Source organism: Zootoca vivipara, chromosome 3 (genome assembly GCF_963506605.1).
Source record: "Zootoca vivipara chromosome 3, rZooViv1.1, whole genome shotgun sequence".
Taxonomy (NCBI): domain Eukaryota; kingdom Metazoa; phylum Chordata; class Lepidosauria; order Squamata; family Lacertidae; genus Zootoca; species Zootoca vivipara.
The window spans coordinates 52,765,822-52,837,910 of record NC_083278.1 but is presented as its reverse complement, the minus strand read 5'-3'; the positions used below and the strand labels follow the sequence as shown (position 1 = coordinate 52,837,910).

The 72,089-nt window shown below is 42.8% G+C and overlaps 1 long non-coding RNA gene across 1 annotated transcript; it reads right to left on the bottom strand.

The window, feature by feature from the left end:
- Positions 1 to 15,853: 15,853 nt before the first annotated feature.
- Positions 15,854 to 34,445, bottom strand: LOC118082175 (uncharacterized). The gene is made up of 4 exons (XR_004692207.2): positions 34,311 to 34,445; positions 33,986 to 34,081; positions 23,177 to 23,226; positions 15,854 to 16,122 (listed from the first exon to the last, which is right to left on the bottom strand). It is a non-coding gene; the product is annotated as an uncharacterized LOC118082175 (long non-coding RNA).
- Between the last annotated feature and the right edge of the window lie 37,644 nt (positions 34,446 to 72,089).

The window sequence follows — 72,089 nt, the reverse complement described above, 5'->3', positions numbered from 1 at the left end:
CCATACCTCTCCAGTCTGAGAGTGCCAGCTCTTCAGCGGCTCCTCATCTCCTGCTACATTGCCAGTTTGAAGAAGATGCAACATCCTTTGCCATTCTGAGAGTTTTCTGAAAGCCCCAGGTACAAATTCCACATTGCCCAGGGGCCTATTGTCCCCTTTGCCCCTAGGAAGGTGTACTTTGCATGGGGGGGACAAGCAGAAGAGACTGTGTTCAGCCCTCCTTCTGCCAACCATTTCCCCCATGCAACTGCTCACTCTTTCCACACTTTTGTTTCGAAACAGGCCATAGCTCAGTGGTAAAGCATCTGCTTTGCGTGCAGAAGGTGCCAACTTCAATCCCTGGCATCTCTGAAACCCAGGAGAGTCACTGCCAGGCAGTGTGGACAATACTGAGCTAGATACACAAGTGGCCTGATTCAGTATAAGGCAGCTTCCTTTGTTGTGATGGCTGATTCCATTTATTAATTGCTTGTCACGAGGCATCCCCAAACAATTTGCTGTAATGAAAACATTGTATCGTTCATCCCAGACACTGAGATCCAGCTCTAAGGGCCTTCTAGCAGTTCTCTCACTGTAAGAAGTGAGGTTACAGGGAACCAGAAAGAGTTCCGTCTCGGTAGTCATGCCCACTCTGTAGAAGGCGCTCCCATCAGATGTCAAGAAATAAATAGCTACTTGACTTTTAGAAGACATCTGAAGGCAGCCCTGTACAGGAAGTTTTTTAAAAATGTTTGAGGTTTTTGTGTTTTAATATCCCCGGAATGTAACCCCCACATAAGTTGAGACTTGCCTGTTCTAAGCCTTTTATTCAGCAGGATCCTTCCAATCTCCATGCTATGGTATTATGTCCAAGCCCAGCACCACAACATAGTTGAGCAAGTGTCTAATAATAATAATAATAATAAATTTTATTTATACCCCACCGTCCCCGGCCAAGACTAGGCTCAGGGCGGCTAACATCAGGTATAAAAACAATTGATTAAAATACAACTTAAAAAACAGGATTAAAATACAACTTAAAATGCAACCTCATTTCAGTGGAAGCCCAGAAGTCCAACATGTTTGGGCAAATGCCAGACGCATACCGATGCCCCCCCTGATGTCTGGATCTGCTGCTCTGGTCATCTTGATGGCCATGTTTGTGCCCACCATCTTTATTTTCCCCAAATGCAATGCACCAGAAATCGTGCTTCCAGTGCACTGTAGGTAAAATGCCAAAACAAAGAAATGGACAATGCAGTGAAACAAAATGAATCAGGGCCGTAGGAAAGCGGGCAGCACCTCACTACAGGCTCCCAAACCCTGGAGCTGTCCCTGATTGTGTAAATGAAGAACACATGCTTCTGAGTCATCCGTGAATGGGATCACATAGGAAACACTCCATGTAAACCAGCCTGCATGCAGATGGAACATGCTGTACTTATCTCTCTGATCAGGCAACCCCTTTCAACCTGTCTCATTCACAAACGTTTCTCATTGGCACTTGAAAATATTATTAATGACAAACTCGTTTCTTTCTGATTCTTTCTGATTTCTTTCTGATTCTGAACGCATGTACCCATTCCCTCTGCTAACATAATGTTGGCAACTTCTTTTGTCAAGCTGTTTCCCTATTTGATACTTTTTGCTAAACCTAATCTACTAAATTAGATCTAAGTTGTAGCCAACACTGAAGAAATAAGGCAGTTGTAGCCTTCAGAAAGCTTTGAAGAAGTGCTGTGTTCCATTTCCAAGCTTCTAATACATTTTCCTATTGCCCTCATAAGTGCATCTGCAAAGCTTTCCATGAACCCATTTGATACTAGCTGATAAGAATGAGATTTAGCACTCAGCTCTTCTCTTACTGAATTTAAACCCTGATTGATTTCAGTCAGAATGGGACCAAGGTCTTTGTGTGCATAAGTGAACTGAATCAAAGAAATTAAGGACCATTATATGGAACAATCTCTTCAGGTAATCCACACACAGCAACCTTTTCAATATGCCTTGATGGGCTTAGCAGAGGGAATGTTCACTTTGTAGACTATTTCTAGTCATCTGGAAAGAACATCAACCAAATCTAGGTGCATACTTGGAGACACTCTTCTGCAGAATTGATATCCCCCCAGTGCTTTCTGATGTGTTACTGAAGACAGCACTTTAAGTATAACTCTTCTGCTTCCTTCCCAGTTTGCATTCCCATTCAAAAAATGTCGACTGTAGATGTTTTTCGGAGAATCACTCATACAAAAGATTTATTTGCCTTCCCTTTGATATCTTTTCCACTGTTAATTATTATTATTATTATTATTATTATTATTATTATTATTATTATTATTTGCTCCTTTTGGTTAGGGGCACCCTGGGAACTTTTGCTCCTGAAACTCTATAATGCAAAACCTCAACCCATGTACATTGATGATTTCGCATAAACAATAAACAAGAGTAGACTAATTATTCCACCTCTTCATTTGAAACATGCCTGAATGGTCAGGGAAGTTAACTTGGAAAAATGCCAAGTTGCCTCCAAGTTCTCTGCTTATATGTTGGACGGATCACATATAGTGGCATGGGATCAACATCTCCCGTGCCTTCTTCCCCTGCCAGCAACACAGGGTACTGAGCTGAAGGGGTGCCAAGCCAAGCAGGAATAGTGTGGAATGTTCAGGGAGGCAGGAGAGGATATATTGTTTATTAATATCCTTTCTAACTTGCTCTAGCAAGTTCCTTTACCTAGCAGAGTTTCATATTCCCCTTTTAAATGCACAGTGGGTAGCTGGTTGTGTGTAAGCCTCTCACTATCAGCTTCCTGGTAAGTTCCCTTATATCCCTCTTAAAAGAAAACAACAACAACAACAACAATAATAATAATAATAATATATTATTTATACCCTAGCCACTCTGGGCGGCTTCCAACAGAAATATTAAAATACAATAATTTATTAAACATTAACAGCTTCCCTAAACAGGGCTGCCTTCAGATGTCCTCTAAAAGTCTGGTAGTTGATTTTCTCTTTGACATCTGGTGGGAGGGCATTCCACAGGGCGGGTGCCACTACCAAGAAGGCCCTCTGTCTGATTCCCTGTAACTTGGCCTCTCGCAGTGAGGGAACCGCCAGAAGGCCCTCGGCACTGGACCTCAGTGTCTGGGCAGAACGATGGAGGTGGAGATGCTCCTTCAAGTATACTGGACCAAGGCCGTTTAGGGCTTTAAAGGTCAGCACCAACACGTTGAATTGTGCTCAGAAACGTACTGGGAGCCAATGTAGATCTTTCAAGACCGGTGTTATGTGGTCTCAGCGGCTGCTCCCAGTCACCAGTCTAGCTGCCGCATTCTGGATTAATTGTAGTTTCTGGGTCACCTTCAAAGGTAGCCCCACATAGAGCATATTGCAGTAGTCTAAGCAAGAGATAACTAGAGCATGCACCACTCTGGCAAGACAGCCCGCAGGCAGGTAGGGTCTCAGCCTGCGTACCAGATGGAGCTGATAAACATGCCACAATCTAGTGTAAAGTATATAAAAGTAGTTTACTAACATTCAGTTCACAGATGGATCCCTGAAGGCAGACTTAGTTACAAAGTATATACATGTGGAGCTATCCCATATGGGGATAATCCCAGTGCCCTCTGTTGGCTGGAAGCCAATAGAGCATCTCTAACTAAAAGCTGTTCCAATGACGGAGGAAGTCAAAGAGAGAGAGAGAGCTGTGTGCCTTGTTCCTTTTGTTACCTGGACAGGTAAGGTCACGCCCACCTCTAGTCACATGCAAAGGAAGTATGTCCCAGCAAGGAGGAAACAGGAAGTTTTCGACTGGCTGGACCAAACATTCCCCTGCATGTCCACTCTAGGAAAACAAGGAATGTTGTGCTTGACTGCTACTTGCGTATCACATCCCACAAATAGAACAGAAGGCAAGATGGGAAAGACTTGGGAACTGAAGAAGAAGAAGTTGAAGTAACATTGCAAAATGGGGAATGGCCCAAAGGAAGAATAGCAGCTTCCATTTTGCCTCTGCTTTGAACTCACTAAGTGACCTTAGCAAGTCTCTTTTCAGCCTTACACCCCTTATACAATATGGGATATGCCTATGAATGTAAGAAGAGCCTGTTGGATCAGGCCAATGGCCCATCTAATTCTGCATCTCACAGTGGCCAACCAGATGCCTGTGAGACATGAGCAAGTAGCATTCGAGCACAAGAGCACTCTCCCCTCCTGTGGTTTCCAGCAACTGGTATTCAAAGTTGGCATCAGAACTATAACAATATAATGTATGGAAAGCACTCTGAGCCCTTGAAAGCACTATGTCTTGGTGCATGTTGAATATATAACATAACCAACATGTTATTATTTATTGCCTTTCTTTCAAGGAGATGAAGGTGCATGCATGCGTTTCCCCTGCATCTTATCCATAGAACATGTGGGTGGGTGGGATAGGGATGAGTGAGCATTATGGCTGAGTAGGGAGTCTCCTCCGAGGCGAGTCTGACACTCTGACCACACCACTTCCCATAGGAATGGTTTCCAAACATGCTCAACACACGCTTCTTCTGTGGGTGTTGCAAATTGTTCAAGTACAGCAGCTCACCGTACAACCCAGATAACATCACAGAACCACCCAGAACCTGTGGTTGGTGTGACGCAGGAGAATGATGAAAATGACAGTCTCTACTGCCATGTGAAGTAATTTAAAGCACCCACCACTTTGCTGCCCATAAACCAGGCATCCCCAAACTGCGGCCCTCCAGATGTTTTCGCCTACAATTCCCATGATCCCTAGCTAACAGGACCAGTGGTCAGGGATAATAGGAATTGTAGTCCAAAACATCTGGAGGGCCGAAGTTTGGGGGTGTCTGATGTAAGCCATTCTGTTTATAACTGGGGATTTCTTGCACTGTGTCCTTTGATGTGCAGAAAGATAACCCAGAGTCTGCTGGGGATGCACAGAGAAAGCATTTCTTGTCAGCAGCAACAAAAAAGCAAAAGCAAAAAAGTTATTAAGAGACCAAAATGAGGAATGACACATTGCCAGCCCAGCTTCAGACATTCTCATTTTCTGATCTGTGAAAATACTTCAATCGTTTAAATCAGCAGATCTTAATTTAGCATTTCAGCCTTTTCCATCGGGAGTTCCACTAGATGGCAAGACACCCGCTGTGTTTCTTCCTTCCTTCCAATGTAGCCCTGGCTCACCTATGCCAGCCTTAATTGCATGATCTAGCAAAAGTGGATTAAATTAACACCATCCTCTCCTAAGGTTTGATTCAGTACAGTTTTGTTGCCATATACTTCATTAGACAAAAAGTCATTTTAAAAGGCGAGAGATGAATAAATAATGTATCCATCAATGCACTGGAAATCTGCACAGCTAATGAACCACAGCTTCTATAAACTGCAGGAGCTCCATCAAGTAATACATAATGTGCTCAAGGAGATATATATCAGCAAACACTCCAGATGAATTGCCACAGCTATTTGAAAAGGTTGGCTGGCTTTGGTATACAGTACTGATATTTTTGTGCATTCATGGGCATTATTATAAAGCTGGTGTCTAGAGTTTTAAATGGTCCCCCATTATAAGCTTTGTCAAAATAAGTCACTTGCAAAAGAAGCAGGGAAGACTTGTTGTCCCCTGACCGAGTGGTACCAGTAACATTTGGACTTGGTTGGGCCGCAATTTTTAACCTTGCTGTTTTCATCACAATAGGACTTGAACAGCACTTATTAGTAAAGTGTATCATTACATATGTGCAGAGTGCTATTGTCTCCTCCTAAAGAAAACAACAAAAACCCACCCTGTCAATTATTTTCTGCACCTCTATGGACAGGGAAAGAGTTTCCATGTCAAAAAGGCCCAAGTATGATTTTCAGGCAAGGTTGATTTGCAGTAAGCAGGATCATGCTCACCTCGATATGCTCACAAGCATTTGAACAAGGGTGCTCACTTCTGTGAGTGCTCCTGTTTAGATACCCTCAAGACCTCTACTAATGGATTGTAGCCCCTGCCATATCATAGGTACCGTAGGTTTTAAGCTCTTATCATTTTGGGTCATATGCACTGACTGAAAAATATTTCCTCAAAATAACCAGTGTTTTAATGATGGGCAGTTTAACAAGGAGAAGAATAAGTGCCTACTATCTTAATGGTAAAAGCGATGTTTTGCCCCTGGGAGGTAAACTTTGGGATTTCAAGATAGGGGAAAGTCCTACCGGTAATTCTGTGACCTGGTTTATGAGTTCTATTTATTTAGCTTAAGAAACATTGCTATGGCTAGGTGTTCAGAAATATATAGTAATCGACTTCATGCAATGAAATAAAAATTAGGAAAAAGAAGCACAGTAATCAAAGTAGACAGCAGGAGTTCCTAATTAAGAAACAAGAACAGTTAAGCTGTAACAACTAAATGAAAGACTTCCCTAAAATACCTCATGACTAGTTCTGTCAGACCTCATTTATCCAAATCAAATGGAGGACAGGAGCATAATTGGAATGAATAGAATGCGGGAGAAGTGGAAGGCATTTCAATGTGCGAATGCTTTTGGGTGCTACTGTAAGATCAACCGTGTATGAAATTAGCAGGTAGCAACGAAAGGTCAAACACAGACGAGCTGTACATTTCAAGGTTCATTTTTATAGGCTTGGCCTGTTGGCAAACCAACTCTGTGTTCCAAACAGGGGCACCAACTATGGGGGGCTCTGGGGACTCATCACCCACACCGCAGGGCCCACACACAACTTCTGAGGTCTGCCACCGGAAGTTGGGTTTGGAGGTCTCGCGAGACCTTGGAAAGCATTTCTGAGGCCTTGTGAGGTCTCAGAAGGCCTCAGACACCAGATGCTTTCTGAGATATTGGAACCTGACTTCATGTACCAGCAGGTCAGGTTCCAAAACCTGGGTGTGTGTGACATCATGACATCACATCGTAAAGTGACGTCATGACATCACACATGCTGGGCACCCATAACCTGGGGCCCAAGTTGGCTCCCCTGGTTCCAAAGATGTATGTAAACATGACATGAAGGCTGGCAACATTAACTCCACCATATGGGAATCCCTTGCAGAAAGTCGCAGTGCCTGGAGACAGACTGTCAGTTGTGTATCCACAGCGGTGACCAGAGGAGGAATGACCACTCAGAGGAGTGAAAGAGAAGAAATGTCATGGTGAACCTGTAGCATCAAAACCAGATGCCTTCATCTGCCCTACTTGCAATCAAACATGTCTCTCCTGTAACTCTATGGTAACTCCCCAACAGTTTGACTTTACCCCTATTAGGTGCACTATTCCTTTGTCTCCCAAGACAGACAGATGTCAACACAAGGGATGTAAACAAAATAAAGAAATGTGGAAATGAGCATAAGTGATCTTAGATTTGTATAATCTGCAGAATTATGAAATGTTAGAATGTTCTGAGGTTTCTTATATTTTAAATAAGTATTTTGAATGGTTCCCTATGAAAACTACAGTGGTACCTCTTGTTGTGAACAGCATCCGTTCTGGAGGCCCGTTCACAACATGAAAAGGCCACATCTTGAAGCGCCGCATCTGCGCGCACACGTGACACAATGTGGCGCTTCTGTGCATGCGATTTAGCACTTCTGCACATGTGAGCAGTTTACGGACGTGACGAACCCAGACGTAATCCATTACGGGACTTCTGGGTTCGGCGCGTCCATAACCTGAAAAGATGCAACCTGCAGCGGACTTATCATGAGGTATGGCTGTAATCATTGTTTCCCTTTTGGTTATATAGCAGTTATTTAAAAGTTATGCTTTGATACTCCCGCAAATGTTTAGGTTATGTATTATTTTCATAGTTCATACCCCAGCTAGCTATAATAATTGGGCTATTTTTCACATTGATTATCTTTATATTTCACCTTGTTAATTTGGTTTACCTCAAATGTAGGAGCGGTGTGTGCCTCTCCTACACCTCAGCTTCATGAATCTGCAGAAATAGATTTTAAAAGACCTTTCCGTAATAAATCAGCTCATGTATAAACCAGCCAACACATGCACATTTAAGTCCCACTGGTTTCAATTGAAGAGAAATAAGCACATGCCTAGTTGCACTCTCATTGAACTCAATAGGGCTTAGAAGTATTGGACTTGGGGCCCAACAATGTGATGCAGGAGATTTGTGATCACATCTTTTTACTGTACCCTTTTGTTTCTTTCATAGCATCCATGGGTATGGCACCTAAACTTATCAGGGAAGCTGTGCTGGAGAGTTAACCCTTTCTCTTGTGTTATTTCCCAGTTTAATCATCCCTGGCATCTCGTACTAGCCCCACTAGTTTAAAAACACCATGAATCCAGCAGAGCTAATAGAGGGCAATTTAGATTAGAGGAATCACACAAGAGAAAAGGGTTAAGTGTCTTCTCCCCCAGCATAGCTTCCCCAGTCCAATTAATAACAGGCCCCTATGACTGGTTTAAAGTGGTGAAAAAGATATCAGAAGAAACTAACACAAACCTTGAACATTTCATTTGGACTCATGGCTGAAGTGCCTCTGGGTGTGTGGGTGGGTGAACATGTGGGTGGGTGTTCTTCTTTCTAACTTTCTTAGTATATCAAAAGTATTTTCTGTCATTTAAATATGGTCCCTCTTTTCTCATGTGAATATTTCTCTCAAGCGCCTAATGGTCTCAGCTGTGACCATCCATACATACAAATATATGAAAAACTCTAGCAGAATTTTAGGCATCAGGTGTCAAGGGAGTCTGCCATGCTTACACCCACACTAATTTCAACAGTTCGGTTTTTTGTTGTCATTTTTGTAATGCAAATCTATCCTGATTCTTTATAGCCTGCCTGCCTACCTGGCTTCTACTATCCTTCAACATGGCATACACAAAGTTCCCAGGTGGTCTATGAACCAGGCACTGACCATACCCATAGTTGTTTAGTTCCTGCGAGGTTGCTCCAAGATGTGTCTTCAGCCGTCAGCCCTGGGGCAATGTGATACCCTGCATATATTGTTGGACTACAATGCCCATCATCAGAGGCCTTTGGCTATGTAAACTGGGGCTCATGGGCATTGTAGTCCAACAATATATGGATACCCCTTCCTTAGGGGTTCAGTAAGGACCCACACTGCTGCTCTTGTCCTTTCCAGTGCTCTTTCCAGCTCCACAAGCCAGCCATAGAAAAAAAGAGAGAGACTTCAGAGATCAGGGTGTGAAGTAAATACACACTGACCTGGGAATGTCAGGGCTGCCTGGGGACCAGAAATCCTGCTTTGGCCAGTAACAGTATTTTTCAGGTTACTTTGGTTTTGACTGCCTGTGATTTACTCAAGTAGGCATCAACCCCAGGCTTATTGCTTGTGAATAAACCCTGTGTTGGTCTGAATTACAAAGCACTCTGTTTTTCCACGAGACTGCTCTTTCAGCATTGGCTTTTTGTTCCTGGAAACATTTTCTTTAAGAGTGAGCACTGGTACAAAGGAAAGCAAATTATTAGCAAATTACTGCGAGCAATTCTGTTGCTTTGCCTAACTTCATTTACAGGTAAGAGACAGACCTGCAGCAAGCCATATTCTAATTACAGCCTAAAGATTGACTAATACAATATGAGATGATTATTCAAAGGCTGCCTCAGTGTGCCATCGTGCCACATTGCTCAGGAAGGTTGACTGGAACAGTCCTCAAACAGTGCTTTGAGGTCTATGCTGTGACATCTTTTATCATACCAGAGATTTCATTACCTAAAAAAAATAAAATAATGTATTGGATTTGTTAAATAAGGGTGGGAACTCATAATATTTTAAACACAATTGTTTCTAAATTGATTTTCCATCTCATGTACTGAGGAAATGAGATGTGAAAGTGGTTCCTAATTTTGGTGAGGGCACATCAAATGAAGAGCATGCATCCAGTGGTGGTCTAATGAACGGAATGGCATATAGATGGTTCCTCTTCTGGCATCACATACAAATTCAGTCACATGCAGAATAATGGCTATAACTTGCATGCACAAGCAGGTATTTAATGCAGAGGACGTGAATTGTGCATATTAAGGTGAGGCACGGTCAGTAAACTTGCTGTTAGTTACAAATTAGAGGCAATCAAGAGTTAGGTTTGCAAATTGTTGCAATTTTGAGTTAGCAGCTCTCTATGGGACCACGGCTGGCTCTCTGGGTTAAACCACAGAGCCTGGGGCTTGCTGATCAGAAGGTAGGCGGTTCGAATCCCTGTGACGGGGTGAGCTCCCGTTGCTCGGTCCCTGCTCCTGACAACCTAGCAGTTCAAAAGCACATCAAAGGGCAAGTAGATAAATAGGTACCACTCCGGCAGGAAGGTAAACGGTGTTTCCGTGCGCTGCTCTGGTTCACCAGAAGCGGCTTAGTCATGCTGGCCACATGACCCAGAAGCTGTACACTGGCTCCCTCGGCCAATAAAGCGAGATGAGCACTGCAAGCCCAGAGTCGTCCACGACTGGACCTAATGGTCAGGGGTCCCTTTACCTTTATGGATTCTATACACTTCTCCATTATCATAGGCTTGACCTATCTGAGGCACCTCTGCCTTATCCACATAGCTAGAATTCTGAAGTGTTAGATTGCTTTAATCCCATTGTACTCAATGGGAACTCAGCAGTCTTTCCTGCATGTGGAATAATTTGATAAAACACATTAAAGCACTTCTTGAATCATATTGCCCATCATAAGTATGCATTAAAGGACATGTTTCTCAAACTTTAAAACTTAATTTTATCAAATGCAACTCACTTTGGAGGGGTGTTTTGACATGAACTCTATACTAATGTTATCAGATATGAGTCTAGAATTGATTCATGAAGGTGTGCATGCTGCATAGATATGGAAGGAAGGAAGAAGTCGCACACGCACAATGTAGTCTTTTTAAAAATTCAGCTCCATTGATAAATGGAAATGTGAAGAGCCCCCTGGATTAAAACAGCAACAACAACTGGAAAGTCTTCCTGCAGACATCTTGTGCTTTTTGAAAAGTATGGTAAAAAAATTGAGGGGGGAGGGAATGATGTCCTTTTTAATGAGTATGGAAATGTTTATGGATTATTCCCCAGTAAGCTTAGCACTACCTAAATGCACAAATATGTCACAATAGTATTTCTGGAATAAGAAGAAGGAACATGAAACAATGTATTTTCAGTAGCTCCATGGGGGAACATCCGCTTTGCATGTAGGAGCTACCAGGTTTAATCCTCACCATCTCCAAGTGGGGCTCGGAGAGAACTTTGACTGAAGTCCTGGAGAGCTGCTGTCAATCATTGTGTAGACAATGCTGCCGCTAGATGGACCAGTTGTCTGAATCAATATAAGGCAGCTTGCTACATTTCTACAAAACACTGGAATGCACTGGAAATGGGAAGACTCCTAAGAATGACAGAGGTATAAAAAATTCTGAATTATGGACTGATAATTGTTCTTAACAGATGATGCCCATCAAATTTAGAGAAAATGTCTGTCACATATCCCGGTAATGCGTTTCCATATTTCATCAGTCATAGCAAAGAGCTGCAGACCACACTTTGCATGCCAATCTCCCAGGTCCAGTCCCTGCCAATTCCACTCAAAGGCTCTTCATCAGGGACAGGTGTTGGATGCTATGTAGATATTGTGGCTATTGCAGGCAAAATGGCCACCATTAGGATGGCCAGTGAGAGCTGGACCATAAAGAAGGCTGATCGCCGAAGAATTGATGCTTTTGAATTATGGTGCTGGAGGAGACTCTTGAGAGTCCCATGGACTGCAAGAAGATCAATCCTATCCATTCTGAAGGAAATCAGCCCTGAGTGTTCCCTGGAAGGACAGATCGTGAAGCTGAGGCTCCAATACTTTGGCCACCTCGTGAGAAGAGAAGACTCCCTGGAAAAGACCGAGATGTTGGGAAAGATGGAGGGCACAAGGAGACGGGGATGACAGAGGACGAGATGGTTGGACAGTGTTCTCGAAGCTACGAACATGAGTCTGACCAAACTGCGCGAGGCAGTGGAAGACAGGAGTGCCTGGCATGCTCTGGTCCATGGGGTCACGAAGAGTCGGACATGACTAAATGACTAAACAACAACAACAACAACAACAAGGATGGCAACAGAGAAAAGACCTGTAACAAGGGAGTAGTTTTAGTAAGTAAATATTAGCACTGATTGTAGTCTCAAGACTCCTCTTTGTATTTTAGAGAAACTGGATGCTTGCTCATGATAAGTAACACATCAGATATTACAGTATTTTCACCATACTTTGCTGTGATCACAGGACCTCAATATGCTTAAAATTATTTACATAAACAGGCACAATGCTGATGCGAATCACTTAAGCAGCATACACACTAAGCAAGTTTTGTGCATTGCCAGTTTCATCCGAGTGTCAGAAGGAGTGCAAAGCAATTATATTCCAATTAAGGAATTCACTTTACATTTCTTTTTAGCAAATTATAGCTTTTTACCTCTTTTGTTAACTGTGCATTGCATCTTATTAGAAATTAATGTATGCCATTTACCGTTGATGTGTAATTAAGTCACTTTCTTTAACTTTTCATTTCTCCGAGAGGGAGCTCCCCCCCCCCTTCCTTGTTAGTTCGGGGAGCTTAATCTAGTCAAGGAGCCACAAAGGCATTTTTCCTACTTTGACAAGCAGCAATCTATATTGTTTTAGTTTGACAGGCAGTGGTTTATACTACATAATTTAAAACCAATTATTTATCCTGTCTTTTCTACTATAAAAGCACACATTTAGTTATATAATCTCCCCCAAGAAATATTCCATCAAACTAAATTACAGGATAGAAATGGATGCCTGGGGCTCAGAGGGGAGGGAGGGGCAGTGAACAGGCAGTAGAGAGTCATGCTTTAAAACAAGCAACAGCAAATTTTCCTTTTGAAATAATAGACATGCCTAAATTGAGTGGCATTTCTTAAATTATTTTATGGCCTTTCTTGATCTACTCTTTGGTAGCCTTGGGATAGGAAAAGTGGGAAGAGAAACTCCACGTCCATTTAAGCAAATTATCACATTTTTCCCTTTCTGCATGTTTAGCTTTGGAAGTTTCCTTTTGATAACAATATTGTCACTAGCATGCACTGAAATGCATAACAGTTTTTCTCACTCAAGTAAAACAGACTTGGTGGGACCTCTTTGGTCAGGTTTCAGATATTTTCAGAGGCTTTAGAATAGCCTGGAGCAGGTATGATGAACCTCTGGCCACCCAGATGTTGTTGGACCTCCTCCTCCCATCAGTCTCAACCAGCATGGCCAAGGGATAATAGGAGTCACATCTAAAAGGCCAGAGATTTTCCCATCCATGGTGTGGAACATATTTGCTAACTTACTGTACTAATCTTTATACAGCTTTTAGCCATATTTTATGAATATATTTGTTTTGTCTGTTTGAAACCTCTATCTCCTTTATTTACCATACTAAGCCAAACTGACAAGGGCTGGTGGAGGTGGAGTTGTTTGTTACTGTAACAAGCTAATATCTACTTTGATGGCATTTTGGCAGGTATGATCAAGGTTAATCAACAAACCTGTGTGAGGGTACATGTTCATTGTCCCTCACACCCATATTGATGGTGGAGGCGGTGCGGTAAATGGTTTCATAAGCTGAACTTGTTTGGCAAGTAATGCGGTGAGTGCCCATAATTTAGCAGAACTGGAAAGCACAGACAGAGTACCTTCTCAATAAGGCTACAACCTTGGCTTATGCACTCCTTCAGTTTTATTTTACAGATGGTGCCCTGCATGTGCCTTCGGGGCTGAAGGTGTATAATGCAAGAGTAGTAGCCACACTTGCCTATGCTGCTCCATTTTGGGCTGCCCTGGCCAATTTCTCCTCCCTGGAGACCCTTCAAAATAAATTTTTGCGCCGCCTTTTGAAACTTCCCACTTGTGTGAGTAATGCGGCTATATGTACAGAATTGAGGATCCCCTCTTTAGAGACAACCTTGTGGAAACACGTTTTTAATTATTGGCTAACCCTTTGGCACAGATTACCCAATTATTATTTAGCCCAGTGTTTATGGCGCGACGAGTTCACTAGTCCTTGGGCCAGTAAAATACATTCTAAACTTTTGCTTTTTGGAATATCACCCCTAGAATCCTTGAGTTAAGACCTTACCACGGCAAAAAGATTCATCAATCAAATGATATAGAGATGCAACGCAATCTTATGCTTGGCGGGGGGTCATGCTCCCCTTATCATTTGGGCGTTACTCCTGCATTTCATGTCCCAACCTATTTATCTTCTCTCTCTATTGCCAGCCATCGTTTTGTTTTTATTAAGGCACATTTTAATGTTTTTCCTTCCAACATTCTTCCTTCCAATGTTCTTTTGCCAAGGGTCGAGCCTCGGTTCTGTGTTCATGTGATAATCCCTCCACCACATAGTGTTTCTTGCCCTCTATAAAGTGCTGCTCGGAGAAATCTCTTGAGTCCATTAGCCCAAAAACTGGTCGGATATCCGGCAGAGGCACATCTTGCCTTCTTATTGCAAGACACAGACCTGTTTGTAACCTTGCAAGTGGCGAAAATTTTAACTTCTGTCCTGTCTTATAAGAGACGTAATGGTCTCCTATGTTGGGAGGCAGTGCAAGACAGGAGTGCCTGGCGTGCTGTGGTCCATGGGGTCACGAAGAGTCGGACACGACTAAACGACTAAACAACAACAACAAATGGTTTCCTATATGAAAATTGAAACTCTTTTATTATATCCCATCCCTGATTTTGTATATTTCTCAAATATTTTATTTCTATCCATATTTTACATTATTAATTGTAACTCAATTATGAGTAAAATAAAAAAATCCTTCAGTAGCACCTTAAAGACCAACTAAGTTTATATTTTGGTATGAGCTTTCGTGTGCATGCACACGAAAGCTCATACCAAAATATAAACTTAGTTGGTCTTTAAGGTGCTACTTAAGGAATTTTTTATTTTGCTTCGACTCAGACCAACACGGCTACCTACCTGTAACAACTACTTCAATTATGAGTGCCTTGGTTGCTTCTGTATTTTTATGAGCTTAAAGCTGAAATAAACTGATTTGAATTGAATTTAGCAGACTAGGATCTGCAAGCAGATTGTGCTTTGCAGAATAGGATTTGTATCTTTTACACCAAGGAATCATGGAATTGCAGGACCATAAGAAAAAGGGGGAGGCTCCCACCTAACTGTCCCAAACCCCATTGCTCATTGGATTTGAGCCAACCAACCAAGAGCAAAGGTTCACTGACAGAATGGAACTTTTCTTTTTCTCTATCCCCACTGAACCCTATTGCAACCCACAAAAAGCATCTCTGAGGATCAGCCCCTTCTGAATGCCCACTATTATAACTTACAAACTGTTTACACAACTTGCATTCATTTCAATGTAAAGGAAACTTGAAAAAAATATTTTAAAAAATCATAGAACTGTAGAGTTGGAAGGGATCCCAAGGGCCATCCAGTCCAATCCCTTGCAATGTAGGAATCCTGCCCGTAGCCATCCCTGGATTAATTACATATTAATTGTGGACTCAACAACAACAACAAAATGGCGATGATGACATGAATGAACACCAGTCTTATTTGCTTGATTGATTTCCATTCCTGGCCACAGACAAACACGCAAGCTATAGCAATTTCTGCTTCATTTTTCATCAGGATTCTCTGACATTCCTAGAAATTTCTTATGAACATTTGTACCTTGAACATCTTCCCTTCCATTCTTTGTCATGACTTATTTCATGGCTCACTTGATTCTGTTCTGAGTTTTCTGTCTTTTAAGAAGGTAAGGCTGCAGGGTGTGTTCTGGGATGTTTTTTTAAATGTACAGCACTTACTTTTGAATCCTATAAAACATTTAAAAGAAGAAATGTTAAATTATACTTTGGCTTGCTGGTAGCCTTCTCTTTCTTTCTTTCTTTCTTTCTTTCTTTCTTTCTTTCTTTCTTTCTTCTCATCTTCAATATGCAAATTCTTCATGAGCTTTAGGCTCTGCTCCCTGTTTCCCCTCCCTGCATGTTTTCCTTGGTAGCCAAAGACAGGCATCTATAAGAGAGGCATAACAAAAGAGACTTACTAAATCAGAGTAAATGAAACCATTTCTTCTTTTGATGCCTCAGTCTGTCATGCCAAACTCAAATGATTCTCTCATCAGCGCTACAGGAAGCATAAGCGGCTGACTCGGCAAAGAGAAGAATGGAGAGAATATGAAATATGACAGATTAGACAGGAAGGCTAAGTGTCTGCTCTCCAAATGCAAGAAAGAGAAAAAAATTACACCTTCAAAGTATTCAAGTATGGGGGCCTTCAGTGTTCAGAAGTGGTCTCTAGTGCTCTGGCGATCAGTGTTAGGTGTCTATAAAGTCATTGGGGCCTGACGGGTGATCATCATGAAAAGAATGTGGGAAAAGTGCTAGCATGTATCAAACTGCAGATATTGCCTCATAAAGATAGCACACTTTACCCATTTATTTTTATATTTCCCTTCCTTCTTGGTCTGTTTTTTATCCTTCCTGTCACTTACAACGGGTCTTTGAAGGCCTTGGTAATCCAGCGTTGTTCATCCTTGACATCCTAAATTCTAGTTGTTAAGGCACTTTGGCAGTTTGCTCAAAGTGAGAGAGTACTTATAATTTCTCTCCTTTCTTCATTTCACCAAATTCTCATGAACAGCAGCCTATAATCAGAGGTATTCAAGAAGTCACCCTATTACATCTCCAGTTGGCTGACAGCTTTTGTGTCAAGCAGCCATTGAAAAAAAGAAGTCTGTCTCCTTCGTTCTTTGGTTCTCTTTAAATAACACAGGAAGGATTTTGCATGCTACCCAAAGCAGCAATATTTCTGCTGTTCAGGGTATTTTTCATTTATTTATCTGTCTCTAATCCACCTCATAAAATGGCCACAAGGCAACTTAACAGCAGCAGTTGATGGGGCAGCATGGACAGTGCGGCATTACTCACATGGCTCCCAAAGCCGAGCATCACTGTCAGTTACTGAGAGGGGGAGAGATGAGGAAGTGGGGCTCAGCACAGGATGAGTTCAGCACTGGGAGCAGTTGATTGGCTTCACCAATGCACCTGCACCATGCTGAATTCAATGCACCTCCTGTGCTTGGTAACTAGCAGCAGTGCACATATCGTGATATTCTGCTCCACCGAATCCACGCCACAGACCACTACAGCAATCTACAACACTAAATGCCTTGAAATATAACAATGCCAAGAAACACGACAGATAAGAGATAAGCAGATAAAAACAGCAGATAAATAGCCACTAAAATACTGTACAGTAGACCCTCGGGTTACGTTAGTCTTGTGTAACGTAAACTTCGGGTTGTGAAAGCGGCAAACCTGGAAGTATTTTTCTGGGTTTTGCCGCTCGCGCATGCGCAGAAGCACTCTATTGCGCTGTGTGCGTGCACAGAAGTGGCGCCTCTGGATACGGATTTTTTGGGGTGTGCACGGACCGCCAGAATGAATTAAATTCATATCCAGAGGATCCACTGTATATATTATAAAAATGTTAAGACAGCATAATTGACTTTGTTAATCTTTAGGCGCCAGGCAGAGTTGCAGTCTGTAAGGAAGACACACATCACTTCTATACTGGTAAATTGTGCAAATTTATGTACTGCTATTGTGGATTTTAAGCAATGGATTTGGAGCTCTATCTTCAGCACATCTTCTCAGAAGTGAGGCCCATTACTTTAACATTTCAAATTGAATGGTTTGGAGTTGGTCATTCTCATCATAAGAAAATTGGTGATATTGGTGCACAATAAATAGTAGGAACAAAATTCTTCAAATGAAATATTCAAGCCGGGGAGAGCATTAAAAATCCAACTGTCAAATGGCTTCCAAACCTGCCCCTCCCCATATATACATAGTAGGCACACATGGTGCATGCACAAGAGGGTTGCCTAGAAATCTGTATGACCCAGACCTGTTTAAATATTGCTTTATTGTGTGGATATTTTTACAGTGCCCCACCCCACCCAACTGAGATTTTTGGGTGTCATTTCAACTTTTTTGAATCACTGAGATTTGTTGCTGAAGGAGCAATGATGTAAATGTATTAACCGTGGTTGCTAAAATGCCAATGTGAATTTAGTTGCCTAGAACCCCCCCCCCCGTGAGCATGCAATTTCAGAACCATGGACAGCACTCTTGCTTGCTCACTCTTTAGAAAGGGCATTGTTTATTTCCAAACACTGAACTTGCATACTTTCATCTAAAAGGCCAATTACCTGCTTTCCTCTCACAATTTTAGCATTTTTCTAGCAAAAGAAAAGACCTGGGATTGGATTTAGGGTTGTGAAGTCTCCTAAATTTTTCCATTCTACAGTGGTACCTCGGTTTATGAACACAATTGGTTCCGGAAGTCTGTTCATAAACTGAAGCATTCAGAAACTGAAGCGAATTTTCCCATTGAAAGTAATGGAAAGTGAATTAATCCGTTCCATATGGGTCCGTGGTGTTCGTAAACCAAAAATTCGTAAACCGAGGTGTTCATAAACCGAGGTTCCACTGTTTTGTGAGCGATAGGCATCCTCCAGTAGACAGGCAGATTCAGAAATATGTGTATTTTGTAAATAAATAAAAAAATCAGAAAATGCTATTTTGATAAAGTTCAGGGTTTACCTAGGAGTTAGTGCCATTGAATGCAGTAGTAGGCACACATAAATTTGCACTGGGCTTGACTTGCCAAGACAAGATAATGATGAGGGTGTACTTTTTAGAAATGCAGCTATCAATAGAGAGAGAGAAATAAAATATTGTATGCTAATCACATACAGCAAAGAATACTTGAACAAAGTACATGTGGTGATTCATTCACACATGAAAGTTAATATGTCATTAGCATCTATGTGTGAATTGTCCTTCAGAGAAGCCTGACCATATCCAACATCTTTTAACAAATTATAACATATCAGAGACAAATTTAATCAGGGAGGCTCATTCATCTCAGTAAAGCTATAAGTATGATACAGCAATAAAGCAACTCAAAAGTAGTCATGAAAAAATATTTACTTTAATGGGACTCTGTCAAAAGGCCTAGGATGGTATTGAATCAACTTTTACTCAGTGTAGACCCACTGAAATAAATGATCATGACAAAGTTAGGTCAATTCATTTCAATGGGTCTACTCTGAGTAAAACATAATTGAATATAGCCCATAATATTCTCTTTCAGACCTTTAGAATGCATTCCTACCTATTCTCTCCTGGGACTAAGCCCTCGTGGAACTCAACAGGAGTTACTTTGGAATGTCCTATCAATCAGTCAATTTTATATATTGACTGAAGAAATCAGTCCTAAGTAGTCATTTTTTAAAAAGCAGCATCTCCATGCAATTAAAGCCAATGTTATAAATTATTGCAAGTGCTCAGACTACTAATATTCAGCTTTATGGCACGCATGAGAGTCTCTTGCTCAGACTATATGACGTGTAATGAAACCTCAATGAACTAATATTCCAATTACCTAAATACTATTTCACTAGAAACAGATTGCTACAAACCTTAGTCTCCAACTTCTACTAGTTTTCAATGGTTTTGCAGTCACTCTTGGAATGACATAGAATGGTAATTGCATGTCATTGCAAGTCCCTCAGTGAAAATGCATTCCAGCTTCTTCACATTTTAAAGATCCAGTGATTTGCTGAGACATATATGGGAACGTTAATCAGCTTTAAGTTATTTTTCTTCTTCTTTTTTTTGTCATTATAATAAATGGTGTGTGTTTTCTGTCTGTTAGTCCTATTATAGTCAGGTGTAGGTAAAGGTGTCCAGGGGTCCTTTACCTTTGACTATAGGGATGCAGGTGGCGCTGTGGTCTAAACCACTGAGCCTTTTGGGCTTTCCAATCAGAAGGTTGGTGGTTCAAATCCCCATGATGGGATGAGCTCCCATTGCTCTGTCCCAGGTCCTGCCAAGCTAGCAGTTCGAAAGCACGCCAGTGCAAGTAGATAAATAGGTACCGCTGCAGCAGGAAGGTAAACAGCGTTTCTGAGCGCTCTGGCTTCTGTTACTGTGTTCCCTTGCACCAGACGCATTTAGTCATGCCGGCCGCATGACCCGGAAAGCTGTCTGTGGACAAACGCTTGGTCCCTTGGCCTGTAAGCAAGATGAGCACTGCAACCCCATAGTTGCTTTTGACTGGACTTAGCTGTCCAGGGGTCCTTTACCTTTCTACATAGTCAGATGTAGTGCATCTAAGATGTTTTAAGTGTACATCTAATAATATAGATGCCACCAGAGAGACAGCCTATTCCCTGGTGCCAACCTGATGAATCTCAGCAAGCAGATTCACTGATTCACCACGGCTGCCCCAATGGACACCATGGTGTCAGAATATCAGCAAGCAGGTGATCAACTTAATGAGGAGTGGCTGAGTGAAAGTGCCTCTGGCACTCCAAGTCCCAGGTGTCTTACAGGAGCAGGTGGAGTGTCTCACCTATCCAAAAGAACCAATCAGGTTAGGGGCCAAGGGAAATTTCTCCAGATACCCAGGCAGAGGGGGAGAGAGGAGGAAGTGTAGCCTGGGTGATGTATGACTCCTCCCCTCTCAATATCTAAGATTCAATGAGAGACAAAATGGAGGAGAATGGGTAGCAAACCCCTTCCCATTACACTAGAGCAGGCACCCCCAAACTTCAGCCCTCCAGATGTTTTGGACTACAATTCCCATCTTCCCTGACCACTGGTCCTGTTAGCTAAGGATCATGGGAGTTGTAGGCCAAAGCATCTGGAGGGCCGCAGTTTGGGGATGCCTGCACTAGAGGAAGGCCCCACTTGCCAATCTTGGAAGGGTTAAGTGTTCCCTAATAGTATATTGAACTGTATTTTTAAATGAAGTTATATTAACAGTGTCAGTGACGTTTTTGGGGTTCCCCCCACAAACTAGTGTAACAGTAACCAATGCCAGTCAGCAGCCTATCTTCTCCCTTTAAAGATGTATTCAAGGGCAGCCCCACATACACTAATCAAGTCTCAGTGTTAATAGGCCCTGGGCAACAATGGTTAGACTTGAATAACTATGGCATGGATAACTGTAGCCAGCAAGAATGTATAGCAAAGTTGCTCTCAGAACTGGCAATTATTTAATCTCCAAGAAAATGTAGAGGGGGCATAGACAATGGTGGTAAAATATGTGGGTAGTGTACATGATTAGTGTAGGTTTCCCACTTCAGAAAGTCAACCCCCCCCCCCAGTAGACACATAAAGGAAGCAAAAGCCAGCACGCATGTCCATGCAGCCCCCCCTCCCCCGCATATTAATGAATTTCCAATGCTGGAAGAGGGCTAGTGTGATACCCAGAGCATTGGCTAGCATGGCCAGGTGAGATGATCCCTTGTCTTTTGGGTTGTATCTGCTCAAGTCATACTCCTGGTACATGGACCAAAGATAGTCATGAGCCCATTGGTACCAGTGGATCTGCACTGAATATGGCTGAGCCAGCTATAAACCTTTATTTTTAAGAAGTTCAATTCTGTGTAACTTAGTCTGCATAGGAATAGTGTGTGTGTGTATGTGTGATCTCACAAGTTTATTTTTAGGCTAAACTTTGTTTTCTTCGACCATCATTCCCAGCTGACTGATAAAAGGTTTGGAGAAGACTTGAAGTGAGTGACATATCAAAGCTGGAGGGCTATAGAAGATTAACAGGCTGAATCTGATCGATTCTAAGAGGTCATTCCTGAAATAAGAAGAGGCAACCATGTTCATTTGAATTCAAACACACTGAATGTTATGCAAAGCTTGAATCATCTACCAAGATAGAGAAGTGGGGAAAACTTGACAGAAATTATAACCTCATCCCCCCTCTTACTACTCCAGAGTATTGCAAAACAGTGAGAGAGGAATAGTGGGGAAAGAAAAATTAACAATCAGCTGTGAGCACATTAAACACAGTCAAGGTGAACAAGAAATTCATTTTATATTCCTGCTCTGAGAACATCTACCTCTATTGCAGCTGGTGATGGGAGAAATCTCCTTAGCTTGATTGATTCAGGATTGAGTCAGCAATTACAAGCATACTGATTTTTTTCACAGCTCTAGACTGGCTCATCATGTTGGCTGCACCTGATCACGCTGCTTATTTTCAGCTGTCCCTCACAACTGTGCTTTTTCTTTCTTCTTTTGTCCAGGTCATGGATGTGAATCACAGTTCAGATAGCAACTGTGCAATTGACACCAAATAAAGTAATATACTGTCTTTTGCCGTGTATAACACGACCCCTATTTGGGGGGACTCCAAATTGAGGAAATGGGGGGAGATTGCCAACAATTGCTCACCCGCCTGAGTGCCACATCAATCGCACGCATCAGCAAAACCACCAGTCGTCTACCCGAGCACCGCCAGCAGCCCTCAATTGCAAGCACAATCGCCGCAGCAGCAGATATTGCCGCAGCCACCAATCAGCCGCCCAAATGCCGCTGACAATCTCCTGCTCGCGGCAGCCACCAATCACCCATCTCACCTCTACACTATCCATGTATAAGATGACCCCAATGTTTAGCATTTTTGTATAATCCAAAAACCTCGTCATACACACAAAAATATGGTATATAAGCTCCTATACAACTGCGGCCAAACATCTTGCTTCAGACAACAAGTGCTTTAAGGCTTACCCCTTAAGGGAGTTTGCTTAACTCTATCTGAGCTATGGTGGATGTTCATGACTTGGACAGAGTGAAATAAAAACCACAAGCATGTTCTGTGCATAAATGGAATTGATAATGTGCCTGAGTCTTACGAGTTGGGATTTTTTGTTTTTAAAGGTAGAGACAAAATGATAAACAACTACACATAAATATATAGACCAAGAAATCACATGGATAGATAGATGGATAGATGGATAGAAGTAGAGTTGGAAGGGATCTAAAGGGTATTATTATAACCCCTTGAAATTCCCTAGATAGATGAGTAGATGCATAGATGTATGGATAAAGCTGTAGACACACACACACACACACACTTTAAACCTTAGGAAAAAATCTACCATTCAACACATTTCCCTAGAAAACAATAAAGAACTGATGATTTAAAAAAATGAATATCAGAAGTTTAACATTATTATGCCCATCTTCATGATTCCAAAACGAGATAAAAGACTGTCAGATTTTCACAACAGTATCAAAGTACCCCATCCTACTTTGAGCAAATGCAATTAATTTTTCCCATACAGAGGAATCAAATCGAAATGGATTCTGGAAAAGTTCATGTACCTTCTTCTAATAATGACCGGAATATAGAAAATTCCCACATAGGCTGAGGCCTGTAGGTGACAAAGAAGACATAACATTTGTATGATGAAATCTTGCCTCAGACAAGAAATGCTTTAAGGCAGCAAAATAAAAAAATTCCTTCAGTAGCACCTTAAAGACCAACTAAGTTTATATTTTGGTATGAGCTTTCGTGTGCATGCACACTTCTTCAGATACACTAGAAACAGAAGTGTCAGACCCTATATATATACAGAGGGTGGTGGGGGTGGGTGGGAATGGGAGATGGGCTGATGGGAGTGGTAAACCTGTAGATGGGTGTTAATGGCTGCTGTTGTTGTTGTTGTTTAGTCGTTTAGTCATGTCCGACTCTTCGTGACCCCATGGACCATAGCACGCCAGGCACTCCTGTCTTGCACTGCCTCCCGCAATTTGGTCAAACTCATGTTCGTAGCTTCGAGAACACTGTCCAACCATCTTGTCCTCTGTCGTCCCCTTCTCCTAGTGCCCTCAATCTTTCCCAACATCAGGGTCTTTTCCAAGGATTCTTCTCTTCTCATGAGGTGGCCAAAGTATTGGAGCCTGAGCTTCATGATCTGTCCTTCCAGGGAGCACTCAGGGCTGATTTCCTTAAGAATGGATAGGTTTGATCTTCTTGCAGTCCGTGGGACTCTCAAGAGTCTCCTCCAGCACCATAATTCAGAAGCATCAATTCTTCGGCGATCAGCCTTCTTTATGGTCCAGCTCTCACTTCCATACATCACTACTGGGAAAACCATAGCTTTAACTATACGGACCTTTGTCGGCAAGGTGATGTCTCTGCTTTTTAAGATGCTGTCTAGGTTTGTCATTGCTTTTCTCCCAAGAAGCAGGCGTCTTTTAATTTCGTGACTGCTGTCACCATCTGCAGTGATCAAGGAGCCCAAGAAAGTAAAATCTCTCACTGCCTCCATTTCTTCCCCTTCTATTTGCCAGGAGGTGATGGGACCAGTGGCCATGATCTTGGTTTTTTTGATGTTGAGCTTCAGACCATATTTTGCGCTCTCCTCTTTCACCCTCATTAAAAGGTTCTTTAATTCCTCCTCGCTTTCTGCCATCAAGGTTGTGTCATCTGCATATCTGAGGTTGTTGATATTTCTTCCGGCAATCTTAATTCCGGCTTGGGATTCATCTAGTCCAGCCTTTCGCATGATGAATTCTGCATATAAGTTAAATAAGCAGGGAGACAATATACAACCTTGTCGTACTCCTTTCCCAATTTTGAACCAATCAGTTGTTCCATATCCAGTTCTAACTGTAGCTTCTTGTCCCACATAGAGATTTCTCAGGAGACAGATGAGGTGATCAGGCACTCCCATTTCTTTAAGAACTTCCCATAGTTTGCTGTGGTCGACACAGTCAAAGGCTTTTGCATAGTCAATGAAGCAGAAGTAGACGTTTTTCTGGAACTCTCTAGCTTTCTCCATAATCCAGCGCATGTTTGCTATATGGTCTCTGGTTCCTCTGCCCCTTCGAAATCCAGCTTGCACTTCTGGGAGTTCTCGGTCCACATACTGCCTAAGCCTGCCTTGTAGAATTTTAAGCATAACCTTGCTAGCGTGTGAAATGAGCGCAATTGTGCGGTAGTTGGAGCATTCTTTGGCACTGCCCTTCTTTGGAATTGGGATGTAGACTGATCTTCTCCAATCCTCTGGCCATTGCTGAGTTTTCCAAACTTGCTGGCATATTGGGTGTAGCACCTTAACAGCATCATCTTTTAAAATTTTAAATAGTTCAGCTGGAATATCATCACTTCCACTGGCCTTGTTATTAGCAGTGCTTTCTAAGGCCCATTTGACTTCACTCTCCAAGATGTCTGGCTCAAGGTCAGCAACCACACTACCTGGGGTGTACGAGACCTCCATATCTTTCTGGTATAATTCCTCTGTGTATTCTTGCCACCTCTTCTTGATGTCTTCTGCTTCTGTTAGGTCCTTACCACTTTTGTCCTTGATTATGGTAATCTTTGTACGAAATGTTCCTTTCATGTCTCCAATTTTCTTGAACAGATCTCTGGTTTTCCCCATTCTATTGTTTTCCTCTATTTCTTTGCATTGCTCATTTAAGAAGACCCTCTTGTCTCTCCTTGCTGTTTTTTGGAAATCTGCATTCAGTTTCCTGTATCTTTCCCTATCTCCCTTGCATTTTGCTTGCCTCCTCTCCTCCGCTATTTGTAAGGCCTCGTTGGACAGCCATTTTGCTTTCTTGCATTTCCTTTTCCTTGGGATGGTTTTCGTTGCTGCCTCCTGTATAATGTTACGAGCCTCCATCCATAGTTCTTCAGGCACTCTGTCCACCAAATCTAAATCCTTAAACCTGTTCCTCACTTCCACTGTGTATTCATAAGGGATTTGATTCAGATTGTATCTTACTGGCCCAGTGGTTTTTCCTACTTTCTTCAGTTTAAGCTGGAATTTTGCTATAAGAAGCTGATGATCTGAGTTACAGTCAGCTCCAGGTCTTGTTTTTGCTGACTGTATAGAGCTTCTCCATCTTTGGCTGCAGAGAATATAATCAATCTGATTTCGATGCTGCCCATTTGGTGATATCCATGTGTAGAGTCGTCTCTTGTGTTGTTGGAAGAGAGTGTTTGTGATGACCAGCTTGTTCTCTTGACAGAACTCTATTAGCCTTTGCCCTGCTTCATTTTGAACTCCCAGGCCAAACTTGCCAGATGTTCCTTTTATCTCTTGATTCCCTACTTTAGCATTCCAATCCCCTGTAATGAGAAGAACATCCTTCTTTGGTGTCATTTCTAGAAGGTGTTGTAGGTCTTCATAGAATTGGTCAATTTCACTTTCTTCAGCACCGGTAGTTGGTGCATAAACTTGGATTACTGTGATGTTAAAAGGTCTGCCTTGGATTCGTATCGAGATCATTCTGTCATTTTTGAGATTGCATCCCATTACAGCTTTTGCCACTCTTTTGTTGACTATGAGGGCCACTCCATTTCTACTACGGGATTCTTGCCCACAGTAGTAGATATGATAGTCATCCGAACTGAATTCGCCCATTCCCTTCCATTTTAGTTCACTGATGCCCAGGATGTCGATATTTATTCTTGTCATCTCATTTTTGACCACATCCAGCTTACCTCCATTCATGGTTCTTACATTCCAGGTTCCTATGCAATATTTTTCTTTACAGCATCGGACTTTCCTTTCGCTTCCAGGCATATCCGCAATTGAGCGTCAAATGGCTGCTGATGGCGTCAAATGGCGCAAACTGAGCGTCAAACTGATGGCGTCAAACTGAGCGTCAAATGGCTGCTGATGGCTGCAATTAGTCCTGGGCTGAGGTGCTAAAGAAAGCTTGATCATGCATAATGAGATAAGAATCCGATATCTCTATTCATCCCAGGTGCTTCCATGGTTTTAAGCTTGGTAATGATTTCCAATTCAGCAACTTCCCTTTCCAGTCTGTTCCTGAAATTTCTCTGTAATAAAACAGCTGCTTTGAGATCTTGTATAGAATGTCCTGGGAGATTGAAGTGTTCTCCTACTGGTTTTTCAGTCTACTGGTTCTCCTACTGGTTTTTCAGTCTTATGGTTCCTGATGTCAGATTTATGTCCATTTATCCTTTGGCGTAGGGTTTGGCCTGTTTGTCCAATATAGAGAGCTGAAGGGCACCGTTGGCATTTGATGGCATACACAATGTTAGAAGATGAGCAATTAAATAGTCCTGAGATGGTAAATCTGACATCAGGAACTGACATCAGGAACTGACATCAGGAATTAGCCCAGGACTAATTGCAGCCATCAGCAGCCATTAACACCCATCTACAGGTTTACCACTCCCATCAGCCCATCTCCCATTCCCACCCACCCCCACCACCCTCTGTATATATATAGGGTCTGACACTTCTGTTTCTAGTGTATCTGAAGAAGTGTGCATGCACACGAAAGCTCATACCAAAATATAAACTTAGTTGGTCTTTAAGGTGCTACTGAAGGAATTTTTTTATTTTGCTTCGACTCAGACCAACACGGCTACCTACCTTTAAGGCAGCAGTAACAGCCCCTGGCTATTCCTCCTGAAACCCCAGCCATTCCCTTCTTTTGCTACATCGCCTCTCCTAAGCCGCCCTGATCTTTCCTACCAGATGTGGTGGAAGAGCCTCTGCCATCACCAGTGTCCGTTCAGTTGCCAGCACAGTCAAATCCTGTATGTGGATTTGCAGATCCTCCAAGTGTCCCTATTTTCCAGGGACAGTCCCAGATTGACAGATGCCATCCTGGTTTTCGATTTGATCCTGAAATGTCCTGCTTCTCCTTAGGCCATCCCTATTTTCATGGGGGAAATGTTGTAGAGTATGGAGGTATGCCACCCCCCAAATCATAACGGTAAGTAACTCTGCAACATTTAGAAGACACCTGAAGGCAGTCCTCTTTAGGGAAGTTTTTAAATGTTAAATGTTTTATTATGTTTTTATATATGTTGGAAGCCACCCAGGGAGGCTGGAACAATCTAGTTAGATGGGCAGGGTATAAATAATAAAATGATGATGATGATGATGATGATGATGGAACAGGACATCTCTATTTTCATCAGAGAAATGTCGGAGGGTATGGATTTGAGAGAGCCCCAGCCGCATTATCTCCTTCAAAATGAGTCCCCATTAATTGTCTTAGGCCAGCCCTGCTGGGCTGGCTCCCATTAAGCTTCCTTCCATAAGCAGGAAGGCTTTCACTAGCTACATCTCCACAAAAAGCAGTTCAAGGTCAGCGCTTTACCTCACACAGCTCCCCATCCATTTATATTCCTTTCACATTGCTTGTCTTGTATCAGGGACAAGCCACTAGCCAGTCATTTTTCACAGCACTTGGATCTTTGCAATGTGCTTTGCAGCTTTCATTTGCATAGAAAAGAGCATAAAGAACAATTCTCAGTGGAAGCCACAGCCTGTACTTGTTTGTGCTGTTTCAGGAAAGCAGAGCAATGAAATAGCAGGCACTTTTTCAGGGCTCTCCCCCCACCCCACTTCTGAAGGTTACAGGGCAATTTTTAAAACTTATTTTTACAGACACACAAAGGGGAAATGGAAGGCTCTACAATGAAATATCATCTCTGTGCCTGAATGGTGAAATTAATGGGGACTCAGGACCGACTCGATTGAAATGCTTCTTTTGTATGCCATGTTCACCGGCAATCCTGGAACAAAGTTCAGGGATTACTCCGTCAAGAAACTTCATTTGAACAGAAACCTTCATGAGCACACTTAAGACTATGTTTATATCTCTGGCACGAAAGCTAATAAAAGGATTCAGAGTTCTGACTCTGAATCACTGAAACAGCATGGGATGAGGGAAATTCATGTGCTAACACACACACACTCAGGATTTCAATGCTGTTCAATTATGGGTGTGTACAAAAGGAATAAGGCACATGAGTTAGAATGGGAAAAAATTCTCATGCTTTTGGCAAAAGTTCCTGTGAGTTCTACAACTGTAGTGTTGAGAAGAGACTCAAAGGTCCTCTAGTCTAATCCTCTAAGCCTTTACGGAAAGTCCTGAATACTGAAATTATACTGAATAAATGGACTGCATCCTATCAAAAAACATAGCCCACCCTTTACCACCCCTTCTCTAAACCTAAACCAGAAGATGTTCATCTCCATCAAGGTAATTCTGCCTGAAGCAAGAGTTTGTTTGTTTGTTTGTTTGTTTGTGTCATAAAAATTATGTACCACTTAACTATGGGGGGGGCTCAGTGTTGGATTTCATGATCTACAGCAGGGTTTTGACATTTAGCAGAACCACCTTGAAAGGAAAACGTATCGACCATCTACTAAGCTTATCCTTTAGTTGCTCATCTTCCAGTTTTCTTACATTCTGACTAAAGCTCTGTCACCATGGGAGGAATCTGGCTTTTGGTGAAACCATTTGATTCCTCCTAGCTCTTTTCATATGTTCCCTCCATAGGTATACCAAATTTCAGTTGGATGGTTCATCACCCCGGCTCCACCCCAACCCCATGAATTCAGCAGAAGTGTGAAAGTTGTGTATATGTCAGCTCCTCCATTGTGTGAGGTCGGAAAAGAGGGTGATGTATCCTTTTGTTGCAGAGGCAACCCAGTGGTGCTCCTTGTTTTTCTCTGGGCCCTTCCACAAATCATTTTCATTGTGCATTCATTATGATTAAGGCCCCACTTTCAATACTGTTTGCGGCTGCAAAAGTTTTTGAGCAGCCACCCTGCTTCTTTCCCAATCTGTGCATATCCCATATTTCCTGCTGAAGACCCCTAACTTTTTATAGCACAAATGTTCTAGTTGAATTTTGCCCTGCTTTTGTTGTAATATAGGCCCTTCAGACAGTAATAACATGATTGCATTGGGCAAGCATCGAGAACAAACTAAAGCAGGATAAATCCATCACTGATGCGCTATTATTGTGTCAAGAACTTATTGCAGAATACACCTTCAATAAAACTCCAGTATGGAGAGGCACTTAGTTGCACTGAGAGAATGGTTTCATTAAGACACAGAACATTATCCAGTTGACTTATGTTTTCACACTGTACCTGGTTGCCTCAGCATATAATGATACATTGCCAGTGATCATTTTGCTTCAGGCATAGTGCTGTACAGCATGCAGGTGGAAGGGGTAGTCTTCTATAAGTTGCTGGACTCTAGCTCCCATCAGCCCAAGCCAACATGGCCAGTGGTTGGGGACAATGGAAACTAAAGTCTAGCAATCCCCCAGCCCTGCTATATAGCCAAATTATTTGGTTCTGTACCTCTTCACATACTTCATGAACCCAAATGTGATTGGCTGGGATCATTTACCGAGAAATAAATAAATGGTGTGGAGAAGCAGTAGCAAGGGGGAAGGAAGGTTTGTTGTCCAACTTTTTCACCCCATTTTTTTGCCCACAGGAAAAAATTCAGTGCAGCCCTAATACTGACATCGGAAGCACAGGTGTATAGCCCCATGCCGGGGTGGAGGAAGGGAATGTGGTGGAGGCAGTTCACCCTGGGTGTCACCACTGAGGGGAGTGACAAAATGCCAGGTGGCACTCACTGCGGGCCTGCAACGCGCCCGAGCTTGGGCTTGGGTGCGCACAGCCTCCGCGCTGCCCAAACGGTCCTCCCACTGCCTCCCCCCCCCCAGCTGTAGGGCAGCTGAGTGGGAGGAGGCAGGCAGGCTCCGGAGGCCCCGTGGTGTGCCCCGCCCTTGGGTGCACCACTCCAGACGCCTGAGCGGCTTCCTCTGCCGCTGGCCCTGTGGTTGTCAAACTGTAGTGTAGGCTTCTTAGAAGCTTCTTGGAGATCCACAATGAGGTCCCTGATGATAGGCAAGCTGCCTACAAAGTGGCATATTCGGTGCTTTTTATGATACACTCTCATTCCAGTAGGCTTGGCCAGGGCCACAAGTGAACTGAGAGCACACCCTGCAACATACCCAAGAATCCTTTCTCGCATGCAATGATTTTGTCACAGATGTGAATGGGTCCCCTAGCATAATAGTCTTCAACTTTCGCAGACCAAAATATTTATTGGGGACCTATGCCTATGTCTTAATATTTTACCATGTACTTGTATGGTGGTAGTGCTGCTGTTGTGACCCACCTTAGTTCAGTCTGTGACCTGGTAGTGTGTCCTGACCCACGCACTGAAGGCCAATTCCCTATCAGACCAACCACTGTGGAAACCATTATTATGACTATTCCTGCAGCCAGTGCTGTGACACACCAGGGCATGCTTGTGGAGGCGTAGCGTAGTGAAATATGTTATTTTCCTTGCTGCATGTGAAGCAAAATCTTTGTGGATACGCTGAGGGATGCAAGCTATTTGGTTCATTTCCCCCCTGAACTGGAATGTCTTTCAGGAAACAAAAGAAGCACATTTCTGACATTTTATCAGGATGGCCAGTAGACAGAGTTTCAACGGATGACGCACTGCATGTCAGCCTCAACAGATCTATGAGAAGATGACCTATATAGCTGCCAGCACTATTAAGAGTCAAGTGGTAGTGGCAGCTCTGATACTGCAAAGGTTTTATACCAAAATAAAACAAAAAAGGAAAAATGAACTAAGTACAATACTCTTGGATTGGAACTTGGCTTTTCATTTTAGAATGCCTTTTTTGGGAGGGGGGGGGAGAGAAGCAGCTATAAACAAAATACCAAGCTGTCAATATAATTCATACATAACTGCTTAGTATCATACACAGCAGCTCCCATAAATGTAATGTATTGTTGTTGTTCTTCAGAAGTACATCTGTGGCTTTTCAGCACCCTGACGTATTGTTAGTGTATGACAGAAAGCTTGACAATGGGATGATCACTTCTGTTCCCTCATTTCCAAAGCTCTGAAGAGTTTCTCTCAGCAAGAAAAGATGACTAACTGATTTCCTCCTCTTCCCCTCCCACCCACCTTTCCACTTTTATGCTACGGTATGGAGAGTGCAAGAGTAGCCACGCAATTCCATGTTTCCTCTGCCGGAATATTCCTCGTAGACCATGTGGGGCTCTATAAAAGATTTATTTGGATAAACCAATTGCTGCATCTCAGAAGAGTTAATGTTCTCAGAGGAGGAGGAGGAGCGTAGATATTTCAGCAGAGAAGAGAAGGTGGCAAAGCCTGCAAATGAGTTTGAAGCATGCTTTTGCATGCCCAGTGTCGGAGGATGGTATGCTCAACAGACCTAACCTGCTCTGCATCCTATCAAATCTGTCTCCAGCATATGAACTTGAAAGCTTAGAGATATGCACAAAATGCCTGCCTTAGAAGAAACCTTCAGGTAGATGAACCAGGAGGCCTCTTCCAAGGTTATAAGACTATGATGACTTCAGAATAGCTGTAAGCCTCAGACTTTGTGCATGTTACAGGACAGATGGATTATCTACATTCTGAATAGTTAGTTCCCCACAAGAGGAGGCACTGTTAGTGGGGGCTAAATCCCAGATCTGTTAGTCTTGGAGCCAAAACTAACAAAATGAATTTCAGTTGTGACAAATATAAGGTTCTGCACTTAGGCAGGAAGAACCAGATGCATAAATATAAGATAGGTGACATCTAGATTGCCAGTAGTACATATGAAAAGGAACCAGGGGTCTTAGTGTTAGCATGTAAGCCCGCCCGGGGGCCAGTGGCTGAACTGGTCCCACAGGCTAAATATGCTATTGCTCTCACAAACGTGAAGAACAACACACACAAGTCAGTAAATAAGGCTAACTGCTTTATTTACATATAGACAGATGGGAGCTCTACATCATGGCTCCCTCTCTCTGGCATCACAGCCAGTAAAGAGAAAGGACAAAGGAACAATAATCCCACTTCAGGAACAACAGTAAGACAAACATCCTGTCTACGTCATATCCACTCTGTGGGAACAAAACACATACAGTCATATGACAATCCTATGACTGCAGACGGGGAATGAATACCTAACACTTAGTAGACCTGAAGCTTAATGTGAATCAACAGTATGATGCAGCAGCAAAAAAAAAAGCTAATGCTATTCTAGCCTGCATCAACAGAAGTATAGTGTCCCAATCAAGGGAAGTAATAGTACCACTCTATTCTGCCGTAGTCAAACCACACCTAGAGTACTGCGTCCAGGTCTGGGTGCCACAATTTAAGAAGGATATTGACAAGCTGGATAGAGGAGGGCAACCAAGGTGATCAAGCCTCATGAGGAAGCATTACGAGGAATGGTTAAGGGAGTTGGGTATGTTTAGCCTAGATAAGAGGAGATTGAGAGGAGATATGATAGCCGTCTTCAAATATCAAAAGAGCTGTCCCATGGAGATGGAACAAGCTTGTTTTCTCCTGCTCTGGAGGATAGGACCCAAACAAATGGCTTCAAGTTACAAGAAAGGAGATTCCAACTTAACATCAGGAAGAACTTTCTAACAATAAGAGTGCAACAGAGTTCCTAGGGAGGTGGTGGACTCTCCTTCTTTAGAGGTTTTTAAGCAGAGGTTGGATGGCCGTTTGCCATGGATGACATTCCTCATCCATGTTGAGGTTGAGATTCCTGCATTGCAGGGGGTTGGACTAGATAATCCTTGGATCCTGCTCCAACTCTACAATTCTATGGTTCTATGGATTCTAAGTTGCAATAATGCTGATGTCAGAAGGGCAGCTTCACCCCAGTACACTGGCTGTTTCTGAGACTGATCATTTATGCACAAAAACCCCAATTGTTACAGAAAAACATCTAAGTCACCATCACTATATTGTGTGCTCATCCAATCCCATCCATAAGCTAGTTTTGCATTGTGCAAAGAATATTTTTTCCAGTGTTCTGATTGTTAGCATTATGCATGTGAGTGCGCCATCGCAGCTATGATAATGGGCTGAGTACCCAACTCTAGCTTTAATGAGTTGACTTTAATCATCCATAACGGAATGTAACCGATATTTAAAAACAGCCTCTTAAATGCAGCTAATTGTGATTCTGCTGACTTTGGACCAGGCAGCTTTTTAACAGGAACACTGCAGGATGAGAGTAATGATAATCACAAAAGTAGGACACTATTGTTGCAAAAAGGTCTCCACACCCCACTGCCCAACACTCTTGCTTCTTTGTTCTTCTAAGCTGCCGGGGGGGGGGATGTCAATTATTGAAACTAATGGAAGCGAGCATTCCAGAAGCCCACAGAAGCCTACTAAAAGCAAAACAACAGTTTCTTCATTGAGGCTATTCATCAGAAGGAACATATGACTAAGATGAAGAGCCAGGATGGAAATAATTGATTGACAGATGCAGTTTGCCAGTGATTTTCAGATGATGTGCAGGGGGGATTTTGTCTACTCAGGACTCACCACTAGGCACATGCTCCTGCTTCAGTTGCACCGTCACCTCTCCCCCAACAGGGCTTTCTTCTACCACCTGCCCTATGGTAAGCATTCTGTTGAAATCTGAGCAAAAGAAAACAAAGAATCAAATGAAGAAAGAGGGAATCATAGAATCATAGAGCTGTAGAGTTCGAAGGGACCCCAAGAATCATCTAGTCCAACCCTCTGCAATGCAGGAATCTCAGTTAAAGTATCAATGACAGATGGCCATCCAACTTCTGCTTAAAAACCTCCAGTGAAGGAGAATCCACCACTTTGGCAGATCCTTCCAACCACACTAGCTGCTGCTGACCTTTCTCCTTCCATGAACATAAGCTCCTTCTCTGAATGGAGTGAAAACAGAATGCTGAACCAGTTGGAATTTGGAATGATCTGGAGAGGCTACTTGTATACATAGGTGCTCTTCAAAGGTTTTCCATGCATTTTCTGGGGAAGAAGAAATTCCATTTAAGAATCTCCTCTACGCATTGGAATCCACAGTCAGTTTGGAACAGAACCAATAGATTCAATGGTAAGGAACTCATTGTATTCATAAATGATTATTAAATATACATCTGCTTAAGAAAACTTAAAGTGACTTCCAAGAGTTCAGCACTCCTTCCAATGTCTTTTTAATTTTTTTTTATTTCTGAGTTGTTATAGTTACAGTTCTTTGACCATCTCTTTGGGGAGCCTCTTCATCTGCCTAGTGGCTGTTAACTATTAAAAGGTTTTCTTTGTCTAACCTACATATTCCTTCCGTAGCTTCAGGCAATGGTTCTTTCTACAACCAACTTCTGAAACTGAATAATTCCCTTCCTTCATTTATATTGTTACCTGGAAGATATCTCTAAACTTTCGACATGTCCCTTTAGACTACTTCCATCCTCTTCTTATACAGTGTTTGTTCCCTTTGTCTCTCCCAATGTTATATATTGTTTCTGGGGCTCTTTCCAGCAGGAACTCAGTTCCAGCATCTCTCAGGTGGGTGCCTTTGGCATTCTAAGAGAACAAGGGGGGTGTTCATGGTGAGTTCTGGCACCTCTGTTTCTAGAAAAATAGCCCTGATTGTTTCCTTTATCGCCTTCACTGTTTTGCTTTGGATCTGCCACCAGTCCCCTCTTCCTATCCCTTGCACCCAAAATGTTTTGAGAGTGGTTACATAAGAACACTGCTAATTAACATATTCAGGTGACATACACACCATGCACTTAAAGCATGTGACTTTCCCCAAGGAATCTTGGGAACTGTACTTTGTCAAGGATAATAGAAATTGTAGCTCTGTGAGGGGTAAACTATAGTTCCCAGCATTCCTTAGGGGGAAGTCCAGTTTCTAAAACCCTAATTAAACTCTACCTCCCCCTATTTCTTTGATACATGGCTGAAAATGGGGCAGGCACCCCCAGGAGCAGCATAGGGTTGTTCTGCAGGTTCAATGGTCCTGGAATGGGGTCGCAGAGTGGATCGGTGTGTGTGTGTGTCTCTGCACAAACCCTATTTTTTATATTTCCTGTCCCAGTGAATGAGGAACACAGAGCTTTAATTTTATATTAATTGTTTTATTATTATTATTATTATTATTATTATTATTATTATTATTTAAATTGATGTACTGCCCTTGATATATGGAGCTGCTTAGAACACCAAACACAGATCAAAGAAGAGAGAGCAGAGGGTGACTTGGAATTTTATAAAACATACATTTACTAGTCAAATCTGATGAGCCTGTGTACATCCCTGCCCTTCACAAAGATTGACCGTGATAATTGACACCTGGAGCAGATATTGCCTGGAATCAAGCAATCATCTCCCTTAATCCTCTGTCTTAAACCAAACCCTCTTGTGGCTGTACTTACATGGTGGCACTGGTCATTTGCGATCTCTCCTGCCATGAAGTGAGTTGAGTTATTACTTTGCTTCGGTAATTTGTTGGCAATCTGAAGACGCACAGGCTATAGTATGTCCTGAAGCTACAGACGACCTGATCCCCATGAAGACTGAACTGTCATGAGCTGACTTTTTAATAAAGATATATGAATTTTTATTTCTGTGAATATTCTTCCCTTGCTGTAAATTGACATTGTGAGAGTGGGGCATATATCGACAAAGAGGATACAGTGGTACCTCGGGTTACAAACACCTCGGGTTACAAACACTTCAGGTTACAGACTCCGCTAACCTGGCAGTAGTACCTCGGGTTAAGAACTTTACCTCAGGATGAGAACAGAAATTGCGTGCCCGCGGCACGGCGGCAGCGGAAGGCCCCATTAGCTAAAGTGGTACCACAGATTAAGAACGGTTTCAGGTTAAGAACGGACCTCCGGAACGAATTAAGTTCATAACCAGAGGTACCACTGTATGTCATTTTTGCAAGTGCAGGGTTTTTTCAAAGGGTTAACTTGCAAGTCTCTTTACACCTGAGAATAAGAATGCAGAATAAGGCCCTCAGTGGCTACCAGTACATGGAACAGGCGAGTGAGGGCTGGGGGCTGGGAATAAGGGGAGGTTTCTTGGAGAGAAGCATCGCTTGGGGTGAGCACAGTGGGCCATACTGAAAGAGCTTAAGGGCCACATTCAACCATCAGCATCCCCCACCCAACAAGCCCTGCTTTGTGCATACTAACCAAAAGTGATGGTGACAGACCAATGGCAGACAATGAATCATGCATTAGCATTCCTGAGAGCTTTCTGCCCATCCGCTTCCTTTATTTGGCGCCCCATCCTTTAAGGTATATCAATAGGTCCCATGCTTCTGGGAATTGCTTTAATACCGGCCTTTTGGTATAGACAAAAATAATTAAATTTCATCCATTTGCTTTCTCTGGCTGCCCGCACAAATAAGATGCTTCACATAACAAGATCACCACATTTGCATAGGCTCAGAAACTTCAATGCCAACCTGTTTTAAAATGGATTGCAGCATCAATATGCCCCCTATTGAATGAGTCAACTGCATTACAAAAGAGTCAAGGCCATTTCATTGCTGGGAACAGTGAGCTTTCTTTTGTTAGTTTTCCCCCTGTTTGAAGGGAGGGGGGGAATGCATTTCTGCAGATTGAATCTGTTTTAAAAGGAAATAATGAACAAGCACACAACACCCACCTCCCAGGATATGCTGTATACACCTGTCGTCAATACTTGCCCCTGACACTGTGAGATGTTTGGACTTCAGCTTTCACCGGGAGAGATTTTCCCGCTGCTGTGAATTGCATACTACCTAAATGAATGTTTCACTTTGTCCCTTCCCCCTGAAAGGATAATATGTGCCATCATCTCCGAAAGCATTGTTCTCCTCTTGGGGAACACCCTGGTAAAAGGCACCCTGTACGTGGATTCCACTACCCCTGGAAGAAAACAAAAACAAAGGGTGAGCAATCCAGCAGTGTGCAGCTGGCAGGGAATGCCGGGTTCTCTTTTTCCAACCTACCCTCAAATTTGAACCTGTCAGAGAAAACCCATGGGAAGGGAAACGGACAAAATTCAGAAATGTAAAAGAAGAATAAATAAATGCATTCAGTTCTTTTCCAGAAACAATAGCAGTTAATTTGGAATTTCAGAGTCTGGGGAACAACTAAAATGCATACATTTCAGAAGCATCTCTACCTTTAAAGTGACCTTCAAAACCACTTAGATAATCTGTTGAATGTCTACTCAGGGCAATGCACCCTGCAGAATATCAGAGGGTGGTGAACAGAGAATGGACTATGGAATGTCCTTCACTCTGCTACATGTGAAGCAGAAACCACCGGCTGCTCCAAATATCTTGTAAAGGCATATATTTTTGCCCAAGCTTTCCCTGACCCAAAGGACCAGACCTTGCTTTATGTGTTTTCCTGTTTTATTTGTTCATTTGTTTGTACTGTATATGCTTTTATATTACTGTATTGTTGGTTTGATGTTGTATTTCTGTTTTAATGATATTGTGTGGTTTTATATTGTACAGTGGTTAGAGATTTTTTAAAATATTAAGCAGTTTAAGCACGCTTTGAAATAAAATAAAATAAATAAAATATGTGTGCTTTCTTTACTGCTTCCAACACATTCAATAGTGCTCATGGAAGGGCTTTTGCTTGCATGTTTCTGCCAAGAGCACCAATGGCTGGACTTCATTCAGGCCTGATGTCCAGGGTCCTGCAATTCAGCTGCCCCCCGAAAGAAACCCCATAAAATGACTATACCGATGTCATGGGGCTGGCAGGCAAGGAACATCCAGAAGGAGGAATTAACTTTTTATTATCCAAAGTAAATAGCAACCACAAAGTGTTTTCCAACTAAAACATAACCAAAAACTTAATAAATTAAACTATGCAACATCAATAAATTCAGTATAAACTATCTTGAGTAAACAAACAGTTGCAAATCACACAGACCATAGTCTTCCTAATGTTGGGCACAAGGTAAAATTAAAACAACTTAAATATATCCAAAGCTATAAGAGAATGGCTACATTTTAACCAGGTGGCAGAACTTTAATAATGTGGTGAAGCTTGCCTTCAGAGAGAGAGTTCTACCGGAAAGACGTTGCCAGGTGTCAATGTGAAGTGGGAAAATCAACTCCAGAAAGCTGGATGAGTTTCCAGAAAGGGGTGGGAGGTGTTGTGGGGGGCTGCAGAGGGAGGAGAGAATCACTCAAAATTGCCTCCTCTCCTTTTCTGTTAGTAGATGATTATACTGCAGGCATCCCCAAACTTTGGCCCTCCAGATGTTTCAGACTACAATTCCCATCATCTCTAACCACTGGTCCTGTTAGCTAGGGATCCTGGGAGTTGTAGGCTAAAACATCTGGAGGGCCGCAGTTTGGGGATGCCTGTTCTACTGCATCAAGAGCCCATCTTGTGAGCATCAAGGGCACCAAATGGATTCCATCCATTCTCAACAAACGCACCAAAGAAAACTCAACACTGAGTATTCTCCTTATCCATCCCTCAGCGCTTAGCAAGAAGGTGGGAAACAACTTGGCTTCTTCCACACCATCGAAGACTGCATTAGATCTTGCTGAGTTCTGTAAATCATTTTTTTGTCTTTTTGATTTTGAAATCAAAACAGCTTAGATGGTAAATTATCTAAGGGCTTGCCGATTTTCAGACAGCTCCTACATACTCATGTCATCCTTAATATGCCCTGAGAACATAGCTGCCAAGTTTTCCCTTTTCTCACGAGGAAGCCTATTCAGCATAAGGGAAAATCCCTTTAAAAAAAGGGATAACTTGGCAGCTATGCCTGAGAACCATTTTATTATCCATGGCTAAGTTTGCAACTTCTGCTACGGGAAAAGAAAATGTTGTGGCTCATTTGCATATGTTAATTAAAAAAATTAACATGCGCTGGATTATGGAGAAAGCTAGAGAGTTCCAGAAAAACGTCTACTTCTGCTTCATTGACTATGCAAAAGCCTTTGACTGTGTCGACCACAGCAAACTATGGCAAGTTCTTAAAGAAATGGGAGTGCCTGATCACCTCATCTGCCTCCTGAGAAATCTCTATGTGGGACAAGAAGCTACAGTTAGAACTGGATATGGAACAACTGAGTGGTTCAAAATTGGGAAAGGAGTACGACAAGGTTGTATATTGTCTCCCTGCTTATTTAACTTATATGCAGAATTCATCATGCGAAAGGCTGGACTAGATGAATCCCAAGCCGGAATTAAGATTGCTGGAAGAAATATCAACAACCTCAGATATGCAGATGATACAACCTTGATGGCAGAAAGTGAGGAGGAATTAAAGAACCTTTTAATGAGGGTGAAAGAGGAGAGCGCAAAATATGGTCTGAAGCTCAACATCAAAAAAACCAAGATCATGGCCACTGGTCCCATCACCTCCTGGCAAATAGAAGGGGAAGAAATGGAGGCAGTGAGAGATTTTACTTTCTTGGGCTCCTTGATCACTGCAGATGGTGACAGCAGTCACGAAATTAAAAGACGCCTGCTTCTTGGGAGAAAAGCAATGACAAACCTAGACAGCATCTTAAAAAGCAGAGACATCACCTTGCCGACAAAGGTCCGTATAGTTAAAGCTATGGTTTTCCCAGTAGTGATGTATGGAAGTGAGAGCTGGACCATAAAGAAGGCTGATCGCCGAAGAATTGATGCTTTTGAATTATGGTGCTGGAGGAGACTCTTGAGAGTCCCATGGACTGCAAGAAGATCAAACCTATCCATTCTTAAGGAAATCAGCCCTGAGTGCTCCCTGGAAGGACAGATCGTGAAGCTGAGGCTCCAATACTTTGGCCACCTCATGAGAAGAGAAGAATCCTTGGAAAAGACCCTGATGTTGGGAAAGATTGAGGGCACTAGGAGAAGGGGACGACAGAGGACAAGATGGTTGGACAGTGTTCTCGAAGCTACGAACATGAGTTTGACCAAACTACGGGAGGCAGTGCAAGACAGGAGTGCCTGGCGTGCTATGGTCCATGGGGTCACGAAGAGTCGGACACGACTAAACGACTAAACAACAACAACAAATTTAAAAAAACCAGCAAGAGGGCGAATAAATAATGTCATCCCAATTTAGAATTGGCTATCTGTATCTATAACTCTTTAATAAAAGCCATTACACGTTAAGAGCTTGATCCAACATGCTTCAATATACTGTAAGTGCAGAGGGTTTGCATCACTGGCTGATGAACAGCAAAGATCATACAGGTCCATGCTACAATTCCCAGAGTTCCCTGGAAAGAAGGAATGATTGTTAAACCATTCTGGGCATTATAGCTTGTGAGGGGAATAGAGGTCACCTAACTACCCTCAGCACTCTTAACAAGCTACAGTTCCCAGGTTGCTTTTAAAGTGTTCTGATACTGCCTTAAAGGTATAGTACAGATGGGGCCATACTCTGGAATTAGTCCAGCTGCTCTCCAGGCTTGAGGTGATCCTGATAATCGTCCTTAAATCCACTTAAGCCTGATTTCTTCATTCCTTTCCTGAAGCACTCATAGCCTTAGCAGAAAGCAGCGGGGTGGACCACATTCACATCTAAGCCATTAAATATCTCTCTCACACAGTCCTAGATAAGATGGTGAGAGTCCCAAACCTGGATTTACCTCATATTCAGTACAGCCCTGACAAGGTAATCCTTTCATAGCCATTCACGAGCTGCAGATAATGACGCCTCCTTTCAAAGTGAAGTCTCACTTGCTGAATATGACCAGTTCCAAAAAATGAATTATAAATCTAGTGTATGTGTGCAGAGGGAGAGAAAGACAGCAATTAGAAGCTCTAAAAGGTACAAAATTACTTTCAGCTAATGGGGAAGCAGCTTCCATTTGACACATTCTTGGAAGAGCTCATTAGAGCTGGGCATTTGGGTTTGAAATAGTGTGGTAGGAACGTCTGACATTTGACGGATTGCCCAACGAAGACGCTGCTTCTGCGCTGTTAAAGGGCTAAATGGGATTTTGAGTGCATTTTAATGGAAATATACCCGCTAATTGGATAACAAGTTCACAATGCAAACAAAAATAGGCCCCAGGTTCAATCCCTGGCATTTCCAGGTAGGGCTGGGGGAAGACTTCCTGTCTGAAACTCTGCCAGTCAGTGTCAGCATTGTTCATCTAGATGACCCCTGGTCTGACTCTGTATAAGGCAACCTCCTTTATTCCTCATTAACGATTGTAAGACCATCTTGGTATCTCATCCACATAAGCACCTACTCTACGAACAAGTGGTCTAGTCGTAACAATACTATTCAAAGCCTCAACATGCTTTACACACGTTTTACCTCAGTAATCTTCAGCCTTTAAGGTTGGGCAGTGATTTTATCCCCATACAGTGGAACCTTGGTTCTCGAACACCTTGGTACTCTAATATTTCAGTTCCCGAATGCCAAAAACCAGGAAGTAAGTGTTCCGCTTTTCGAACATTTTTCAGAACCCGAACGTCCGATGCAGCTACGGTATCAACTATTATTTCCAGGGTGCCTGCACCAACCGGACCTTGGTTTTCGAACACTTTGGAAGTCAAATGGACTTTTGGAACGGATTACATTTGAGAACCAAGGTTCCACTGTATTAGAAATGGGGGCTTAAGTAGCTTGCTGAGAGCCATCAAGTGAGTTCATAAAATGAAAATATTTTAACGGGACACTTCCTGACTTACAGCTCACCTTACTCTTGGGTACCAGACTACGGTGAAATAGAATTACACTGGAGTTGTCTCAATCCAGGCATGTTTGCTCAGGAGTTAGGCTGACTATATTTAACAGGAGCTACCTCTAGGAAAGCTTGCATCCTGTGTTGAGCCGTTGAGCAATGTCAAATATCTAGGAATAGGGTTGTATCTTAGTGGAGCATCTGCTTTGCATGCAGGAAGTCCCAGGTCCGTGGCAGTAAATATTTGGCAAATAGTCACGTGTTCATATAACATCCCACGACAAAGTCTTTGTGGGGAGTGGATTTGTTTCAGTTGTCGTTGGAAGCCATATGCCTTTATTTCTATAGGCAATTTGTGGCTTTAGTTACATCCCTTAGAACAACAATGGCTCTTGCATGCTCACAAAGGTGTCCAGAAGGACTGCTCTTTTTTCTTCCCTAAGCTGCTCTAATTGAAGCATCCAATTGCATCCAGCAGCCTTGGCGGAGAACAGCTGCTCATTACTGTGCAGAGCAGCGGCAGTTCTTTCATTGCTCTGCTTTGATTCATCTCATTTTTAAACACACACACACACACACATATTCCTCCATACTCACACATGAACCCTGGCTGTGCCCGCAAATGAGAGCATGTCATTAGCAGCAAGCAAAGCAGACCGTGGGCTTGAGCTACAAGGAGAAGACGAAGCCTTCTAATGCAGCCAGGACAGTCAAAGAGGGCAGCAGGCACGAAGGCCATCAACTGCACTGTGCTCATCACACTAAATCAAGATCTTTTTCCTTCTGTAAATTGTCCTAGATATATCAGCGTCCACAGACATTCCTGCCATTCCATCTTCCCAACCTTTCTATTACTTGTGGAGCTCTGAAATTTGGTCCCCCTGACAGCTACACCTCTTGCTGAATGAAGACAGTGAAGATAGCATGCATCCATCCATCTCTCATTGACTTCATGGAACGGACTTAATGCATTTAAAGGTAAGGTGATTGAAAGTTCTAGCATACAGAACAATAGGGCCTTAATAATGCCCCATAGTGACTCCTGATTTGAACAAAAAAAAAAAAAAAGCCCAGCTCACACAGTCAGGGGAACCTGACTGTAAATCACTATATGATAGAGGCAGTGTGGTATAGTGTTTAGAGTGTTAGACCAGGGGCCATCAAACTCACTGGGTGACCCTGGGCCAGTCACAATCTCTCAGCCTAACCTACATCACAGGGTTGTTGTGAGGATAAAAATGAGGAAAGGGAGAATCATGTGCACTACTTTGAGCTCCTCGGAGAAAAGATGAGACATAAATGCAATAAATAAATAATAAGATCGTCAAATGGATATTTCAAATAATGAGAAACCATTTTACTTCCTGTTCTGCAGATTTCTATGGAACTGTAATGTTCCTGGATAATAGATGCTCTTTGGCCTCACCCAGACTGCTTTTAAGGCTCTGAAGATTCACATTTTACAACAATTTGCCATCAGTATTCCATTCCACTGTGATAGGCCCAGTCCAGGAGTTCCATCATAATTTAGGAACTTAGTATGTGAAACAGTAGAAACTGGCAGACCTAGAAATATATGAATCACTGAGCACCTTCATGGTGAGAGAACACTAGGAATGTTTTGAAATATGTGTCCGTCCTTTATAATTGATGTGGCACATTTCTCACTAACTTCCAAAGGGCCATGTGAAATGAGGGGCTCGGTGAGGAAGTACATGTCGCAACAACAAAGGAGAGTGCTTTTTCAGTGGTGGTGCCCTGATTATGGAGCACCCTCTACAAACTGATGTATTTGAAACTACATTACAAATTTGTTTGTTTGTTTGTTTGTTTGTTGTGCCAGGCTAAAGTAGCCCTGTTTCTTAGGCATTCCAACATGTGCAAAGCCTTAGCTTATCATATGCTTTTAGCTGCTGCCTCATATTGGGGAAGGGATGTAGCTCAGTGGTAGAGCATCTACTTTGAGTGCAGAAGATCCTAGGGTTGGGAATGCTCCCTGTCTGAAACCCTAGAAGCCCACTTCCAGTCTGCAAAGCCAATGCCTAGCTCAGTGGACCAGTGAGCTAGGCAGTCTCCTATAGTTCCTATATCTATGTTCTTATGTTATGGCCAGTGTGGTGGTTTTATTGTACATGTTGTTCACCAACTTGGACTCTATTGGATGAAGGGCATTATAGTGTGAGAATACTCACTGCTTTCTCTCACTGGGCTCCCAGAGCCCTCAAATGCTTTACCATTCACTGAGAGGTTTTGGTGAGTCCTTTATTCCTCCAGGAGGAAGTCCTGTACTCTCCAAAGCACAGGGCATGGACACCTATCAAGCATTATGTTTGCTTGTTTTTAGTTACTGACCCCCTCACGATTATTCCTGGAGTTAACTTCACTTTTCTTATCGGTTCAAGTAAATCCCCTAATTGCCTTGCAGTGACTGCCCTCTTCATTGGTTCATGGTTCTGTTTGCTAAAGCATCCTGAACTTAAGACTGAAAACATGAGGAATTGGAACTGGCAGATTTATCTATCCTTAGAAAATACGCCTCTTGCCTTCTCTCTCTGTAATCCTGGGTTTCATGCTGGCTGATCAGGACTGCACAAGGGGAAAACACCTCTATGCTCAGGTGATGTCAGGGGCTGGGCAGAGGAGGAGGAAAGGTGGAGACCGCCTCCCCATCCTGATCCTTCCAGGGAGGAGGAAGAGGAAGACAGTGTAGATTTACAACAATTGTTTGCGGGAGGTCACAGCTCAGAGGCAGATGAGGGGAAAAGTTGGGAAATAATAGGAGAGGAGGAGCAGGCAGAGCCGGATCAGCAGCTGGCTGACATGTTGTCACTAGAAAGCATTCCAGATCCACCATCTCCCAGAACTCGACGAGCCTTAAAAGTAGGAGAGCAAAGAGCTCAAAGACAGAAGGCACTTAGCGGGAGTCGTAGAAGAGGTGGTGATGATGATGGTGATGATGAATGAGGAAGTGGGAGAGAAGAAGGTGGAGATTCACTCAGGACAAGAGGCTCACCCAAGAGGCTGGGTTCTACAGCCTCTCTCTGTAAAGTTTGAAATACAAAAAGGACTGTAAGAAACCTTTCCTTGTCTTTATACTTTCCTTGGCAACCACCTGGGAGCCGCTGACAGCATCCTGAAAGGTGATAGTGGGTCATCTGTCTCTGAAGAGCCTTGCCAATTTTCTCCACCAAATCTCTTGGTCTGTTCTTATTCAGTCTTCCTTCCAGCCTCAAATTTGCACACACACACTGAGCATCTTATGGTCCCATCCAACCCTTTCTCTGGCAGCTTCCAGATGCTGCTGATCATGTGATTTTTCTTCCTGCAGTTGGGTTGTACCTAGCCAACAGAGGTTCTCAATCCCACCAAGTTAACCCCTGCTGTGGTACTTTTCATTGCCTGCTGAGGATCTGCTTCACAAAATAGGGTGGGGGTTATCTAGATGGAGTTGGACCCACCACCCATCATACCTGACCACTGGCCATGCTAACTGGCGCTGATAAGAACTGTAGTCCACAGCCTCTAAATGGCACCACATTGGCTATCCAGCTATGGAAACAGGTAGTCTCTGAGTGAAATACATTTATCCCCCTGCATTTTTACATGGGGATAAATGCATACACAGGTAATGTGATGATCACAGAAATCGGAAGATGCTTAGCTTGGATAACCTTGAGGTGATGTCACAACTGAAAGGAATGCCAGCATAGTAAGGGATCATGAGTCCTGCATCCTGCCAACAGCACTAATTCCCTGGGGTGTCTAGAAAGAGTTTTGCTGGTATGATTTTTCACTTGCCTTGACAAGAAAATGGGAGGGGGAGGTTGTGACTGCCTGTGCATGCATGTGTGTTCCTCTGGGTGAAAAGGGCAGCCATAGATTCCATTAGCTAAAACAGCTGGCTGTGCAGAAATTATTTACATGCTGCAGCAGTGCAGACTGGTGTCGCCTCATTATTACGGAGCCTCTTCTGTGCTGTCCACCAAACAGCCCTATTTTGGATACTTGTTGGACAGTGCTGGCTCCATTACCACTGAGCCATAGATGCAACAATAACAGCTGAAATTACAGCGTGTGTGCTGAAAACATCTGGTCGCCACCCAGGAGGGATGTATCCCTGCTAACCGTGAACAAGTAAATCTTAAATAAAGTGTAAGTTAATTGCCTGCAGTAATATGGTATTATCGTAATCATTTGTGCTCAAGCATATAAGCTGATATTCATTAAGTTTTCTTTTTTAGGCATTTGGGAAGCTTATTTAACATGTACATTAGTAGACTGATTCTACTCTGCTGTTCACAGCAGAGACGAGTGATCAGTCGCTCTAGTGGTTTCAGTTACAGAGACTGAAAAAGAAGGGAGGCTGTTGTGGAGATTACAGACATTGGCCTTGTTGCGTGAACACCAATCCAGTGAGAAACTTCAGGAGTGCCCTCTAAGGATGGAGCGGGAATCTGCCCTACTGAGATTCCAAAGCCAATACACCTGATCCGATCAAGGTGGATCTTGGCCTGAATCAAAGCAACAATCTGCTTCAGAATCTGCAAGATAGTGGATCTCATCATAAGGTGGTCCAAGGGCTGAGCACTGCCTTTGTTCACCATCACGCACCAAAAAAATTTTTTTTTCTCTGAGCGAAGAAACACACAGAACTACAGGAAAAAAAATGTTGCTTAGGAAAAGCTACTGAGGGGCCTCTCCATCCACTTTCCTGCTAGACCAGCTCCGTCTGACTCCTTCAACTGTCATTAGCAGCCTTCCATCAGACTGTAGGCAGTGGGAGAGATGGAACTGCTGAGGCTCTACACCAGCTCTGCTGAAAGACCAGCAACTTTGAGCTCCTCTGCTCCTTGACATCTTTCCATCCCATCCGGTCAATGCAAGTACTTTTAAACATAAAAACACTGCCTCAGTTTTATTTATTTAGTTTTCTTTCTCCCTCCCAATTCCGTGTGTGTGTGTGTGTGTGTGTGTGTGTGTGTGTGTGTGTGTGTGTCATGTCTTTTAGACTGCAAGCCTGGGGGCAGGGATTATTTGTAAGCCACTCTGGGAGCCATATTTTGCTGGAGAGTGTGGGGGGGGATGCTTTAAATACATAAATGAAAGACCCAGCTCAGGCAGGAAGATGCTCCAAGTTGCAGTTCTCAACGCTCACCAAATTGGGCAACTCCACGCAGAGCTATAGTTTCCCAGTTCTAGCCCCACCAGCTTCTCACAGCGACTGCTTCAGATGGCTATCTTTATGTGGTTTTTGTATTGGGTATAGTTGGTCATCAGACAGGACTGATAAGGAACAGAAGAATTGACCTTGAATATTTGTATATCCTCAGCAGAGTTACAAGTTACAACTTTGGGCTTTCCTGACCAGCAAATAGCAATCTCATGCAAAAACATAGGTGTGGTGTTCTCTTCTGAGGGCAGATCATTCTTATCCTTCTGCATCAAAAGGACATCTTTTCCGGTATATGAGCAATTTTTCCCTCTGATTTTAATTCAAAGAGGAACTATACCTCGATTTTCAGGCTTTGAGGAAACGTTTGCTCTAAATATTGCACCCATTTCTTCCCTGTGCCCAACTGTGGGGTTAACTGCCAAATATTAAGTCCCAGACTTTTGCGGTCTTTTTTGTCTTGCAATCACAGCTGTACTTGGACCCATAAGTGTCTCTTCCACTCCAGTGCCTCATAAAGCTATACTGAGATTGCATGTGCCTGAGGACAGCTACCCAAGTGAAGCATTATCCAATTGCGAGATGGGCACTGAGAGTAGACACAGCTTATTCTGAGCACAGTCCAAATGACTTTTTCATTGACGGCCTTTGAAAGTTGTTAGCAGTGTTGCATGAAGCAGCAAAAAGTCCTGTAGCTTAAACCTCCCCCCTCCCCGCTTCTCCCCAACAAATCGATATAGAATATTTTAAGGCTTTTTAGATCTTGTCGAGGGACACAGATGAACTCTTGGAGAGCTGCTTTGTGAAGAAACTCCTTAGGTACCGTTGCTGAAAATCCAAAATGTTCCAGCCAAATCAATGGCTTGGTTATCTGTGAGAGTGAAAGGTAACATACTGGGAAGATGTGGAACATGAAAAATAAGCTTAATTATAGCTTTTAGGTGAAGCGTAGGGAAAGGGAGGCGGTTCAAAGCCAAGTTAGAGATTTTTCACTTCATGTGCTTGAAGAACCAACATGCTTGCAACCATGTATAGAGAACGGCAGAAAATACTGCCAAATAGATAACAAAGTAAAATACAGCCCACTGCCAACTAACAAAAAGCTCCTGGTGTGAGGGGATTGTGTTAACCACTAGCAGTGCTCATTATACTACTAAGCTTTGTTCCAGAGTGATAAAAACATGGTTATGCTTCGCTTGGGGTTAGTGTAAGAAAAGAGGGCCCAAGGAGGTTGGTCTTTTGCCAAATGTACGCACGTTCCCTCCATCCCCTACCATCTAATGTGATTTATAATAAACCTTTCTCACTGCAAGAAATGAAGCAGAGAGAGAAAATAAATACATTGGCTCCCTTGCTCGGGAGCTCTTAATGCACAAACCTAATATTTATTTTCATTATTGTCATCAACCAGAATATCGAATGGGCTGAGTTGTTCTCTAAGGCCACACAGGGAATTATTCAGAGAAAGCAGCCGGGAGTTTTTCTAAATGAGTGGTGCCACCCTCAGAAGAACTTGGCATAAGTAGGGAAGATTCTGGAAATTGCCCTGTCTAGATTAAGGTCTCTGTTGCCTGCAAAGCTTTGTGAAGTACCACATACACAGAGAGTAGTATCAGTGTCCACAAGTGGGGGGGGGAGAAGTAGGGTGTTTTGAAGGAAGTGGGATGGTGTCCAAGGAGGGCACCCGTGGAAGAGCACGACCCTCCAAAACAGGATGCCCCGATTCAATTGGGGCAGTTGAGGGATATTGGATATGAGGCAGTCAGATGTGGAAGCTGGCCCATGAGGTCAAATGGGGCATTTCCCCAACTGCCCTAACTGCCCCCCTCCTGCTGGTATTATTATTATTATTATTATTATTATTATTATTAATTATTAATTATTATTACCCTGCCCATCTGACTGGGTTTCCCCAGCCACTCTGGGCAGCTTTCAACAGAACATTAAAAACAGAATAAAACTTCAAACGTTAAAAACTTCCCTAAACAGGGCTGTCTTCAGATGTTTTCTAAAAGTCAGATAGATGTTTCTTTCGTTGACATCTGATAGGAGAGCGTTCCACGGGGTGGGAGCCACTACTGAGAAGACCCTCTGCCTGGTAGACCCTCTGCCTGCCGCAGAAGCCCTGAAATCAGCGCCATAATAGTCACTTTAAAAAAAACCAAAGCACAAAATCCCCAAATCTGTTGGGGGCATTGTGGGAAAGCAAAAGGCTGGCTATGGCCAGCCACATTCCTGGCACTGCTCTTAGTACCAGGCCAGGGGGAAAGGATTGGGGGGGGGAGTATTAGCAGTAGGCCCTGACAGCTGCCCAGTGTGCCAGGTACTGACAACAGCTCTAAATATTGATCTAGATGGATAAACAGCCTGACACTGTTTAAGGCAACTGCCTTTGTTCCAAGCCTTCATATAGCATAATGGACACAAACTGGGCACTATGACAGGAAACAGGAAACAGGAAAGGCACAAGGCAGCGCTTTGTAGGGCTGATATGCTTACAAACAAACAAAACTCAAAATGTTAAGAGATAATTGGAAGACAAGGCAGAAGAAACAGCAACTGTTTAATGCTGATTGTTTCACAAGGCCTGAACAACAGCTACAACTGGTTCCGTCTCTCTCTCAAAAAGAATTAATATTAATAATAAATAAAACATTTGGTTGTCATTATATTCATAATACATCCAGCAATCCAGGCATGTTCTGTATTCCAATGAGCTTTCTTTCCTGTGTGTGTGTGTGTGTGTGTGTGTGTGTGTGTGTGTGTGAACATGGCTTATTCTCTTGTGTATCTCAGCCCATGCAGATGTGAACCAAATTACTTTCTCTTCGTGCATCTGATGAGGCACTGCTGCTGCCTCCAGAAGCTTATGCTGCAATATAAACAATCTCCTCACACGTCTGAATAAAGTAAAAGCCTAGTTCTGCCCTGAATGGGAAAAGAGCTTTTAAGGTCTCTGTGTTCCTTGCATTTAATTCGCGCAATTTGAACCAACCAGGTTTCAACTGCAAAAAGCTGAAACCCCACAAGTTAAACATGCTTAAATTGCAGTCGTACTGTAGATATAACTTTTATATTGTTGTAACCCAGCCTAAGATCATACAACGGAGGGGGGAGGTAAAAAAATCCAAATAAATAGTAATAATAGTAATAATAATTACAGTGGAACCTCAATTGTCGCATGTCTCGCTGCCAATGGGAGGGAAACAACACCGACAACCCAGAAGTAACTGCTTCTGTTTTCAAATGCGCCTCGGAAGTTGAATGGCTTCCAAGGCGCATTTCTCTTTTTTTTCAATGGATTTTGCCAGCTTCCCATTATGCATTGGTTGCTGAACATTTCAGAAGTCGAACGGTCTTCCGAAACAGATTACATTCCACAACCAAGGTTCCACTGTAATATGTTTCTCTTGGAAGGGAGAGCTCAAAATTCAAAAATTTAGATCTTATGCAACACATCATTACAAATATTGTCATGACGGGAGAGTCTTCCTGCAGGCCCGGCTCTAGGGGTAGTCTCGGTGGCGCGGGGCACCAGGGTGCCGGGCCGGCAGGAGGGCGCTGCGCGGCAAAGCTGTGTGGAAGCCATGCTGCGCACTGCGCCCGCCCACCAGGGCGGGGGCGCCAGAGCAATCTCCGCGACCACAGCGCCAGGGCGCCCGACTTCCTGTGAGCAATGGAGTCACCTAGAACTGAACTGCTGGTCAAATAATGTCACTCAGACTGACTACATTGTAGTCTTGTTTACATAATTAATACCAGGGCTGCAGGGGTGGGGTTGTGTCAGATAACCCTAAATTCCTGATATGTGTTAGAAATTAATCAACCCACCTGAATCACCAGATCCAGCAGGGACTCAATTGCCAGATTAGTTAGACCAGCCTGATAAAAGGTAAAGGGACCCCTGAACATTAGGTCCAGTCGTGACCGACTCTGGTGTTGCGGCGCTCATCTTGCGTTATTGGACGAGGGAGCCGGTGTGCAGCTTCCAGGTCATGTGGCCAGCATGACAAAGCCGCTTCTGGCAAACCAGAGCAGCACACGGAAACACCGTTTACCTTCCCGCCAGAGCGGTACCTATTTATCTACTTGCCCTTTGACATGCTTTCAAACTGCTAGGTTGGCAGGAGCTGGGACCGAGCAACAGGAGCTTACCCCTGCGGATTTGAACCGCCAACCTTCTGATCAGCAAGCCCTAGGCTCAGTGCTTTAACCCACAGCGCCACCCGCGTGCCTGCAGGCCAGCCTGATAATGGTCACTAAATATGAGTTGTCAATGTGATGAGCCATTAAGAAACCGGGAGTCTCTGTGCCAGATGTGAATGAATGGCGCTCCACCCTGAGACAAAAGGATCGTGGAGTTGGAAGTGACCCTGAGGATTATCTAGTCCAACCCACTGCAATGCAGGATTATGAGTTTTGAATTTTTAGCATTTAAGTTGGCTTTGGCGTGCTCTGGGGGGGGGAGGGGGTTTCAGTCTGTAAAACGCAGCAATCTGGAGCAGAGGGTCAAAAAGGCATGGTGGATTTCTGTTTGGATGCAAGGCCTCAGCCATAGGGGAAGCAAGAGTCCCTTCGAGTGTTAATACTGACAGCCCCTCCACTGTAGCCTCAGGTTGTATTTATGTGTAAATTAAACCCATATATCTTAAAGACACCATGGCTTAAAATGTGGAAACTAGAACTGGGCCACATGCAGAGTTCTTGAAGATCTGAAGAGAAGCATTGCCATAAAGTGCATCTCCTATCATGTGGTAATTTCTGAAATCTACTGGAAGCCATAACAGCCAAGACCTGCATGGCATCTTCGTACAGATTTACGGGAGGGAAACAGCATCAGCAGATACATTAACCATAATAGTATACAAACATCTATAAAATTCTGGTCTCTCTTTTATGCCTCTGTAATAAAGTTTGTCAACTGAGCCAGAAACACCAAACAAATATGCAACAGCATGCCTTAATTTCAAATATTTATGTAGGGAAGCTAAATAGCACATTCAGCAAAAGGAAGTAAACTGGGTAATACAGTGGTGCCAAAAATTTTTTTACAGCAGAAAGCCGCCTCAAAGCAACATCCAAAATAACTAAAGCATCCACTAAATTAGTTGCCCATTAATGATATTGTTAGTAGCCAAGCCACACCAAAACTGTTGGGAGATCATGTTAATAAGGCTAAATAACTCATAAGAGTATCACTGGTTTTCCCTTAAATAAAGAACTGATTCTTTTTAAAAAAAACCTCTTTGTCTGTTAATAGCCTTTCTGAGAGCCTTACAAAAGATACAGGCATTTTTTAAAAAAATATGGTCTACCCACCCTCAATGTGTAATTAAAGGTTTGCATGTCCAACCCTTTAATGTCCAAAGGCACCCCCATTTCACAAACTACCTCAGTATGGCTATGGAAGATACACAAGAAAACTAGGCTGGGAGCATTGTCTTTGGCTTCTAAGTTCCATGTGTTCAAGAGAAGTTTCACATGGGCTACTTTGAAACAAGCAGTCTCCATATGAATATGTGTAAGTGGCTTGGTCCAATGATGACTAAGCAGGACAGGTGCATCCTTGAGGCAAGGTGAGGCGACGGCCTCAGGCAGCAGGATCCACAGGGGCAGCAGATCTGGCCTCCAAGGAATGTATCACACACTGCTGTCACTGCCACAGTTGCATGGCTGGGGTAAGGCTGGTCTTCTTTCTTCTTTCCCTGAAGTTCTCTTAGAAAAGCAGGGGGCACAGCCTCCCCGTGACCCCTATTCCTGTAGCTATTGAAGGAAGCCAGAGTGTGCTTCAATTCTGCGGCCCCAGTTCTGCAACTGCAGAGTCCACAGAATCAAACCACCATCATGTCTCTTGCTTTGTTTCTTTATTTATTTGTGCCATTTGTATCCTGCCTTCCCTCCCAAAAGAGCCCAGGACGGCAAACATTTCTGTGTTAAAAAGTAAAAAAAAAAAAATTATAAAAATTAAGCATTTTAACACACAGGGTTGTGTCCAGTGTAGTGCTAGGTTAAAGTCACTTCGTGGTCAGTGGCAAACCTTGCCGCTTGGCTGCCCAGGGCGGCAAAGGCGGAGGCGCCCCTTGGAGGCAGGGCATCGCAACGCATGCGCAGTCCATCAAGGCTGGCGCTTGCACACAGTGGCCTGTAACGGGGCCGCCGTGCGCCAGCAGCAGCACGTACTGACTGCACATGTGTAGTATACCGGCGCGTGCGCACTCCATACACACTGGGATGCTGCACATGCGCAGTCAGTATGCGCTGCTGCTGGCGCACAGTGGCCAGGAACGGGCTGCCGCTTGCGGGGCAGCCAGCACAAACCGTGTACGGCGCGCACGGGTGGAGGCGAGGGGCGGGGAGGGGCGCCCTGAGTGGAGCCCCCCAGAGTGGAGCCCAGGGCGCCCTGCCCCCACCGCCCCCACCTGGCTACACTACTGTTCGTGGTACACCTATTGAGCAGGTGGGATGTTGTTAGGCAATAGAAAACACAAATACAGGTGCCAAACATCATTGTGCAATGGATTGCACAACAAGTACAGTCATACCTTGGTTTGAGAATGCTCCGGTTTGAGTACTTTCGGTTTAGGTACTCTGCGGACCCGGAAGTGTTTACTTTCGGGTTCCACGGCGGCGCATGTGCAGAAGCGTTCTGTGTGGTTCATGCATGCACAGAAGCACTCCGCGCATGCGTGGAAATGGCACTCGGTTTAAGTACTTTTCGGGGAGCAAATGGCTCAGTGGATTTGTAACTGGCTTACTGACCGAACCCAAAGGGTGCTCATCAATGGCTCCTCCTCATCCTGGAGAGTAGTGACTAGTGGGGTGCCACAGGGTTCTGTCTTGGGCCCAGTCTTGTTCAACATCTTTATCAATGACTTGGATGATGGGCTTGAGGGCACCCTGAGCAAGTTTGCAGATGACACCAAATTGGGAGGGGTGGCTAACACCCCAGAGGACAGGATCACACTTCAGAATGACCTTAACAGATTAGACAACTGGGCCAAAGCAAACAAGATGAATTTTAACAAGGAGAAATGTAAAGTACTACACTTGGGCAAAAAAAAATGAAAGGCACAAATACAGGATGGGAGACACCTGGCTTGAGAGCAGTACATGTGAAAAGGATCTAGGAGTCTTGGTAGACCACAAACTTGACATGAGTCAGCAGTGTGATGCAGCAGCTAAAAAAGCCAATGCAATTCTGGGCTGCATCAATAGGAGTATAGCATCTAGATCAAGGGAAGTAATAGTACCACTGTATTCTGCTCTGGTCAGACCTCACCTGGAGTACTGTGTCCAGTTCTGGGCACCACAGTTCAAGAAGGATACTGATAAGCTGGGACGTGTCCAGAAGAGGGCAACCAAAATGGTCAAAGGCCTGGAAACGATGCCTTATGAGGAACGGCTTAGGGAGCTGGGTATGTTTAGCCTGGAGAAGAGAAGGTTAAGGGGTGATATGATAACCATGTTCAAATATATAAAAGGATGTCATATAGAGGAGGGAGAAAGGTTGTTTTCTGCTGCTCCAGAGAAGCGGACAAGGAGCAACGGATTCAAACTACAAGAAAGAAAATTCCACCTAAACATTAGGAAGAACTTCCTGACAGTAAGAGCTGTTCGGCAGTGGAATTTGCTGCCAAGGAGTGTGGTGGAGTCTCCTTCTTTGGAGGTCTTTAAGCAGAGGCTTGACAGCCATCTGTCAGGAATGCTTTGATGGTGTTTCCTGCTTGGCAGGGGGTTGGACTGGATGGCCCTTGTGGTCTCTTCCAACTCTATGATTCTATGATTCTATGAGTACTTAAACCAAGATACCACTGTAACAGTTGTTGCACAAGGGAAAACACATGTACATTACTGAAGATTGTGTAATGGGTTGCACAACAAGAATCAACTGTTGTGCAACTAGCTTCTGCTAGTGCAATTGTTGCACTGGGTTTCTTTGTTGTGCAACATTTAAACTCTGCAATCTGCAAGGGCTTGTGCACTAGCAGGCAGAGAACGTTGGATACCTAAAACCAAGTTCAGAACAGATGTAACCAAATCATGTGTCTGGATAGGGCTGCCAAGAAAGAAAAGTTTTCAGCAAGCGTCTCAAAAAGACTACAGTGATTATTATGCCTGCCTAATGTCAATTGGCAGGGTGTTCCAAAGGACGGTGCTATTACACTTAAGGAGTGACTTCTTACAAAGGAGGGGCCAGTTCAACCAGGGTCTATCTCCTCCCCCCTCTGTGGTGTTGCTCTCCCCGTCAAAGTGGTTGACTTCTTTAACGGATTTATTGCAGGCGAGTTTATAAAAATCATTAGCTGTGGTCGGCAGATGCTGGGTGCTGGTAGGATGCAGTTCCAACAACTTGGTTTCTTTAATTAAAATACTAAATAAATCATGAGGCTTTGCACGCAGGAGCCTCCAGCCCTGGTGGAAGATGAAAGATGCCTCCCGACGGCTGGCAGACTTGATAGAACTCTTTAGCCTCCTGTTTTCTCCATTTGTTTCTGGTCTTCACACAACAGCCCATATGCACCGCTTCGGTGTTTAGAAATCATTATTGCTGAAGATCAATACCAGAAAACATCTGTGACTCTTCCCAACGCACAAACGCATTTACTCTTCTCGACAACAAATGTGACTTAAAGAAGAAAGGAAATATCCTATATTTACTAGTCTATTGATTTTCTCTTCCTCATTCTCTCTGACATGGTTGTGAAATGGAGACTCATCCCTTCCATGGCACGCCCAATATCTCTGTGCCATAAAAGCTCGACTAAATCAAGACCCACCCCTTTTATTTGCTTCCGGTTTCTATGGGAACAGCTTGTATTGAATAAACACTTTTAGGGGAATATTTTATTATTTCTAATTATATTAATTATAATTCAATATAACGCATTAGAACTCATTTAGATTGTAATGAAAAACTTCCATTTTGGTGTAAGTATGGGGAAAGGAGGACATTTGCATAAAAAAGCAATTTGTGTTGCCTATAATTCTCAGTTTCCATTGCCATTGGTACTAATTACTGAAGAGGTTTGCATTTGAAATTTTAATGGAATAATGTTTTAACCTGGCAGTTTAGAGGCCAACGCTGACATAAAGCTTTTTTAAAAAATAAAAGAAACCAAAGCTTTCCAAACAAAAAGGATATATAATTATGTGCAATTAGAAGGCGGGAGGGGGAAGCTGGCTTTATGTTGTGATGCTTGATTTTATGGAAGAAGCTTCTAGTCTTATATGGGATCTAGACGCAATCAGGTGTAGCAGGATGTAATGAGAGCCAATGTGGCACAGTGCTTACAGTGTCCTCCTGGGACCAGGGAGACGCAGGATTAATTCCCTGCCCAGCAAGGGAATTAATGACCTTGGACCAGTCACTGTCTCTCAACCAAACCTACCTCAAAGGTAGAAATGTGGCTCTACCACTGAGTTTCGATCCTCCCCCTGAAATTCTTTTAGGAGGCTTATTTTTGTAGGCCTGTTTGAGGGTCCCTTCCAGCATTCCGTCCTGTGCTGCAAAGGTGTTCCCAGAAGCCACTGGTCATGGGGGAAGCCTGTGCAGCAGCTACTTTCCATGCCTGCATTGATTCAGCATTGACTCGGGTTCCGGGGTGGGGGGGGGGGAGAGAGACAACAACAGACTGGAAGGATCCATAGGGTAGGTTTGAACCACAGGGAGTGTTAACTTTGCTGGTTAATGTGGCAGGGGGCTCAGCAACTTTGCTGGTTAATGTGGCAGGGGGCAATTAGATGCTATTTGGTTCACATCTCTGAATTTCTTTTATACTGCCATGGGCAGTGTATTATGGAGCAACCTCAATGCACCAAGTTAGAGAATGAGTGCCCCAAATGCCATGGATAAAAATGTCACAGTCTGAGCTGGTATGTTGTGTGATTGCACTCACGATGCCACAAAAACTGACTGAAAAGGAACATAAAAGTGCCACCTCAGAATGAAACCAGGAAATGTCAATATTGGAAATATTTATTTTTGTTCAACTTGTAAGATAAGTGAGAGTGGAAACCTTAACATCCCGGGAGGAATTAAAACTGACAGAGAGTTCACCGGTCTGGTCATATGTAACCCCAGTACTTTTGCTAAGCTTTGACTTTTAATTAGCCTCCACTGCATCCCAGACTATAGCACAGCTGCAACTTGAAAGTTAAGAGAAAATCCATCCAGCTATTTGCCATTATGCATGCACATACACACCTTGCATAGAGTGTCAAAGGCTAAGCATAAATTATATTAGTTTTCATGGGCCTTCCCCCTTTTACATGGAAGAAAAGCAAGAAAGCTTTGCCTGAAAAGAAAAGAAAGCTCATACTTAATTGACAATATGTTGCTAACTGTTGTCTTGTTGGGCTGTGAAGGGGAGGCCTCCTCTTTTATTTGTCCCTGTGATAGTTTCAATTTATTGCTTAGCTTTTCAAGTAGAAAAAGGACTCTAAGAACTGAAAGCAGAAATGCTGTATGTACTTCTGTAACCCAATAAAATCTTTAATACAATCTTTTTATTATTATTTTAAAAATGTGCTAACTGAACCCTGACATCATGGCTTTGGGAAACTTTTGTTCTGTGTCCTTAGTTGCCTTACTGAGATCCAAAATAGAGCAATAATCTCTGCTTGTGACATTTTAGATAGAGGCTAACAGGTCTCAGGTGATGGTTTGGTTTCCCTTCTATTTATATACTACATTATTCTGGACATAAGATAACCGAAACACAAAAATAATGAATTTTTGCCTTCTGGATTATGCTGCTGCACTCTTGGTGTCATCTGAAATGAAATATATAGGTTGGCTTTTCCCACAGAAGGCATGCATCAACGTCAAGTCAGCATTTGACCCCCATTATTGGTGGTTGACTTCTAAAATCTTCACTTGTCCACCTGATTTATTTTTGTATTTGACCAATGACTTTCAGCCTCACAGCTGGCTTAGCATCCCTCGCGATTGTGATGCTGTCTATGCAATGAATCACAGAGTTGGAATGTACTTCTGACGACAGAATTCTCTACACTTAAATAATTTTCAAAGGATTCCATGGCTGCCCTATAAAAGAGACCTCTAACATTGCCCAACTATTTTTATACTTAAGTTAGTAATTCTTAATATCCAACCTAAAGGAAACCCAAAGCAAAGGCTGTTAATGTCCACATTCCAACACTTCTCTTCTTGTCTGTTTTCTTAATGCATCAGGTCTCTGCTCAAAAGAGGCCATACAAACTCTGCATTCAGAAACTATAAGCACACATCAAGATTCCGATCGTCGTAGAAAAACCCTGATAAGCAATTCTAAGGTGCACTTCAACAGACAACCCACAGGACCAAACTGCTACAACAATGGAAAATGTTCTGTTCTGAATCCTCGATAATTCCAATCTCTCAGGCTGATGGGACTTGAAGAAGAGAATCCTAATTTGATCACATGGAACAAGGTATATGCGAGGAGATGTTCCCTAAAGTACATTGGGGCAGCAACTGACCCATAGTATTTTTGGAACTGAGCATTCATTTAGGACTTTGAAGCCATTTATAGCTACCAGCACTTGAACTTTCAAATATCCAGGTGGAACTTTGTCCAGAAATTAATAGGAATGCAGTGCACAATATATAAAATAAAATGACACTGAATATAAATGAATATGTAAAATATGAATTTGTGGGACCTTAAAGACTAACGGGAGGCAGTGGAAGACAGGAGTGCCTGGCGTGCTCTGGTCCATGGGGTCACGAAGACTCAGACACGACGGATGGACTAAACAACAACAACAACAACAAAGACTAACAGCATTATGGCATAACACATTTGTTAGTCTTTAAGATATCACAATTTTTTTCTTGTTTTTGCTGCAGCAGACTAACACAGCTATCCTCTGGAAATATATAAAAATATAGTTCGGGTCCAGAGATGTCTTGTGGAAGCAGAAAAACACTTGATTTATCCATCCTGCTGCAACCCCCACCCCATGATTTATCCCATTACAGAGAGTCTGTCTGTACTCAGGATCCACTTTTGCAGTGGTGGTACAGGCGGCTGCAAAGGGGGGGAGAGCCAGGAATCCTAATCTATCTTCTCTGGATCCTAGTTGATATATTTCCTCAATGACTTCACCCTGACAAAAGCTGTATGTCTAAGTTCAAGGACAGATCCACATAAAGCATGATTCAATATTTGATCCTTTGGTTTTCTTAAGGCACATGTGCAAGTTACAAGGCTCGTGTTTTCTGAGATGGCCCGTGTTTTCTGAGACATTGCATCTGCAGCTACCATCAGATTATCCAGAAAGCAAGAGTGTAATCCAGGCATAGGCAAACTCGGCCCTCCAGATGTTTTGGGACTACAATTCCCATCATCCCTGACCACTGGTCCTGTTAGCTAGGGATGATGGGAGTTGTAGTCCCAAAACATCTGGAGGGCCGAGTTTGCCTATGCCTGGTGTAATCTCACCCAGAAGAGGTACTTCTCTCTCACTCTCTCAGTTCAAAGGCAGGCTTATCCGCATCTCTTTCATTTTATCTGGTTTCAGCTTTCATCTGTTAAACCAGGGATGGGAAATCTCAGGCCCAGGGGCTGAATACAACCCTCTAGGCCTCGCTATTTGCCTCTTCCCACACTATACCTGTTCAGTTTCTGTTAATTGGTTAATTGGTTCTCATGGGAAACTTACAGATTCTGGCTTCACACAATTAACTCAAGGCAGTGTCAATTTACTCTTGGCAGAAAGCCAAGGTCTGCCTGACCTGGAAACTACTCTCTCTGATTGGTTAACGATCAGCACTGAACTCTGTTATCTAGGAATGCTAGCACAGTTGGTTTTTGTTAGGTGTTAGGAGTAGAAGTGCTGTGTATATGGTTGGAGAGAGAGAGAGACAGAGAGGATTTATTTTGCTTTGCTTTGTATGCAGAAACTCTGCTGCTTTTATTTTCTTTTAATAAATCCTGTAAATAGTTATTCTGCGTCCAGCCGACTAGTCATTTCCACCTCAACTAGCTTCTGCGCTGTGCAGGAAAACTCTGCTACGTTTGGGCTAAAGCCACTAGAGCTATGCCTGACACTTCAAAATAGGCGACATCCGTCACTCCTTGACTGTCTTTGCCTGCTTAGAATGTGTTTTCCAACTCTAAAAGTATTATTGCTCACCTGGATGGAGAAAAAAGAGAGCTGTGAGAGCAAATTTGCATTTGTTGCTCCACCCACCTTTGTTTATGGCCCTGGCCATCACTGAAGGTCATCTTCAGCAGAATGTGTTTCTTGGACTGGAAGAGAGTCCCCACCATGTGTCAAACACTCAATCATACCATTACGACTGCAGGACAGCAATTCAGCATCCACACAGCTATTTTTGCTTTAAATGTAGATGAAAAACAAACATAGGAAACTACAGAACTGGCGAAACCATGGCCGAATTCCCTCTGTTTTCACTACAGAAATACACAAAAATGGAAGGCAAAGCAAGGGCATTTGCTGATACATATTTTACTTTTAATAGTTGCTAAGATTGCATTGCACTCAATAGCTGAATAAAACAGGAAATTCAGAAAAGAGAAAAGCCACTCAAAACATTCTTTAGAGAGAGGGAAAAAACCACACACAACTATTTAATAAGCCACTTGTCACCACAGCAGGAAATAGAGAAGAAAACACTTAAAGCAACTGCTTAAAATAATTTATTTAAGCAATCACTGCCACAGCCATACAAGGAAAAAAGTGCCAGGAAATAACTAAACATGCTGTATTAATCTACACCCCAGTAGTCAGTAGGCACTACAAAGAAAGAAATTATAAAAGTTGCCATGACCCCAAAATTTATAAAAAGGAATTGCTTCAAATATATAAAAGTTTCCCCCCTAGAATAGAAACCCTGTTGGACTCCTAATAACCATAATAAAAACACATAAAACTAGTATAAAAGGGGGGAATAGCACATTTCACTTGCTAGAAACTCAAAAACCAAGGCTTTGTTTGGCCTGGAAGAAATATTATTGGTTGAAGGTCAAACTGGATCAAGCTGCTTGTAATCTTCAATTTGAAGTTCACTTCAAATAGTAGAAGATTTGGAATGATAGCAACATGCTCCAACTTTGAAAACCATTTAATTAAATAGAATTGACAGTGCAGTGTTTTGTACTGCCTTGGTCTATAGTCTAAACTTTTTAAAACAAAGCTCCTAGTCCATGATTATTTGACATGCCATATTATTAAATATTCTTTAAAAACTCAATGTGACATCCACTTCTGCCTAAAAATAAATAAATAGATATTTCAGTTTCTCATTTTTTCAATCTGAATTTCAGTACTCCACATTTCCAAATCAGCTTGCATTTAATAAACAAAAACAAAACAGCCCCATGAAAGTTCACCAGCATTTTAGTGCGAATTTCTCCTAATATACACATTTTGCATGTAAGGTTGCATAAAAATACACATTTTTGCAAAACATTGCCTCGGCAATAATGCATTTTTATATGTTTCTTAAACTAATATATGCATTTTATGTACACTTTACCATGGTATATGCAATTTTTGCACCTTACTTGGCTGACGAACAGCACTGCAAAAGTTGGAGAAGTGTGAATTTCGAAGAATGACTGCATTTTGTTTTGCATATCACTTTTAAAAACATACCAATGACAAACTTAGTTGGTCTCTAAGGTGCTGCTGGAAGGAATTTTTTTTCATTTTGTTTCGACTAGGTCAGACCAACATGGCTACCTACCTGTAAAGATAAGACCATCAGAGTAGCCTACTGGATGAGGCCAATAGCCCCTCTAGTCCAACAGTAGCCAACCAGATGCCTGTGGGTAGCCTGCAAATCTCAAAAATAGCAAACCATAATGGCAACCTCATGACAAGCATGCAAAACAACAACAACAACAACAACAACAACAACAACAACCCTCCCTTAGCAACACAGCTGTGTATTTCAAACTAAACTCTGCTTGAAAGTCACAGTGCATAAAGGAGCTTCATTATGCCTTGTGAGCTATGCAGGATGCATCAAACAGAAGGTGGTGTGGCCTCTGGTAGGTGGGGGCAGCCATTATTTTTGAGGCAAAGATAAGTTTTCATATGGGGAGGAGCCTTCATTTAACACTAGCATCACTGGGGCAATGATGATTTGTAGCAATGGATTTTATGATAAAATAATACATGACATCAATGGTGAAATTGCTCAAGCAAGGACCTAATTTATTTATAGGGCTGAGGTATCTATTGGCACAGGAGTCACTAACTTATATTTCCTCCATAAGATCAATCACTGAAATCATTTAATTGAGCTGTTTACCACTCTGTTTTATTAATAACTACAAGGGCGAGCTCTTTCTTTATATGTCTAATGGCATCCCAACAGCATCAGCTGAGGAGCGGTCAAACGGGAGAAGTGCTTCTTCATCTCATGATCATAGCAAAGCTATTCCTCCAATTCCAGGGCCAGACTGTGCATTTAATAATACACATGTGCCATATTTTTTACTGACTTCCTGTACATGAGAATATAGGAAAATAGTAGCCTGAAGACATTTAGATATTGCTCTGTTGAAACCTTGCACACTTTATTATGTGTGGATGGCTATAGAAAGCCAGTTTATTCCCATGAGATCTGCTATATACCCTGGAGCAGCAACAGACCCATAATATTATTGGAAGTGAGCCTTCATGTTCTCCTGCAGTTGTAGCATCCAATTCAGGATCAGTCGCATGTGGAGAGGATTACACTACTCTGGATTCAAGGTTATTAAGGGATAAATTGAGGGAAGCGTTTAAGTCTGTAGCAGTAAAATCTCAGTGTCATGAGCTATGTTGCCAAGTAGAGACTTAAAGCATGCATTATCTGTACCGGCTGAGTTTTCCAAGAATGGTAGATTAAAGAATACACCAGACTCCAGGAATTGAACTTCCATTGGGCTTAACTTCTGAGCCCACTCTCCTTCCCCGAGCTACAGGAAAGTGAATATTGTAGGAAGTACACACTTCCCTTCTGTTGACATGAGGCCACTTTCCAAGGGAGCTTTGCTCAAGGCATCCAGAGTCTTCAGGATTCTGAAAGATGTAGCCTCATAAATAAGCAAATCCATCTCATACTTGCCTCTCTTCCTGCACACAAATTTCATTGCAACGAATTATAACCAGGAGAGTTAGTATCTGAAGAAGTGTGCATGCACACAAAAGCTCATACCTATGACAAACTTAGTTGGCCTCTAAGGTGCTACTGGAAGGATTTTTTTATTTTGTTTTGACTGCGTCAGACCAACACGGCTACATACCTGTAACTAGTACTATGGAAGGCACCACATTGAGCCGCATGAAATGGAAGTCCATCAACCTCACTAAGAAACTTGCACAGGTACAGACTGACATCTTCTTTCTGACTAAATGCAAGAACCTAGACATTATACCCAAGGGTCTTAGAATTAAGAACCCTCTACAACTCTCTTATCCTATGGAATATGCAAGGAAACTATGCCACACTTTTTCGAAGAAGCTGCTAAAACATCTGATCGGCATTCTGTACTCCAAACAGAAGCTAATAAAGGAGGGTATCTGAAGAAGTATGCATGCACACAAAAGCTCATGACAAAGTTGGTCTCTAAGGAGCTACTGGAAGGATTTTTTTTATTTTGTTTTGACTGCGTCAGACCAACATGGCTACCTACCTGTAACTATAATCAGGAGAGTTACACTTAACTATCTTTCAACCGGGGCTATTGATATTGTGCCAAAATGTGCAGCCCATGTGGATTTTTGACTGCTGGCTAATTAGTTCTGAGCCCTACCATCTAGGACATTCACTCCGTATATATAAGGTACAGCATGATCTGATGCCAGCAGCAGCCCATAAAGCTGAAGAACATCCGTGCCAAGAGGGAAGCACTCCTACAGCTACTTCAAGAAACTGGGGGTAGCCATTGTTTTTTGGCATCTGAACAATATGTAATTCCTTCCTTTTGTTAGCCTTCTTTTATTAAATTGATCCTCTCTTTAATTTACAAGTGCCCCACTGCTTTGTTTTCCCCCCTGCAGCCATCTCAAATCCATTTTTTTAAAGAAAAAGAAAAAGGCAAATCCTACTCAGCAAGCATATTCTCTTTAATGAAGTAATTATGGTCAGAACATGGAAAGGTGAAGAATGAAGCGGCTACAAAAGATAGTTTCCCCCAAAGCTGCAGAGATTAATTCTCTTCTGCGTTTGAATTAGTCTTGCTTTATAGATGGAATCAGCAAGCACCTCTAAGGACTAGAAGCAGCGATGCAACATTAAATCTGTACCTGTCTCAGTTTCTGGACTCTTGGATCTTTGCCTCCATTGGATTCCTCAAGAAGCGAAAAAACACAATTAATAACTTTCTCATTGCCAGAGCATATCTCCACTGAGTTCCCACAGTGTGCACTAAAATATGACTTTGTCCGTCCTCTGTTGCCATCCTCCCCGGCATCTGTTCTGGAAGAGAAAGTATCAGAAAGCCCCGTGGCAAGAGCAACACAAGGAATTGTCTTCCACAGGTATCAGTGGAATGGAGACATTAGCAGTCAGTCAAAGTTTGGTACATTTAGATCAGGTGGAGAGGAACCTCTTTTGCTTCATAAACCATTCTTTCATTTTCTGGAATTACAGAGCAAGCTGCTTGTGGGGCATGGGAACTATGGTTGTTGCAGCAGCTTATATATTGGGACAGAGTAGCTGCTCCCTCCCTGTTTCTTGTGGCACCCGCACTGTGGAACACCCTCCCATCAGAGGTCAGAGAGATAAGCAACTACCTGACATTTAGAAAATACCTAAAGGCAGCCTTGTTTAGGGAAGTTTTTAATCTGTGATATTTGATGTATTTTAATTTTTGTTGGAAGCCACCCAGAGTGGCAGGGGAAGCCCAGCCAGATGGGTGGGGTATAAATAATAAATTATTATTATTATTATTATTATTATTATTATTATTATTGCTCAGTGTAGATCCATTGAAATAAATGGATTTAAGTTAGCCATGACTAACTCTGGTTGTGTAGTGCAGCGCATTTAAAGCAATCCTGCCCCCCAAATCCCGGAACTAATAACATACCTCTCAGAGAGCTATAATTCTCAATACCCTTGAAACACGATAATTCTCAGGATTCTTTTTTTTCCAGGGGGAGAGCTTTAAATATATGGTGTAGTAGGCAGCCGCTGTTTCCCTAACCTCAAACAGTAGATACAAATAGGACCTGAAAGAAAACATTGGAGTATGCAGCTAGGCACTGATAAACGGTATGAGATGTCAAAGCTAATAGACACTATTCTTGAGTGTGTGCCCTTCACGCCATGGGACACTCACTTTAGTAGTATAGGCCCTGAAAGCTATACTACTAAAAGGCATTTTCATGCTACCCTTTATTTATTGTATTCTCCCAATAGCATCAAGATGGCATACATATCATCACAAAAAAATAACCCTAGTGTAAAGTACACTTCCTTTTGCCCTGCCATGATGACTCAAGAGTCAAGACTATAGCTTTATTAACTTTATTCTTAATCCAGCTCTCGGAGTTCTCTTTCTAAGTGGTCCAGCCAGCCAGCCAGCTGTCACTTCTTTCAGGTTGCTGCCCCATTTTCCACCTGCTCCCCTGCCTCATCACAGGTACTCTGCATTCTTTGGGCAATGAGCATGTTCAGTCCTCATTGGGCTTGGAGCTCCCCTGAGCATGCTAGTACCTTCTTCCTGTTTCACAGCAGACCCGTTGGGCTAGATAACTCTAGTTACTTAACACTGTATAGTAGAGAACTGTGCTGTTTAGGTTGGCAAATCTGCCGCATATATGCACTATAGAAAGTGTGATTTTTTTCCCCAGTTTTGTAGGCACAAGAATAGAGGCAGATAACAGAATCTTCTATATCTGAAGAATTACTCCTACCAAACTCTATCTTGTAGGCACCAAGGATAGACAATGTGACTATATCACTATAATGTGGGCATGGGGGATGACAGGATATAATGCTGGCGCTTTTTACAGAGGATATATGGTTCTTTGACTGATGACTGAATATATGCGTGACACAGAGGTCATAGTTACAGGTAGGTAGCCGTGTTGGTCTGGATCGAAGTAAAATAAAAAAAATTCCTTCAGTAGCACCTTAAAGACCAACTAAGTTTTTATTTTGGTATGAGCTTTCATGTGCATGCACACTTCTTCAGATACAGAGGTCATAGTTAATGATGTGTAAATAACCTCATCTTTGCCATTTTCTCATTTGTCAGCTGAACTCTGGTACCATGCAGGCAATAGATTTCCCCCATATGAAATCTCTGCCGCTTCCATTCCCTTTTGGTTCAAACTCTTAAACATACCCTTTTACCAGATCCATCCATTTAGGATGTGTTACTTCTGTATCCCAGTTTGATATCTTCAGGACAGCTGGCAACCCAGTTGGTCAGACTCCGTTGAACCCTTTGCGGTTGCTGAGTATCTTGGATTCTTTTGCCTGACCTGCTTTGGTAAAGATTTCTTCCCACTTCCGCATTGTCACCAAGTGAGAATTTTCTAGTTGTGGGATGACCGTCTCCTTGGAAGATCTTAAAAGCTGGCTCAGTCTGGAACCAAGGAGGTAACTTTCATTAATAGCAAACAGAAGTTCTACAGCTAAGTGTGTATTCTCTCTGCCGTTAGTCAGTGTCATTAGTCAATTTTACTGTGCACATTATTCTCAGCTGGCATTAGCATTAAAGTGTGCTATACCCTCGGAATCTATCAAAAACTACATCAACGTAAATACCAAGGCTGAACATTTCAGATAAAACATTTGGGATTTAAAGCCCTTCAAGAAGCTCAGATATCAATTCTCAGCGTCTGTATTTGGCAGCCTCAGAATCTGATACTAAATGACTGCACCCGGAAATTTATGACCAAAAATCGACAGATCATCCTTCTTTTTTATATTTGGTTAAATTCACCAGGAAATATTACAGGGAACACAAATTACAATCAGCATTAAAGAATTGAACTTTGAGGTGTTGATATATGATGATGGGGTTTACTTCAAAGCAGCAGCTGCCTTGCTTGGCCTCCGCTTGCAGGGAAACTCATCTGTATTGTATTTGTATTACTCTTATCCTCATTATCATTTATTTGATCATTGGATATGCTGAAAGGGGAGTGAAAAGATATGCTTAGAGGTTGAAGAGGGGGCAATTTAAGAGTGGCTTTTCAATATATACAGCATTCAGTTGACACAGAAATTTGTGTATTTTCCGTTAGAAGCCAACAAAATCTTGGAGGGCACCTTGGTTACATTGTCTTACATTCTGTACTAAATTGAAGGTGACAGAGCCATGCAATAGCATGGAAAGTTCTCAGGCACCAGGCTACATCTGACAGCTAGAAAGCAAGTGACATACTATTTTGAAAACACTAATACATACCTGGAAAGTAGGGCTGCTAACCGATTGAAGGGAGGTTTGTAACAAATTAACGTCTGGCTTTCAAGAAATTAATCAGATGGATTTGGATGCTCTTGGAGCATGGAAAGTGTTTGACAACTTGGTAGAAATAGGGTGTTTCAGAAAGAAGATATCCCACTTTATCACTACCCGAAGGAGTCTCAAAGCAGCTAACAATCTCCTTTCCCCTCCTCCCCCACAACAAACACCCTGTGAGGTGGGTGGGGCCTGAGAGACTTCAGAGAAGTGTGACTAGCCCAAGGTCACCCAGCAGCTGCATGTGGAGGAGTGGAGACACAAACCTGGTTCCCCAGATTACGAGTCTACCGCTCTTAACCACTACACCACACTGGATATTAGGTTCTCCTTTAAATATAAACTGAATCAAATTTCTCTGCTGTCTCTAGAAGTACACAACCCCAAGCACACATGCCAATCAGATACCCAAGAGTTCTGGAAATAACTGGTGTTATATAGAGTGGCAGAGAACAGTCTCTCTCTCTCTCTCTCTCTCTCATATACAAACACGAAAACACAAACCACTATGTGGTTTTGCCAACCACATAAGAAGGTGCCTTACACTGAGATCAACCATTGGTCAATCTAGCTCTGTATTGCATACACTAACTGGCAACACCTCTCCAGGATTTCAGGCAGGGTTCTCTCCCAGTCCTTCCTGCAGATACCCTTGCAGATTGAACCTGGCACTTTCTTCATGTAAAGCACATGCTCTATCACTGAGCTACGGAGCTTCCTATTTTCAGAGAAGGAGAACGGAATGCAGTTTTAATCTCAGGATGACCTATACCAGATCAACTCAACTTATCATAAACATTCAGCAACTATTACAAGATTATATACACTAGTAGTATCATTTCCCCCAAAAAAGCATGGTGACTGTTTGGCCTGTGTGATGCTATTATAGTTCTTTTGAGATATAAAACACACACACACACACACACACACACACACAAGAATCGTAAGAGCCTAAAAAAATACTGAACACAGCCCCCCAAAAGATTTATGTTGAAAAAGCAGTGGAATTGAGTTTAGTTACGAGCAGTTTATTTCAAAATTGATTTCGACAGAATTTTGGCCCAACTAATTTTTGCTGAATTATGGTCACTTTGGGGTGATTTCCCCTTGCATTTATCCAATGGCAGACCTTTGAACCTCAAGGAATCTTTCCCATCAACAATGGAACCTGAAATGCTGAGGACATAATCTGAGAAGCTAAACATTTGCATAATGCTAAGTGCTCAAGAGTTGAACTCCATCATCATGATTAGTATAGTTCATCATGCTTCCATCAAATAATTAGAACATAAAGCTTCCACTTAATGTATTGTGTCAACGCCTTATAATGTGGTACAAATATGACATTGCTAATGGAATGTGTTGGGAACAATGAAATGCAATCAAATTTTAATAAGATTTTTGTACAGCAGACTTACACTTTTGTATTTCTGCTCAATAAGATTTTGATGTGATTTCCTTTTAGTAAGCCGGATTTCTGGGACACAGATTAGAATCAATCTTCACCTTTTCCCTCCCTGAGGAGGGGAAATAGATTATTGTTGCTAGAATATGAATGTGGGTTTTTTTGTCCTGTCCTGGAAATGGAAAGGGTATGAACCCACACCTACCTCTGCCTCAAAGGACTCCAATTAAATCACAACCTCAATGTGCAATTTTATAATCACCCTAACTGCTGGTCAGGAAAACTAGTAAGCTATGAGTATAGGTACTAGGTGGATCCTGGAGGTAGGCAGAAAAAATGGCTTTAAAAAATCCACACCCAGTAACAAATGGCAAAGGGGGCCTGGATTGATAGCAGAAAACATTATTTAGGTATAAGCCCCTGCCCAAATCAGTATAGTTTACCCAAACTCAGCTAACATGTCTCTACATTGGCCTCTTGCTCCAGAGAGTCCCTGCCTCCCAGGCAGCATCTCCATCCTAAGCTCAGAAGGTGTAGCTGCTACCTGAATCTCCTTGCTTGCATGAGTTGTTTTTGCAAGGAGATGGCCACATCTTTAACTCCCCGGGGCCACAACTTCCACCTGGATCTTCTTGTCCACCCGTTCCATGGAGCTACCTTTGTCGTCAGCTGTGGTTCTGTGCTGCCAAGCCTGAGAAGACCTCCCTGAGCTGGGCATTTCTTGATTCAAGTGGATAGGCTGCAGGGACTGTCCCAACAGAGTCAGCTCCATTGGGCCTGATAACATATGTGGAGGCTGGAGAAGGTGCATAGAATTCCCTGCTCGCCCTGCTTCTCCCCCATTCTCCAGAAACATTTCACAGGCCTGCTCTTGTACGTTCCCATTTGATCCATAGCCTTCATTTGCATTCTGGTGGACTACAGTAATAACCAGGGAGTATTTGTGCTACTGCCAATATTACAGTATATCAGTTGCTGAAAGTTTTACTCCTAGGGCAAAGTGCAAGACTTTTAGGCCATAAATAAACCTGTGTGTCATAGAGGTGAGCCTACAGATAGTAATTAGCTGCAGAAGCAGCCTATTAACTTTACGTTGAATGCATATACATTTTAGATGGTTGGTTTTTGTGGGGTCTTTTCTTTTTTTACAAAACAAAAGATCCATAGGAAGTCAGGAGAATATGTGTCTGGCAAGGAATAAGACACTTGCAAGCCTCAGAAGAGATTAATTAAGGTCACCAGAGAAGCAGGAGAGGTGAGGGGAAAATAGGCCAACAAGGAGGAAGTTAAAAACCAACAGGAGACCAATAAATAAAAGAATTATCTCTGTCCCAGCCAGCCTCAGACTAATGACCTCTGCAGGACTGAGATGAGAAAGTCAAAACAAAACAAGCTCCTGCCAGCAACAGGTTGGTTCTGCCCCCTCCTCTGCCATTCCTTTCGACAATATGTAGGGGGTTCTTTCGGAAGCCAGTCAGGCAATAATGTAATTGAAGACCTGTCTGGCCTTTCCATCCGTCAGCACCTTGTCAAAAAACGCCAGAGTTGTAATGTGCTGTTTAGAGTTCCATGGGATCCATGTTCGAAGTTTCCCTTTCCACTGAGCTGTAGCCTGTCATCTCGAGATGACATTGCACATCAGTCAGAGCCGTGATGACAAAGCAGCTACTGTATAATGTCAGCACACGTTACAGCTTGTCTCTAAACTTGATTGAATCCTGCATTAGACCCGTGTCTGTCAGCGTTGTCAGCAGAAACACACACACACACACACACACACACACACACGGGATAGAAATTTGAAGGAGGAGGAGGAGGAGAAGGAGGAGGAAGGAAGGAAGGAAGGAAGGAAGGAAGGAAGGAAGGAAGGAAGGAAGGAAGGAAGGAAGGAAGGAAGGAAGGAAGGAAGGAAGGAAGGATTGTAGAAAGTAGACACCATGAATAAGTTATCCAGGGTTGAACATTTAGTGGAGTAGCACTTTCAAATCATAGGACAGACCCAGGTTCAAATCTCAACTCAACCACAACATTTCCTGGGAACAGCTGAGTTGGCCCCTGTCTGCTTAAACCTACCTCTCCAGGTTGTTTGGAAGATTACAACCTCCGTTAGCCCCAGCTAGCAGGGCACAGTGAGCACATTTACCCTCCCTATTGTTGCCATTTCTTGGCAGGCTGCTTCTTCTTCCTGTTCCTTTCCCATGAAGCAGCAGCACAGCATAAGCTCCTCTCACATAGGAGCTGTGAAGTGGGGGGGGGGACACGATCCTACATTGCGTGGGTTGTTGCTCCTTCCCGTTGCATGCAGGGAAGTCACTTCCAAAGAAGAAGCAATACACAGGATCAGATTTTCATGCTCAACAGCTGTTAAACGTAAGGATCCAATTCTGCATGGTGCCAGTGCACCCCCCTCTTGACCTTTATAAAATCCTATTTTAACTGTATGTTAAAACAAGGTTTTAAAAACCCTTAGCCCCACCACCATGTTGCTTTGTGGGGCTGATCGGGGAGCAGAGGGTGCCCCCCCTCCCAGGCAGTGGCAGTCAAATTGGTCTGATCCAGGAGCCACAGATCAGGGCCACAGGGCAGACTGGGGATCTGTACACAGCCCTAGTAAACATACTTCTGAAGCAAGCCTTGTTTTACAAAGAGCGAATTTGTACAGATATCAGCCAAAGGTCGTTTTCAAGTACGCTTAGCCAAAGCCAGTCTATAAACCCTGGTTTTCGGCCAGTGAACTAATAATAGCATTAGTGGTTGGGATAAATGATTTCATGATGGATTCAGGGCAGACATCCATTTCTATGCTCCTCCTGGACCTCTTTGGATCAGTTCACATGGCTTGCGATTTGAGCAATGCTGTCCTGCCTGAGGGAAGTGGCTGGGGGCCAAGAGGAAATGCTTTCTTCCTTGTTCTTTACACTTTGTAGGAATCCTGGCTCAAATAAATGTTGCGGACAAAGTCCCTTGTAATGTTGTCACAGGATAGC